Source organism: Parambassis ranga, chromosome 4 (assembly GCF_900634625.1).
Source record: "Parambassis ranga chromosome 4, fParRan2.1, whole genome shotgun sequence".
In the NCBI taxonomy this organism is placed as follows: domain Eukaryota; kingdom Metazoa; phylum Chordata; class Actinopteri; family Ambassidae; genus Parambassis; species Parambassis ranga.
This window is the reverse complement of record NC_041025.1, coordinates 10,436,134-10,505,087: the sequence shown is the minus strand read 5'-3', so window position 1 is coordinate 10,505,087 and position 68,954 is coordinate 10,436,134. Positions and strand designations below refer to the sequence as shown.

General features: G+C 41.7%; 7 protein-coding genes across 15 annotated transcripts; 1 reads left to right on the top strand and 6 right to left on the bottom strand.

Moving 5' to 3' along the window:
- Positions 1-16,715: 16,715 nt before the first annotated feature.
- tmem275a (transmembrane protein 275a) lies at positions 16,716-17,910 on the bottom strand. The gene is made up of 2 exons (XM_028404514.1): positions 17,799-17,910; positions 16,716-17,523 (listed from the first exon to the last, which is right to left on the bottom strand). Exon 2 carries the CDS (start codon positions 17,483-17,485, stop codon positions 16,871-16,873), a length of 615 nt encoding a protein of 204 aa, XP_028260315.1. The 5' UTR covers positions 17,486-17,523; positions 17,799-17,910; the 3' UTR covers positions 16,716-16,870.
- A 1,553-nt stretch (positions 17,911-19,463) lies between these two features.
- mknk1 (MAPK interacting serine/threonine kinase 1) lies at positions 19,464-24,611 on the bottom strand. 2 transcript variants are annotated; one of them, XM_028404349.1, is made up of 14 exons: positions 24,499-24,609; positions 23,824-23,886; positions 23,151-23,253; positions 22,968-23,066; positions 22,767-22,864; positions 22,512-22,591; positions 22,361-22,434; positions 22,157-22,261; positions 22,014-22,069; positions 21,832-21,927; positions 21,542-21,736; positions 20,797-20,961; positions 20,649-20,692; positions 19,464-20,274 (listed from the first exon to the last, which is right to left on the bottom strand). In XM_028404349.1, exons 2-14 carry the CDS (start codon positions 23,875-23,877, stop codon positions 20,055-20,057), a joined length of 1,389 nt encoding a protein of 462 aa, XP_028260150.1. In that variant the 5' UTR covers positions 23,878-23,886; positions 24,499-24,609; the 3' UTR covers positions 19,464-20,054. The 2 variants fall into 2 exon arrangements, with proteins under 2 accessions (XP_028260150.1, XP_028260149.1); XM_028404348.1 differs by having other exon boundaries at positions 22,014-22,261; positions 24,499-24,611.
- A 234-nt stretch (positions 24,612-24,845) lies between these two features.
- On the bottom strand, positions 24,846-29,055 carry mob3c (MOB kinase activator 3C). 2 transcript variants are annotated; one of them, XM_028403732.1, is made up of 4 exons: positions 28,743-29,055; positions 26,948-27,553; positions 26,007-26,209; positions 24,846-25,364 (listed from the first exon to the last, which is right to left on the bottom strand). In XM_028403732.1, the coding sequence occupies exons 2-4, from the start codon at positions 27,363-27,365 to the stop codon at positions 25,335-25,337; spliced, it is 651 nt and encodes a 216-aa protein (XP_028259533.1). In that variant the 5' UTR covers positions 27,366-27,553; positions 28,743-29,055; the 3' UTR covers positions 24,846-25,334. The 2 variants fall into 2 exon arrangements, with proteins under 2 accessions (XP_028259533.1, XP_028259534.1); XM_028403733.1 differs by lacking the exon at positions 24,846-25,364 and having other exon boundaries at positions 26,013-26,209; positions 26,952-27,553.
- A 2,022-nt stretch (positions 29,056-31,077) lies between these two features.
- On the top strand, positions 31,078-45,131 carry elovl1b (ELOVL fatty acid elongase 1b). Of its 7 annotated transcripts, none has more exons than XM_028404874.1 (10): positions 31,086-31,210; positions 39,815-39,899; positions 41,361-41,438; positions 42,885-42,987; positions 43,075-43,265; positions 43,373-43,453; positions 43,535-43,591; positions 43,691-43,796; positions 44,074-44,210; positions 44,297-45,131. In XM_028404874.1, exons 4-10 carry the CDS (start codon positions 42,918-42,920, stop codon positions 44,633-44,635), a joined length of 981 nt encoding a protein of 326 aa, XP_028260675.1. In that variant the 5' UTR covers positions 31,086-31,210; positions 39,815-39,899; positions 41,361-41,438; positions 42,885-42,917; the 3' UTR covers positions 44,636-45,131. The 7 variants fall into 7 exon arrangements, with proteins under 7 accessions (XP_028260676.1, XP_028260670.1, XP_028260675.1 ...); XM_028404872.1 differs by lacking the exon at positions 41,361-41,438 and adding an exon at positions 38,455-38,530 and having other exon boundaries at positions 31,123-31,210; XM_028404875.1 differs by lacking the exons at positions 39,815-39,899; positions 41,361-41,438 and having other exon boundaries at positions 31,078-31,210; positions 44,297-44,661; positions 44,734-45,131.
- A 1,327-nt stretch (positions 45,132-46,458) lies between these two features.
- zfyve9b (zinc finger, FYVE domain containing 9b) lies at positions 46,459-54,180 on the bottom strand. The gene is made up of 16 exons (XM_028404868.1): positions 54,026-54,180; positions 52,067-52,797; positions 51,795-51,894; positions 51,508-51,710; positions 51,130-51,256; positions 50,320-50,442; positions 50,082-50,237; positions 49,762-49,986; positions 49,607-49,689; positions 49,434-49,538; positions 49,199-49,349; positions 48,533-48,613; positions 48,099-48,261; positions 47,797-47,902; positions 47,533-47,712; positions 46,459-47,136 (listed from the first exon to the last, which is right to left on the bottom strand). Exons 1-16 carry the CDS (start codon positions 54,087-54,089, stop codon positions 46,975-46,977), a joined length of 2,760 nt encoding a protein of 919 aa, XP_028260669.1. The 5' UTR covers positions 54,090-54,180; the 3' UTR covers positions 46,459-46,974.
- Positions 54,181-54,668: 488 nt separating this feature from the next.
- On the bottom strand, positions 54,669-57,289 carry btf3l4 (basic transcription factor 3-like 4). Its single transcript, XM_028403598.1, has 6 exons — positions 57,174-57,289; positions 56,700-56,761; positions 56,160-56,273; positions 55,820-56,021; positions 55,007-55,066; positions 54,669-54,849 (listed from the first exon to the last, which is right to left on the bottom strand). The coding sequence occupies exons 2-6, from the start codon at positions 56,751-56,753 to the stop codon at positions 54,803-54,805; spliced, it is 477 nt and encodes a 158-aa protein (XP_028259399.1). The 5' UTR covers positions 56,754-56,761; positions 57,174-57,289; the 3' UTR covers positions 54,669-54,802.
- A 1,003-nt stretch (positions 57,290-58,292) lies between these two features.
- On the bottom strand, positions 58,293-62,547 carry ptgfr (prostaglandin F receptor (FP)). The gene is made up of 2 exons (XM_028404428.1): positions 61,756-62,547; positions 58,293-58,604 (listed from the first exon to the last, which is right to left on the bottom strand). The coding sequence occupies exons 1-2, from the start codon at positions 62,545-62,547 to the stop codon at positions 58,293-58,295; spliced, it is 1,104 nt and encodes a 367-aa protein (XP_028260229.1).
- Positions 62,548-68,954: the final 6,407 nt, after the last annotated feature.

Below are 68,954 nucleotides of genomic sequence, written 5' to 3'. Positions count from 1 at the left end.
CTGCATGTCTTTACATCTGCACAAACAGCACAGTTTATTGGGTATTTGTCCTCAGCTGATTATTAGAACAGTGTCTTTAAATAAGGAAATGAGAATTGTTGTTCAACAGGGGATCAAATTATCAACATGTGCTAAAGTGTGTTAAAGGTGATAATAAGACTGGACAAAATGCAGTACAGTACGGAACTGGTATGATGGCATTAACCCTCACCTCAGAGCTTCGGGGGAAAGCCCTGTGCTGTTTTTTTTCTATAATAACCTGTTTCATTGTTTTCCTATGTAGGTTGGTGCCAGTGTGTGAACTCTCAAATCAATCCTCTTGTAAATTATGCTACCGTTGTTGCTTTCTTAGTAAAGGTTGGCAGGAAAAGTTTGTCATTTTCACTCAGACTTTTTTTATTTAAATGATTTTTCTGAAAAGGGAAGAAATGTCTTTTTACACAAAGGCAATGTACAGCTGTTGTTTTGCCTTCTATCAGTTTCTGTGTCTATCACAGCCTGTCAAACATGTGTGGCGGTGGATGAATTGGGGGAGGCGGAGTACAGGAGGAAGGAGCAAGTGGGGCGGAGGAGAGGAGGCAGGGGGATTTAGCGTGGCCTGTCGGAGGGCTAATTCCTGTGCTGGCATTGGAGCTCCTCAGCTCCGCCGTGGCTCAGATATTCAGATTTGGGCTGGGCTGCCATGTGGGCTTGAAGATACTCTGCAGCCGGCTCCTCCCCCGCTCTATTCAGGGCCTGCGAGGAGCCTTGGGATGGCGTTAAAAAAGGAGATTAAGTTTCCTCCAGAGAGCAAAGCTCCTTAAGGGGGTATCTGTGTGCCTCTCAGCTGCCTGGTCAGTGGAGGATGCGCAAGGGGGGCCTCGCCATGAACTCCACTGAGACGGTGGAGGGCGGGGGGCGGGGAGTGGAGAACAGAAGGAGGCTGACCTGACTCCTACCCCATGACTGGCTCCACCCTGACCCCCGGGTACCAGCTCAAATGTCGATATCAAGTCAGACCCATAGCTTTGGGCACGAGCAGAGAGAATCCACTATTTTCCTCTTGTTTGTCTGAGTTAACCAAAGAAAAGCATCATTCTCAGACCTTAAAAATGGTCTGCAAATGTACTCTTTGTGGATTGTAAGGGAGGCTAAGATAAATGAACAGACAGAAAAATGTCTATTGTGTTGGATTTGAATTTGTAAAAATGATCAGAAAAGTGTTTAATAGGGTTAATAAAAGGCTCTCAGGCAGCCCCGGTTCTTCTAATATTCTGTCAATAGTAGCCTCCCAAAAGGCACATTTCTATGTGTTTTAAATCTGGAAGTCAAAGAAGTTGAAATCTATCCCTCAAAAGGCCTTTCATTCATTTGAATCTAAAAAGACTGGAGAGCAAAAAGCCCTTACACATTCCTTTAGTTGATTAGCAATACTGATGACAGTGTTAAAGGAGGGGGGGAATCTAATGACTTCTTCAGCTTTGTAGCCAGGCTGAAAAAGCCTTATCTGCTCTATTCAGCAGTGGACTCTCTTGGGAAGTGAGGATCACTGTGCTGTGGGACTGTCAGGTCCTGCCAATAGCCGTAATGGGCCCTAATTCCACATTAATGCAGTCTAAATGAAGTGTCACAGGAAGATTGATCTGCTGAGGGCGTTGCCTTGATGAAGGTTGTTCTGAGTGAGTGGGCGCCTCAGTGGACACCTGGTTACTCTCTGCGACGCCCCGGGGCCTCGTCTGATGCCTGCAGATCAACCTGTCACGCTCCGCACGCATATGTGTGGCTGAGTGCACATTTAAAAAGTCTTAAACATATTTAAAAACCTGTAAACGAGTGAAAATGAGAAGGTAATTTTCTTCATTCCCTAAATAAATGCTAACGGATGAAGGGATGGAGCTGTCCTGTCTTAAAGTTTTGAAGATTGTCTAATATTTGCTCATGCAGGTACATTTTTCGTCGTGTTCTGTTGTTTGACAGGTGCATAGGCTGGATAATGCTGCCAGTGGGAGACTTTGCAGGGAGCTTAAATACAACCAGTCCTCCTACTGTACATATCTAAAACCCCATTTTACTCCTTTCCATTAATAATTCTTGTCCATAGAAATGGATTTTTACTCACTGTCAAGTCTAAACTGTGACTTTACCTGTATGTAGAGTATTAGGCTAATAAGGCAGTAATTCTAGTTTCTCTACGCTTGTCATAAATATACATATTTAGGTAGGTAGCCACTTTTGATTACTTTATTTTTTTATGTATTTATGTATGTATGTATTTATAGAGAGATTTAAGTCAGGTCAAGCGATTCACGCGTGTTGTTGTGTAGTTCTGGCACAAGATTTCTGACTGTTGTAAAAACCAAGCTGTCAGTGTGACACCATCCTGGCTTCAGGATCTCCATCTATCTAGGCCTTCGTCCAATGTCTGTCATTCTGGTTGGAAGTCTGATGTTTACTTTTCTGCAGTGCTATCAAGATACAGAGTAAAACACTCTGTTACGGTTAAAACATTCATTGTTTTGGTAAAAAGTCCATTTTTATGTATTTATTTGTTACAATTTTTTTACTATTGCACTGGAAGGACAAAAATGTTTTTTTCTGGCATTTTTACAGTGCAATCACAGAAATTATTTTATTTCATTTTTCTCATATATGACTGATTCCAATTTTCACTTGACCCTAATGACTTGAAGCATGCTTTTAAATAAGGCCTATAGAGCCTTCAAGAACCCATTTGATGTTTAAATCACTTCCCTGCGATGGTAACATTTAGTCATGAGGCTTACAGTACTGGGCACACTTCCTTCACATAAAACGGTCCTCCACAGTTAATTGAAACTCCATAAATGATATTTCATGTAGTCATGGTTCAGAGCAGCCTTTCAATGAGCATGTCAATGTGTGTGTATGTGTGTGTGACCTGCAGTGGTATATACAAAAATACGTGCATACATTATGTGTGCACCTTCCACTTCAGCAGCAGCAGGGTCCTGGATGAGCTTCCTGGGTGACCCAGAAGACTGCAGCAAGTGTGTCAGTGTCAGTTTGATTAACTCTAATACCAGGGCTTTTGGCACATGTGGTCAGGTTAATGAAACTCAGTGAGAAGGAACTTTTTTCTGGTTCCCTCCCTGCCAGGAAGCTGTGGGTGACGGGATGAGGTTCAGTAGCTCGGCCCCCTCTCTCCCTCAGCGGCCCCACTCTCCATCAACGGGACGGTCTGATATCCTCTTTAGGTACCAGAGCTGTTTATATTACTGTCTATATTACTCTTTTACCACCACTCCCCTCCTTTTCTAACACATCCTGCTGATTTTCACTCATTCGATTTATAATCTGTGTTTTTTTTCTGTTCTGTTTATGATGTACTCTTTCTTCTTTTTCCCTCAGATTCAGAGATGAATTCAGAAAATCACTAATAAAACTTTTTTTAAGACATAGGATTCTGTGAAGGTTTCCAAGGATCACAAAGGTTATCACAACACCAAACCCTTGATGTGTTCCTCCTCGCTCTCTCTTTCTTCGCTGACACAGAAGTAGGGCACACAGGAGAATGAGCAACACAATTGGGAGGCTTCCTGTCGCTTTAAGAGGGGGACCCATCTAATCTCCCCCTATCCACTCAGGCCCTGGATTTATAAATTTCCTGCAATCTCGATACTCAAAGCGGTCTTGATTTTGGGAGTGTGTGTGTCTGCTTGTGAGAGAGGAAGTGTAGGACTGGCAAGAGGTACTGTTGAGGGGGGGGGGTGGTTTGTTTGTGCTGTCCTTTAGAAAAAGAGCTTACGGGTTCAGCAGAAGAAACGCGGGGAGCTAATGTGAAGATTTAGGACTTTCTCCGAGGCTTGGCCTCGCCTAAGCTGTGTTTGCTTGAGCCGTTTGTGGGGTCCTGCTCACACTAAACCCAGATTAATATTCCCCCCATATCCAACCAGCCCAGACACCGGCTCCCGGCCTCGCTGTCCTCCACCACCCCCCTCTTTTTCCTGCCTTTTCTGGCCGTGATCGACTCCCTTCCCTAATCCAAGTCCGCTGCCTCTCATCTTGCTCTTTATCTCGTCTAAGTAAGCACCTTTCTCATGGCTTCTTTCCATGAGGGGGAAGCAGCAGGAGGAGCGTAAATATGTTTTCCACCGTCCCTCCTCATTGCTCACTGACCTCTGTGAGGTGTTATTATCAGAGTAGCTGCTAAGCCCTGAGATTGCTTTTAGCCAGGTTCACCAGGGGAGAGTAAGGCTGGCTTTAATGGCTCTGTATTGGTTTACGTGCCACCCAGTGAACGCAGAAAGGATGGCTACTTATTGTATTAGGCAAATATTTCAACAACACTATGTACCCAAATGCACAGTCATATACCTAAATCTCTTGAATTTATCCATCTTGGAAGAACATAGTTTTGTTTCTGCAGAAATGATTGAGTTTTAATCAAAACAATTTCCTCCCCTCACTGTGCAGCAAAAGAGAACGCAATAAAAACACTATGAGCATTATTTGTGTCCACATTCACACTGTAGCAATGAACAGCCATTAAAAATAAATTGCAGCATGCAGGTGCTTCAACACACACAAATAACTTCCTGCTGGTTTCCCAGACTCTGCAGCGTCTCTCACAAGATTCTCACCAAAAGCTTCTCATCCTTCTCCTCTCTTTTTTTTCTCCCCTCCTTCTCATTCCCTTTCTCCCATCTGGATCAAGATTGAGGGAAGAATAACAAAACGCATTTTGAGCCGAGAGAAAAGGGGATGAATTTGGCGTGCTAAACAGCCTGGCTAAACCCATTACCTAAGTGTTCTTTATCTTCCCCTATGCTTTTGTTGTTTAATCAGCTTTGTATCTCTCCAAATCCTGGATTGAGATAACAAACAAATGGATGAGCTCAATGTGCAGAGTAAGAAAGCCTTTTTGCTGGCACCTTCAGCTCCACAGACTATCCGGGTGCTGCACTGTGGTCAGAGGAGAAAACGCAGCTGAGTTAGATTCTTTGATTTTTGTACCGGGCCAACCTTCAGTTCTCCCTAAAAATGTCCTCCTGTACCTCCTCCCTGCTGTAAGGGAATGGACCCGAGAAGGGACGGGGAGAGGGGGGTTGGGGTAAAGCTTGAGCTCAAAGATTTGCAATCTTCAGCCACAATTTCTCTCTGCTTCTTCTACATAAGAAAAGAAGGATTCTAGATTATCTCTGGCATTCAAAGCCAGGGAGAGTTGAGGACTCGCTGAGAGCTGCTGCCAGTATGAGTGTACAATAGTCACAGTTGTTATCAGAGTTATTTCAATGGGTTTGTAGGTACACAGTGTGTGCTGCCTTGTAGGCTTGACCAAATCCTTAAAGGTAAGAATAAAAGTAAAAGTAATTTTCTCTATGTTTGATATAAGTCACCCGTACATTACAATCTTTGCTCAACAGTGATGGTGTTCACTTATGGAGGCCTGTATTTATTTGGCTAGCAGATTCCACTGGACTGGATTTGTCTGTCATCCAACCAATCACATGGTTTCACACAGTTATTACCAATCATAGAACATGTGACATACAGTACATCGCCTGGCAGCTCCACACAACTGACCCATTAGTCTTTGAACACAAAGCCTGGCAGAATAGGTCATCACCTTATCCCTTGTTCTTAGAAGTCTTGCAATATTCACAAGGCAGGACAAACAGTTTCACTAGTGTCCGGTGTTGCTAAGTTAAACACTGCTGCTGTATGATATTGATTTTTAAATGTATATTTTTGTAAGGAACAGACGTTATTATCAGCAAGACATTGGTATTGGCAGTTATTGATATTAAAATGAAATACTGGTCCTAATGCAATAGATGGAGATACCTGTAGATAAGTTGACACCAGGGCTGGCCCAAGCCTTTATAGGGCCCTAAGCAAAATTTCATACCACCACCTCAGCATTAGATGCTTCATCATCCTATAGGCTGCACTGTGTGTGTAACATTCACACACACTATCATTACCATACCATCTCGTTTGTATTAATCAATGTTATTTTTTAAAATATAAAATATATATTTCATCATGCACTTGTGCTGCTCTGTGGGCCCGAAGCGACCGCATATTTCGCATATGCCTTGGGCCGGCCCTGGTTGACACTTCACTGTGTCCACAGTGGAGGCATAAAAAACATTATGTCATCACATGCAGATGTTTTAAAGAACTTGGTTGCCTTTATTGTCGATTCATGATAGCACAACAAGTAAATTGTCCAGCCCGACCACACCGGGAAAACAACATGTGGCCGATATTTTAGACCTTGAGAACTGAACCTGCGTGCATATCTCTTCATCGACCATCCCCTCCCCATGTTTTTTTCTTTAAAAAGTTATGACTAAGATAGACAAAGAGAAGGTTATACATAGCAAGACCTTTTAAGAACTACATCATCAATGCTTTCAGATTTTAGAAGTTCTTCAAACTGACACCTAAACTCACCCTCCCAAAAAAGAAGGCGTGCACAGAAACAATCTGTTCAGACCAGTGAAAGTGATGATAAGAGAGGGTACAGGCGACCTCAATGTGCATCTCACAGTTGAATTCCCCCAGGGTAGAGGGGCTCATCGCCCCTTCTTGTTCCCCCCATCAGCTATACACACACACACACACACACACCCCTGTAACACACACACATTCACAGAGTCTGGGAATGCTGAGGAAAATAGCCCTCATTTATTATTGCCACACTCCCTCGACTCGTCCCCTCGGTTCAGCGGGTGCGCCGCCAAAGCACGTCTTCCGCCGCCAATGTCACACAATTACCTCTTAACTGCTCAAACAAATAGAGCGACCCAGAGAGTGACATCAAATCAAAACTGTCACAGGTGATTGAGTCTAGTCATCAAGGCAGCCCGCCCGCTACCTGTCAGGAGAGTGAGGGAATGAAGGGAAGACGGAGAGAAGAGGCAGAATGTGATAGCTGCCTTATAATAGACCCCTAATAATGTATAAACACCCCCCTCTCTTTTTTTTTTTTTTGCTCTACTCATATTAAAGTTGGGCACAGAGTGCACGATGCCCTCCTTTTCAGCTGCTCCGCTCCCTCTCGGGACACAGGAATGAGAGAAATGGCTGTGAATGGAGTAATGATAGGGAAAATGATAGAGGGGAGATTGAAATTTCCATCCTCTCTGAACCATGCCGGCTCTCCTCCTGAAAAGACATTGGCTGCTAATGGGGTTAGATCACACGCATGAGAGTTTGAGACCTGAGTGATGTTAGCTGTTGATACACCAGACACAGGTTCAACAAAATAACACTTTGAAAAGGAAAACTCCCTGTAGGTTTGGGTACAGAGTGATAGTCCCCAGACTCCAGATTCATCCAAACTGTTTGGGTTCAACTCTGCCCAGGAAATCACAGGTGGATCCAGACCAGAACTGATGGTTCCTGTGCAGCTGTAATGCAGAGCAGGCAGACAGATGAATGGTGCATCAGAGAGGGGGAAAACACAGAGAAATAAAGAGCATGAGCAAAAGGTTGAGCAAGAGCAAGCCAGGAGGACATTAGGGATATGATGATGTTGTCAGTGTCTGATGTAAATTGGAGAATGACACAGTCAACAGACATGGCTGGCTGCTCGCTGGCGGAACGCGTCGAGGCCGTGACACTGACAAATGGAATATTTCAAAGGACTTAATCAGAGGAAATGGGGTTTGGTCTGCAGGTGACACAAGTCCCGCTCCAGCGCTCACAAAAAGAAAACTGATTGCCTGCCTTTAAACCCCCACCATCTCTATATGTCTCTGTGTCTGCCTGTCTCCCCGCTGCCGATCTGACACTCAGTGTTTCCTCCAGCCACCTCTGTCTGTCACTCCAGAGGGGGAGTTTACAACGAGCATGTAGTAAAGTCAGACTCAATCATAGATAGCCTGTGAAAGCTGTGATGTTAAGGGATGAGTATAGTTGCATAGTTGAGTAGCTAATTCTTGTTACATTTAAGAAATGGTCATTGTTTAAATAAAAATATTAGCACTGTGACCTGCATAGTAGGCAAAGAAAATGGCAGAGAAGCTTGTTGCTGTTGTAAGTCTGTTACGTAAAATAAAGTTGTAAAAAAAATCTTCCCTGAAAAATAGTTTATGACTTTTAAAACCTGACCATGTAGAAGCTAATAACAACAAAAAACATGATTGATGTTTTCAACACCGTCACACCCTCACTCTACAGAAAAAGTTGGTAGTTGACCAATAAGGCATGTTAGCATGCTAAGCTAATTAGATGTGAAGGGATCACCAGTCGTTGTTGTCATTGCTCGCCAACATTTTATCCATGCAGAAAAAAATAGAGAACAGGTAACAGAAAGGCACATAAACTGTGCTATACTGACAGCTGCATTGTGTGGATATAGTACAATAACATTGTGTCCTGACACACTGTGCTTTGCTTGTCTCACTATGCCGCAGGTTACCACAAAGATGCATAGGAGCAGTGATTGATTTCCCTTCCTATAACCTGAGGAGAGCAGAAAGCATCCTGGCTAATGGAGGAGAAGCAGGACAACAACAGTGAGTGAGGAAAAAGGAACAATGGACATGGTTTGCGGGCAACCTTATTGTCCGACACGGAAGACAATAGTTCAGCAAAGTCTCTAGCAGTAATATTGACCTGCCACCAAAAAGCAGCAGCTAAAGTGCCACCAGGAGCCACATGGTGATTCACAGCGGTGGAAGGTAGCTAAGTATTTGTACTTCTTTACTGTACTTAAGTATATTTTTACAGATTAATATGTTACTTACTATGATTCGTGGATATATCAGCACATGTAGTGACATCTGTGAGGGGTAAGTATTACAAGGAGCTATATCTGCATTCTTTATCAAAGTGGCAGCACCTTGAGAGAACTCATTGCATGAGTACTTACTTTTAATACTTTAAGTGCATTTAGGTAAGTACTTAAGACTTTCACTTAAGTAGAATTGTTGATGTATAACTTTAACTACTTTTACTTCAGTGTATATTTTGCTAGGTAATTGTACTCTTGTACCAAGCTTCAGTACTTCCTCCACCACTGGTGATTCGGTGCCTCCAGTCCAGCAGTCCCATGCCAGGTATGAATCACGGCAAGGGGCCGCTGCCCTGTCACAGCGGCCACAGATCAATGATAATTACCACCTTGACATGAGTACGCTTATTACTGAACAGGATCAGGGACAGGGGCCTGAGCTGTGGTGGCCGTAGGGCCCGATCGATAGTCTAGGAATAATGGCTCTCTGGGGCCCTAGATTGGACTTTGCCACTAAACAAGCCATTACAGCCTCACGCATGACAGCTTAGGTCTAGATATGCGTCCTAACTCTCCTTCTCCTGAAGGCTTCTCTCTCGAAGTCCGCCTCACTATGGCTCCCACATGCCTCAGTACTCAATCTTGTCATGGACTGTTATGGGCAGGCGAGACACATGCCTCTGGCTTTGAGACGTGTTAACCAGAAGTGAGTGATTAGGGGAAGCATGCTGCTACAACACAATGTGTTCCTGTGCAGCACACCGGAGAAAAGGGCCTTGCAATGTGACCTGATGATTGCCACTGAGTACTGAGATCAAACACAGCTACACAGCGGTGTGTGCATACAGGAGCATACACACAAACAAACACACACAAAAGCAAGCACATCAATGCGTATAAGCGATGCTGATCCGTCTATGGCAGCCCTCATCTTCTTTTCTCTTTGATTTTTACCACTTCCCTCCTCCAGATCCCTTGTTTTTTTCCCTCTCCTCTTTTTTTAATCCGGTCATACCTGTAATCGGGCTCTGCGACAGGAAACTTCAGAGAATCAATTAGTCCTCGCCTCATCCGGGAGCCAAGACGATTCCTCTCGACTTGAGCCGCAAACTCCTTCTATCAGGAGTCATTCTGCCTGCCTAACACCCAGACTCCTCTCTCCTGAGCCCGGATAGGTTTGACTCTAAGCCTCTAAAACGTTGACAACCCAAAGCGCCTTTCTCTCGCAAGCCCTAACCGCCTGCCTCACCCCGGCCCCTTCTCCTCTTTCTAACCGTCATTGCTACTAAATAAAGAAGGATTTTGTTTTTTCTCTGCAGCAGAACTGTGATAATGGCGCCGCACTGTGCATCCACAATTAAATAAACAGTTCCTTCATAAAAACATTCTAACTACATCTCACGGTAAAGTCGGATAGGATAGTCGGAGGAAAACCTGGTGACTCCAGTCCTTTATTTGTCTCAGTGAAGTTGGACACTCAGGAGGCAGCATTGTTTTAAAATACTGCCGCAAAGCACAAAGAAAATGTAAACCTGGGACTCTTCTGCCGGCTACAGCAGGCCCTTGAGTGGAACAAACAGAACATTGAGGGGTCAGATTTAATACCCCCGCCCATGCCTTTTGTATTCAGATTAAAGACTAAGGAGGATTTGCAGGAGCCTGGAGTCTCTTGTTAAAAGACTGTGTTCTCCACTTAACCTGCAATTTACCTGTCACTTAAACCCACTGCAGCGATCATCCACAACTCTCGATGTGAAAGGGGCTGTTATGCTTTCTGTTTTTTTTTTTCACATCTCTGAAGAAAGGCTTTCTGTTCACTTTGAGCAAGTGAAAGTAAACATAATGAATTCTCTGACAGATGCTGATTAAAGCTGCGGCAGTTTGTAGAAGATACTTAACACCTTAGAAATAAACAGAGGTCAGGTTGTACACACACACACACACACACACACATACACACTCACTTCTAATAAACCAGAAATCACTCCTTGACCAGTCGGACTGTTCTGATGAGGTGGAGTTCAGTGTGTATTCTCTGGAGTGCCATGAAAGAGATGCCTGCAGGACATGGAGCCGGAACACACAGTGAAGCCTCTCGACTTGATTTGTATTGCCAACCCTTCCTCATCTGCTCTACTGAAAAAATCCTGCCACGGAAACCTGACCTTCTTTTTTCCCTCCACAACCCACTAACAGAGGCCACACAGTGATTCATCTCTCTCCAAACCAAGTCAGGGGAACAAAATGAAACGGCCGTCATCACTCTATAGCCCACCTCATCCATTTCATCCTCTCCTGTGAGTTGTCTCGCCCTCCACTGGACGGCCATAACGCCACTCTAAATCTTCCTACAGAACAGAACTTGCAAGGTCCACGGCAGCCGTAAAGTGGACCATTCGTTTTCACAGCACAGCCAAAAGGAGTAATGGGAGTGATGTTGAGACATTATCAGTCACTCACTTGCTGCCAAAGCTCTGTGAGTCACTTTTGCCCTCTTTTTTTTTTTTTTCAGCAAGTATGTGCAGATGCCCACCAAACAGCTGCACCGCTCTTGATGGAGCTTTACACAAGTCTTTGATACATGCCTTAATCTCCACTAAACTATCCCACTGGTTTTAACACCCTTACGCATTAGCCTATGTCTTATAACTTAAGAGTTTATCGTTATGCACTAAATTTAGACGCCCTCACTTAAGACTCCAGGCAGCTTGGAAGCTGTGAGCATACAGTGTGCAAAATTGTAAACCTCCTGACACATAACAAAGGGGAAGCGGGAAATGTTCATTGTTTTAGAAATCTTCCATGATAACACATTAAAAACAGATTGGAGGAACAATTGTGTGAATAGAGGAGAGAATTTTACGCTTCAAATCCAAACAAGGCCTAAAAAATAAAAGTTGAATACAAGCTGGAACTCTCTGCTTTAGTTCCTTATGGTAAAGGAATAGTTCACCACACAATTAAATTCCACCAAAATACAACCACAACTCTACTTTGTTTGTATTAGATTAGAGAGGACAGAACTCATACCACCAAAACTTTGGGACTCCTGTAAATAACAGTGAAGGCCACAGGAAAAAAGCATAAATAACATTTGATTCTAGGATGAACTGTTCCTTTAAAGAGGATCACCACCTGATGTGTTTTATTTTTAGTATATTTCTCATCCTCTACTCACTGTTCTTTCTTCCTCCCCATCCCTCTTCCTCCTTCTCTGTTGCCCATGAGAGCTGCCTTTTTTATTCTAGAGGAGCCCACCTGTCTGCCTACACATCAAGAGCCCATCCCCAGTGGGCCTCTGTTAAATTCCAAAGTTAAAACCCATTACCGAGCTATCAGCCCACTCATAATGCTGTCTAACAACCTCATTTCCCTAAGTGTCCGCCCCATCGGCCACCAGAGACCCTGTCAGCTCGGCTGCTCAAGTCCGAGGGTCCTGGCTGCTCTGAGGCATCACTGCCACCATTTCCACCACTGCCGCCGCGGAAGCTGCTGCACCTCATCCCGGCCTGTCCTCATCAAAAACAGGATAGAACGCTCAATCTCTAAAAATATGTCAAGGCAAAGTGACTGGGGACACAGGGGGTAAGAGACTTTGGAATGAAAGTGCCGGGTATTTCATTTACCATATCCAGTCTATTAGTCAGAGCAGCACAGTCAGTCAGGGCCCCATTTTGATTCGAAGGGAGTCAGGGGAGAGAATTGGGACGTGGCAAAATGGCTGACGGTCATGGCACGGCTATTCCAGCTCAGGCCAAATCAGTTTGAGGAGTTGGTGTGTATAACATTATTACCATACAGATCCAAAACACGTCACTGCCTGCCCTTGTTGAGGAGGCAGCACTGAGCATGTGCAGTGACGAGAGGGGGGCAAGGTTGAACTAGAGAGGGTCGAAACTGTGCGTAAGTGTGTGTGCTGTCTCTTCACTGTCTCCTCTCCAGTTCTCCCAACATACCTTTCTGTGAAATGATTTGGTAAATATGGAAAGGGGCCCCTAGGCCACACAGGCCTGGCCCCTCTTTAGGAGTGGATAATTGACTCCTTTTCCTCCTTGATAATTCATTGCTTGCATATGCCAGCTAATACATCAGTTGAAAAGTGCCCTGGCCCTCATCTCCCTTGACACACACACGCGCACACACACGCAGTACCCAGAGGAGCGACTGCAGAGAGACTAAGCATAAAAAATGGGGATGACAAATGGGAGCACTTCTAGATCTATGAATGAATTATGTCTTCTAAATACCTTGAGCAGAGGCAACTGTCAGCCGGCGTCTATACTAATCTGGGACAAAATATGACCAGCTCTGCATTAAAAAGGAGGGAGCAGGGCTGATAGAGAATGAGGCGGGAAATGAACGAGCAATCAGGCCATTAAAATGTGGTGTCTGATTCAGCTTTGGTGGACATTTGCACATTTATCATGAGATGGATATATCCTCCCCTCTTTGTCATTTTAATACGTCCCCTTCCATTCAAATAGATTAGGATTATTCCAACAGGACAGAGATATCATTTGTTTTACAATAGCCGAGTCAGCACTCACAACAGTCGTTAGGAATTAGATGGAGGCGGCCGCTGTTTGAAGGGACACATTGTAAACTGAAGGGAAGGATAAAATTAATGGCACTTCTTTTGAAGAGGTGGGGATATTAAAGGCCTGTTCCACCCGACAACAGTGGTGGGATGGAAAGACAAATGGCTTATACACGATGCATTTATGTGCTGCACCTGTGTACGTGAAGTTCAGTGTGTATGAGACACACAGGGTCACTCACCTGGCGATGATTATGTTCACACAGGGGGGTCAAAGACACACTAACCTTGCTATTGTTCTATCTTCTGGTTATCTTGCGGTGGAGTGTATTACCTGTGGGAAATGTATTTTTTAGGTGGCGGTTCAGAGACTGCCTGGCTGTGGTTCAGGGCCACAGGAGGATCACCGCTTCCCTCTGAAACACAGCGAGCTGCAGGCAGGTGGAGAGGGCCCAAGGACGGAAACTTTCTAAGTGCTGTTTGAGGCCGTGATGCATTCAGGGACACACACTGTGGATGTGGCAAAGTATTGACCAAACCAAACAAAAACAAGGCAATGGATGTAGACATCATAATGTAACATAAAGGATTATGGATATGAAAAATAAACATCTTTGAAGTTATCATCTGTGTTTTTAGGTTATATTTTCCACTCCATTAAGTCCTATAATTACATGTGTTAAAATGTCACATGTAGACTTAGAAGATAAAAGTGTGTTTTTCCCCTAAAAAGGCAAAACATTTATCAATGCACATATGAATTAATGGTGGGCTTACTATATTTACCTATTGCTAGCTATTTATTTAACAGTTAAAGCCAATATAAACATTAAACATTCAAAATTTTGCACCCATCTAATTTATCCTATATCACTGAGCATAGATCAGATTGTTTTAATTAAAGAGTACATTATTATTTCAGCTGTAAGCAGTGTACTTTAAAGGTTTCCACTGTGTGAACACAGTTGACCACTCTTACATTTTAAATCATGTTTTACATCAAACAAAACATCAAACTGAAGACAAAATTATAATGAATACAGCAGTTTATTACCTCGAAGTGAACAAGGCCAAACTGTGTGAACAAAACCTTCATCGTCACCTGAACACACAGTGTGAAGGACGATTCTGCCCTCTGCTGCACAAACACAGGATCGCTCTGTTGTTGTTTCAGTCTGGAAATAATTAGACAATTTGTTATTACTTGATTCATTGAACACCAAATGTAGACCTGACCCTAAAATTATCAATGAATTTCATATGAGGATATTTGAAGTATAGGCTCAAACTGAGAGGAAGAGGAGTATGTATCTTCATGATTTCAATGTAAAGCTGCAACATTTCCCAAACTGTTTACTTTCCACAAGGTGGAGGTATAAGACTAGATATGAGCTTCCTGATGTCTGTGAATTCTTTTAGTAATGTTTGTCTTTGAATGAAATGATAAAGCTCCACTCCTCATCTATTATTGAACCACTGCACGTGATTCCAGCTCACTGTATGCTCACTGAACACACTAACTCTAATGAGACCTATTTGCATAAAAGTAACAGCCACAGTCATGAAACATTCAGCTCTCACTGTATGTGATTATGAGCCTTTAGCTCAGTATCAGCATTATTAATTTCACAAATCATTACTTTACACATTGCAGTTATTTTAGCTACTCATCAATTATTACAAAGACAGTGATATTCAGCATGATTTGTCTGAAGAACAAGATGCTGGTTTGGCTCCAGTAAGATCATTTTACACAAAATAAAGAAACAAAGCTCGAAGGCTCTGTGCCTTTGCACCGCTGGGTAACACTCAGCCACTCAGTCAGTGTGAGGACCACATTATCCATGGCTTTTGAATTCTATCCTTTGCAGAAACCGTTTGCAGCCTTATTGTTGCAGCAGTGTGTTTGTGTAGAGCAAAGAAAGGATCTGAGATTGTAAAGCACCAGGGATGGGCACGGGCACGAGTCAGGAGCTCAGTTTGGAGGAACTTTTTCTACTTTCCATTTTCATTATGGTACATGTAAGACTTCTTTCTTGCTTGGAAAAACATGTAGAATAGATGATGAAAATGCACAGTGTTTGAGTAAAAGCAGCAATAAACACATATCTGCTAACATAACAATAACAGTTTATTCAAAATGCTCAGACAAAAGTATATAAGTGTGATATCGGAGGATGCATATATGTAAAACAAAAAAAAGAAAATAAAAGAGGTCACCTATAATTCTTAACTTGGTTGTCTCTTGCTGGTGTCCCCCAGGCCTGTGGGCATCTCTCCTCTCTGATGAAGCCACTGATCCCACAGGTCTAAGCTTGATCATATAGAGGGTTTCTGGTCCTTGCATCATGATCCTGTTGACCTCAGCCAGCTGAACACAGTGGGTGGAACCAGCTCACAGACAACAGGACCACCAGATCCAAATATTGGTGGAGACTGACACCTCAAGAATAACAAAAGGAGGAGAGGGAGAGAGATGCTGTGAAACAGGGAGTTCCAACAGGTACACAATGTATGGCTAAGAAATGACTCACAGTCACAGACTTTTGGAAACATAAGACTGTGGCAGAATCAAAGTATTAACAAAATATTACACTTTAATTTGTCTATTTGTCTGTATTTAAGTAAAATGCACACAGTCATTAAAAAACTAAACATTTGCACAGTGTCAGTATCCTGCGCAGTTACAGCCAGCTGAATTAATCCTACTGTGCCATCCTTCAGAGCAACATGACCTCATTACTGGTGTAGTAAAATGACCTCAGGTTGCGAAGACATGTCATCCTCTTTATAGAAACACAATCAGTTGTATATTTCTGACCGAGTGAAGACGTGCACAGAGCCTTCCTATAGCTGTTTGTACTACAATAACTGTTATCTGTTCCTGCAATCGAGTGTGTGTCACACTGTGTTAGTGGACAGCAGATGTGTAATGGTGAGTAAACAGGCCTGCCGTCTTTTGCCGGCAGCTGTTGGGTTAGATGCCAAGTGATGGGCAGCGTGTTAGGAAGGAGGTGTTTGCACTGTCGCCACTGGCGTCCCTCAGATAACGAATGAATTACCTTCACATGACATGTATCTGCTCTGGTGTTTTTTATTGCTTTGTTTTGACACACAGTTCTATGTACATAATCAAATGTGACACAACAGAAACACACTGTAGGACAAAATGTGTTCTTTATTTATAAAATGTACAGCTTCAAACATGTTTAGTTACTGTTACAATAACACTACAGCACAGACACTGAGCACTAATGTGATACTGAAAATTCATCTCAACACAGCTCAAGGTTACAACATCGTTCCCTGTAAAAAGAATAATAACAGTGACATCACTAGTGCTGAGAGTTACCAGGCTTACACAGGAGCAGCTTTTACTGCTCAGAGAGGCTTGGCTGGACACACCCCTCATCACTCTCTTAGTGTGTGGTGACAAGCACTAACACACACTGAATTCAAGATAATCTGCCTCAGTTGGATGTTGTATACAACAAGAAGGACACAAACAGGCACTTGGATTAAAATATCGTCTCCTGTTTTTCTGTTCCTGACTAGTACATGTTGGAACAGATCGTTCCGATCAGAAACACATTTCATTGTCTGCTGGCTGCTCAGAGAGAGTGTTGATGCTATGTTGTGGAAGTGTCCTGCTCAGGCAGCATCTGTGTGGAAGTGCTCTCCTTGGTGTCAGAGGTCACCGTGAGTTTATCTCCAGTCACCTCCAAGTCAGACATCTCTGATATGAGCAGCTCACCGGCTCCATCCCGGCAGGAAGACGGCCGATGGTCTTCGGCATCCCCATGACTGGAGTCAGACTTATGAGAGGAGCTCGGAGAGTTGGTGGGGCTGAGCTGGACGGCGGTCGTGTCCTGAAGTGTGTGCTCGCTTGCCTCCATCTCAAAAGCTGCGGTCCCCATTCGCATGAGCCCCCACTTCTTGCCTCCCTTTGCCTTGCTGGCTACATGGGCAGGAGGTCTCCTGCTGACCACACAGCAGGCTGTAAAGAAAGCCAGCGCTACCAGCAAGAGAAAAGGCCCAATGATGATGGGCGGGTTGCCTGTAGGGAGGAAGGTGCCAAAGGCGAAAGCTCCCACCAAAGTGATGTTGATGCCGGCCAGCATGATGCACAGGCCACATGCACAGCACAGGGCTGGGGATGGCAGGCTCTGGTGCCGCAGGGCACGGTGCTGCTCAGGGATCTTCTTTGGAGCAGAGGCCCTGGAGGACTTTTCAGGTAGCACCATGTCTGTCTGAGAAGTGGCTGATCAGATGAATAAAGAGGCTGAAGAGCAAGGAAAGAGGAGGAGCAGAGGTGTGATGTTTTAAGAACATTTAATTCTACATTTCCTTAAGAATAATTTTTGATAAAATATTTTACCACCAAACTTTTGTACGAGGTAAAAACAGCTAGCATGCAAAAGGATACGACAGAAAGCGACGCGATAATCTCACAAAGTCACGTTTTTACACTTTAACAGGCGAAATAAAAAAAAACCCAACAACGTGACAATCAGCCATGCGACCACATTATAATGTATGATGGTGAATTTGACTCACCTTAGACCACGCTCAGAACTGTGTGTCTCGCTGTTTTCGTTCGTCCATCCTGTCGTGCAGGACTCGCGGAGTTGGATGTGGTCTCTCCCTCCAGCAGGTGAACACAGCACAGTGAACTGCTGCTGCTGCATGGTGACCACTAGGAGCGCTACAGAGCTCAAATAAGCACACCAACCAATGAAAATGCACCGTGATAGGTGATTTAAATCTGTGGAAGCACAAAGACACAAAGGGTGGAGGACAACACAATTATATTTAATTATGGTAAATGACTAATATGGAAGTTTGTAATTGAGTCATCTGTGTATTGTGTGCTCAGCAGATTTAACTGCCTTGCCAGATGCTGCATCTACACTCTCCTCTTGTTTTCACAGAAATCTGAACAGGATGCATTGTCTGTCAGAGGAACACTATCTTTCTTGTCAGTGTGTGGGCAGGTTAATCACACCCTCTTCCTGTTCCCTCCACATCTTCTCAGCCTTCACCAAGTACAAAAAGACCTTCACCGAAAGAAATCCAGAGTTAAATCACATGTAGTGGAAAATACATTTGAAATGACATAACACCAATTAGACAGAAGGTGTTAAAGATCCCTTTTTATTGAGAACACAGCATGCCAGTGAAAACATGCTCTGCACATGAGAGCTTTATGCATAGGATCCCTTAAGAGCTTTTCCAAATTTAAGTGAGACTCCATAATTGCGTGCCAATTACCGTATCTCATTAGATACCATTACAAGTTGAGGGAGGGAAACAAATGAGTTCTTTTATGATTCATAATGGGAGCGTGAGGGCTTTAACATGGCGAGTGGTTGTTTCTTAATGTGTGTATTCACTCTGAGCAAATCTATGTCAATTCCTGCCAGCTGTTGCTATAGGGATGGGGTGTCCATGGCAACAGTGTAAAATAAGGGGACGTGTTGTTTAGCGGGCAACACATAAAGTTAACAGGGTTAAGGGGGGGAAAGGAAGACAGACTGCCAGCAGAAAGCCCATTCAAACACACACCGGGTCTTCAATTAATAAAACAAATGTTAAAAGTGAAGTAAATCGATTTTTTAAAATTCAAAATAATGTAAGTCATTCACAGACTGAAAATCCAAGTCTCAGCTTGCTCACTTTGGCACATTCACATAACCGAAAATACAAAACTGAACAACATACAAAGACTCTTATAAAAATAAATCCCCTCAGTTTATCTCACTATCTAGTGTAACTATTCACAAAGTCTCAATAACTACATACACCCTAAAACAATCATCACATTTCATGTCATTTAAACTAAGAATGCTCAGTGATACCAAATCACCATGACAATAAGAGGCTGATCAACTCCTCCTCCAGGGCTGATGTTGTATTTCTACAACACAAACGCAAGGATATGGTTCAAGGAGTAATGGAGGCAATGGTGGACTACTGTAGATTGCTATGATCCCTAAAAAGATCAATATTTCTGTAGGTGTAAAATTCTTTTAATTGGCCCAAACTGATGCTTTACAACATTCTCCCTTCCAAGTAAACTAATAAGAATTTAAAGTACATCAGTGCTACAGGTAGTTTGTGTTGAATTGAAAGCAAACAAAAAATAAAAACGTCCAGGAGCCATTCTCACTGCTCACTTTCTACAAGTTCTATCTACACTGAAACAGGTAAAATGGTGAGAAATCCCATTTCAAGTGTTTTTTTATTATTTAAATCACATACATGCTTAAAAATCCCTTGACCTGAAGAGCTTTAAAATAAAATATTCACAGCTGGACGATAAGAAAAGTAAAATCTACCAAGAAATTGTTTGAGTACAGCAGCAGCTGCATAGCTGTTCTGGACCTCTGTAATGCTGATATGTACTTCAATATAAATTGCTGGCATTGAGTGTTTTCTGTTCTTTTCAGCCATAAATAAGCCACAGAAACTCTGTAAAAACTGTTTAAAAGCCAAAGCTCTTCTCAGATGAAACAGTCCTTGTCTAAAGTCAGGCAGTTTAAAACAACTCCTGCTCAAATCTCTAGAGTATCAACTGTTTTCAATTAGGAGGTAGTAGCCGAAGGTTAACTGTCACCCTGGTGCTCACACTGACTAGTTGATAAGAAAAGATTACTGGCCATGGAGAAGAGCTTTAACACCAGGAAACAGTCGCTTATGTTAGTGAGTGGCTAAACCTACAAGGCTCCCTTTAAAAACAAAAAAACCAAACACACAAGGAGCAGGCAGAGGCTGAAAGGATGACAACATGATGAGGGATGTTGCACTGGTCCCTCAGGCTGCAAGGTCATCAAAAGCGGGAGGAAGGTCTGTGGTACGGTGAGCATTGGACTGTGCTCGTCTGCGGGCCAGTCTGGAGTTGGAAGGAGGAGAAAGCCTCATGGAGCAGACAATGGTTCCAACATCCCCCTGTTGCTCGTCATGCTGAGATAGTTGCCTGTTAAAAGCAATGGCTTCGGCTGCAAACTGAGTCAGGTCTTTGGTGCTGCTGTTCCTACAAGAACGGAGGCAAGAGATGACATGAGAAACACATCTACACACTCCTACCTCCCACTGTTTACTGCATGTACTCATTAGCAGAAAACCTGAGAAATATTGATATATCTGTGATGATTGCAAATTACTTGATTTCCAATTCGATACTTCTATTGATAGCTATTTTTGTTAGAATCTAAAAATGCCTAAAAACATAATAAATTATTATGAAAATTGCTCATAAATAAATCTACTATATAAAAGCTCTGCTTCAAGAAATACTAATAGTAAAGTCTCTTATTTAACTTTACTTTTCATTTTCCATTTCTGTATATAATATCTTCTAACCTTAATAAATAAATTCAAAGTAATTTTTCCAGCTGTAAGACAAACCTCTGTAGAACATGAGGAGTTGGAAGACCTCTCTCAGGAGCATTCTGTAAAACAACCCAAGGAGAATTATTTATTCACAATGTATAATCAAAAAAACTACCAAAATTAATAAAGACAGTTCTTTGTACAGAGATGTAATGATACCCACCCCCTGCACCCATGGGTGCTTGAGGACCTGAGCAGCACTGAGGCGCAGAGTGGAGTCCCGGACCAGCAGCTTGGATATAAGATCCTTGGCCCTCTCTGTGATGTGAGCCCAGTCCTTGTCTGGAAATTCATACTTGCCCTGCTGGATGCTATCAAATAGGTGACTCTGCAGAGAGAAGATGAGACAGCATCCTGTAAAACTGCTCAGCTGTCACAGTCTTTGTAATGTAACTACAGTGACACAGAGTTACACATACATAGATCAGATACATACAGAAGTCAGAACGCCACAAGGTGTGCATGCTTTCACTCTCAAAGTAGATAACATGTTACTGCTGTGCAATTTAGTCTCAGTATATAGTGATGGGGCATTATTTATAGCCAATTTACTTTGGTTTTAATAACCCACCATACAAAGACCACATCATTGCAACATGTATATTTATATCACCTTGCATAACCTCCTCTCATCTGCTGTTAGTTTTTTAAGTTTTAATTAAAGAACAGCTGCGACATTTAAAACTGTCAATCCTAATTTTACAAATCCCAGTGTGACAGTAAGAAAAATAATAAGTCTAATTTTAATTATAGTCATCAAGTTGTTATTATCAGTTTTCCATAGTTGGATAAGTCCCCTAACATCTGCGTTTTGTTTTAGGAGAAAAAGGTACAAGCTGTATTAGTTCTTGAGACAAATAACCAAGATGGACAGCAAGTGAATGCAAATGCTGACTGGTTAAACATACCTGGCACGTCCTGCATGTTTCTCCCCTGTCCCAACCACAGTTAGTGCCACAGTTGCCCGTGAATGGGGGGCTGCCACTCAGTAGAATGTAGAGGATGACCCCAAGGCTCCACAAGTCACAGCGCTTGTCATAGAAGGATGCCTCATCAGTGAACACCTCTACTACTTCTGGAGCCATGTACTCTGCTGAGCCACACTATGCGGGTGAAAAATTAAAAGACAGAGGAGTCAAGTCTGTGTTACTCTAGATTAGTTCTGTGTGCAATGTACTCAATGGGAAATTCCAGTTACCGGTGTGGTGAGCTCTGGAGTCGTTATAGGTGTGCAGGCACTACTGAGCTTCACTCCACTTCCCAGATCAAAGTCACAGATTTTCACTGGTGACACCTGATTAGAAAGTTGGAACAGATATAAAGTATTATACATTTTTATACCTTTAGAGAGATGTCTTTCAAGCTTTAAACACCTCTTACCTGATCAGTGTATTCACAGAGTATGTTCTCTAGCTTCAGATCCCTATGGGCAATGCCTGTACAAAATGACATCACAATGACAAAAAAAATCACAGTAATCTTCTTTGAGTTTAAGTAGAATATTAGCTTGCATATCAACATACCTTTTGTGTGTAGGAAGTCAAGAGCTTGAGCAATGTCCCTGACTACCTTACTGGCCTCTAGTTCATCAAAGTGCTTCCTGTTCTGAATGTGTGTAAGAATGGAGCCTGAAGGGAGAGAGGGTTAAAAAAATCGCTTGTAGAAATCTTTGTGTGTCTATAAAGGTCTGTGCATGTAGTTGCCATTTGTTATTCATTCATACTGACCTCCACGCAGCTTTTCAAATACTAAATAAAAGCAGGAGTTATCTTCAAAGAACTGGATCAATTCCAAAATGTTTCTAGACAGAAATATTGTGAGGTGTTTAGTAACTGTTGGCTCCTGTGTCAGTTCTAACTTGGTTAATGATTCACCTACTTGTTTCCTTGACACTGGTAGAGAGTCTCCACTTCTCGAAAGACTCTGCTGCGGCTGTGCCCTGCACTTTTTTCTATGATCTGAGGGAAAAAAACCCCATGGTTAGTTGCATAGAGTTCCTGATTTCAGACATTTTTTTTCAACCATACAATAATTTTATTACAACTGTTCACATGGGCTGCTGTAAAAGGTGTGCATGCATGTTCACCTGCATAATTTAAGCTTAATTTAGCATAATTTATTATTCTTATTCACCTTCACAGCAAACTCTTGTCCATTCTGCAGGCTTATGCACCCTTGAACTTTTGCATATGCCCCTTGACCGAGTACCTCATCAGTCAGCTTGTAGAGGTCTGAAGAACATATGATGATACAAAAAAAACTGGATTAGGTACCAAGAAGTAAATTCAAATAACACCACACTTATAATGTTCTCATTCATTTTAGCTTCATTACCATCAAAAGTGCCTGTGGAGCTGTCTGTGGCTCGGGTTCTTTTCTTCTTCTTTCTTTTAGCTGCATCTGGGATGTTCACTGGCTGGCTTTTCTCGATCTCTATAGCAGCACAGAAGAGGAATATGTTATACACCACATGTTTATGTAGCTCAAGAGCTGTCACAAACATTGCAACAGTATTACCTGCTGGGCCTTGCGAAAGGTGGTGCCTTTGCTCTGTGTTAATGCCGTTCTCCTGAATTGCCCCACAGTTTTGACCTACTTGGCCCAGAGCCAGGGAGTTACCCTGTAACAGAGAACGTGAGTGGGAGAGGGGTGGGAGGTGCGAGAGTGGTCAGAGAGATCAGGTGGTGGTACAGTTGAGAAAGCACGAGACAAACTGCAAATTTTCCACAGTTTGACTGTCAAAATCTAGAAAAGTTAACAGTGGTACCGTTCTGAAAATAAAATTTCAAGGAACAATTACAGTAATATGTAATGTAATGTACTTTGGAACTTCCTTAAACAGCCTTGTTCTGTGAAACACGACTTACTGGTATTATACTACTATATTACTACTATTACAACCTTAGCTTATTATTTTCCCCTATGGCAACCTGCCAAGACAGTGGCCTGATGAGAATACAGGAAACAACCTGACAGGCCTTATCTCACCCTGGACATTACCAGAAGCATTTACACAACCAGCTATAGTACATGACTCACGTAAGGTGACGACACCTCCATGTTTCGGTGCAGATAGCTTTGATAGCGTATCTGTAAACTACTATCTAGCAGCAAGATCTTATCTAACACATTTTAGGAATGGAAGAGTGAGTTTTGAAATCACCAGTAATAACAAAGCAGATGATCATACCTGGAGCGAGTGCTGGAAGGCTTGTAAATCCGTCATTACGCTGTGCCTCACCATATCGGCCAACTGACAGCACAAATCACAAATACACTTTTTTAGTCTGAGTCAGGAACCAGCCGCAGAGACATGCACATACATAATAACAAGTAGGTACAAGTAAAAGAATTCAAGCTGTGGAGATCGATCTTTCTGAGGTATAACTTGAGGTGTTGCTTTTTCTATAACAGCTTCCCACTTTTCACTTTCCTTCTAGTGTCACATTTTGTTTCGTTCACGTACAGGGCAGTTTAACACACACAGATAAAAGGGTAGTATTTATAGACAACATCTGGTTGATTTCGTGCCAGCTCAGAGCGACAGAATAACCTCAGCAGGTACCAAACGTTAGCAAAGTGTGTACTGACAGCCAGGACGGTAGCTAAACAGAGCTGAACAGTTATTATCAGATTTACAGGTAGGAACAAGAGATGAGCAAACCAGTAGACAAGCTAACGTTAGCGACCGCCTTTGCAAACCGAGCTAGCCTAATGTTGGTGTCGCTAGCCTGAGCTAGCTGGCTAGCAAGAACCCTTAGTTCCTCGCTGTTCTGATTAACAACACCTATTTGCGAATAAGTGTAAGAGACCGGTCATAAAGCACAAATATGAAAATACGACAAATGCAATAGAGATGTCTAACCTTTACTCCACATCAGATAAATCCCTCTTGTCAGAGCCTCCGGCAGCTGATGCAAGCTCCCATTGCTAGATGAGATCCACCAGACAGATAGCCAGTGACGCACGAGGCGGGAAAACACATAAACAGACGCACGCTCCGCCTTCCTCTGCATTCCTCCGCTTCTCATTGGTGCAGCGTCAGGCCAGCGGCTCTACGTCACTGGGCCTGTCTGGCCGCCACGCCTCACTCAACGTAGTGGGGATTTTTTCTGCATGATGATGGCCTTTATTTCAACACACACATTCACTTGAAGGTTTGACAGGTCAGCACTGAACGAAAGTTCATACCTACAATATGTCATTGTTATTATTTTAGTCTTTATTTTGTCTCACTTCATCAAATCTACGTCTGCTGGAATCTGTCAGTATTTCACACACTTCTTTCCACATCAGCTGGTGCAGGGTCTAAAATGAAATGTATTTTTATGCCCTTACGACATGATTCAACTAAAACATACGTAATGCAAACACATACAAAAACACACTCTCATTCATCACAATAACACTTTTAAAGGCAAACAAACAAATGTACATGCACAAGAGGAGAGAAAAAAAAGGTTCAGGTGGTGTCAACAAATCAACATAAAGAACTGTAATGATGGTGTCACTGCACCATAATGATAGTTAGGTCCACAAAGGTACACTTCCACCACAGGAAGAGGTGCGTGACTTTCCCAGGTATACTTATAAAACATGTAAAGTGTTCTTTGTCTTGAGTGTTTGGAAGCAGTTTTTTCTTTCTCATTGCAGGGCTCAGATAACATCATAATGTAAACACCTTTGTCCATGTTGTTTTATTTAATTGCATATCTTCTCCGTCATCTCCCTCTGCAGAAAAAGAAAACAAAGAACATGTTAAAGCATTGATATCTGTATTGTGAATACTGTTGAAGGAGTTGAATGATTAAGCAAAGTCACCTTTTACCTAAGAACATTATTTCTCTATGTGAGAAAAAAAGCTGTTGTTCTTCTGAAAACAACATCAAAAGAAATTGCCTCGGGTGCTGAAGCTGGGACAATAAAACAGAGTCTGTTTATAAGATTTATGTTTTCTACCATGAGCTGATATAAATGTGTTGTACCAATTTCACTTTAGAGGAGGAATTAAACAGCCCAGGCCTCGTAATGATGATAACTGAATCCTTTTATTGACACTTAAGAGACCGTTCTCCACCTGCTCATGTGTGATAGAGGTCCCTTTGTTGCAAAAATAATAAAAACTATGTGCACTCATTCTCATTACATGACTGCACACAAGTCAGCACATTATCTTATGAGGTCTGATGCTTCAACCCAAGCATTTTTTCCATGGTTCTTTCATGCCGGAAAACTGAAGTGGGCACTAATTCCATTTCTTGGGTCGTGTGGAAAATTCTAACTTTATAGGGAAAATTAAAGACAGTGAGGTCAATGTGTCCTCTGTGCTGAGAAGTGTGTCTATTTTCTTTGCATTGCATAAAGTCTTCTCACCAGGGGCTCCAGTTCAGAGTGATCAATGAGGTTGAACTCTGTGATGAAGTAGTAGTAGTGCTTGTAGCAGGTATTGATGTGTGCTTCTGCACCCATGCTGCAGATGCTGTCGAAGTGATGGATGTAAACATGCACGAACACTCTGAAGAGACGGCTCAGGATCTTTTTGCACACCTGCTGGAAGTTCTTAGGAAAAGGTACACCTAGAATTAAAAAAAAGGAAAAAGCAGAAAAAGAAATGAAGAGATGTCCATCGCAACAACTCTTTCATTACATTTACATATGTCCTATATTTGATGTTGTGCTATATTCGAAACAATATAATCGACAAAGCAAGTTAATCTTTAAAGTTTACATCTTTCAGTTACTGAGTTGATATAAAATGGACATAAAAAAGAAAAGGTAATCATCCACTGAACCTATTAAATAATGTATTAAAACAATATTTAAGTAGCAAAGACCTTGGTGAAATAGTATCCCTCACACAATAGGTGCAGCAGAGCACCTCTTGTGGTTTAGGGGGCATTCCAGCTATTTACAGATAGAGGCAATCTATTTAAACCTGACATAGAAGATTAAGTTAAAAAAATATTCATATATCTAACAAAGGTCTACAAAACCCATTCACACATGTGGGAAGGTCAGTTTTCATCTCACTAGAGCACACTTAGTATTCATTCATCTGTTAAACCCACTAATAATTTCTGTGGAGTTATTTCACCTCAGTGCAACACTGCCACCATGCCAGCCTCCTCTAAATGTCATCCTGAACAGCTCATTAACCTCTGCGTGAACTTAATCTTAGAGCTTAATGAAGGAGAACAGCACCTCACTCCAGACTGACACTGCAGCTTTTAATGCAGCATGAGGATCGGGTATTGAGTTACACACTTAATAATAAGAGTCTGCCGGCTTCATTTGCAGAGGCCTCACACACACACCTACTCTGGTGGGGAAGATGTCCTCATTGTTGATGAGTGATTCGATCCAGTCCATCAACAGGTTCATGTATTTGAGTGCAGGCAGCTTTGTGGGTTTCTTGTAGTCATCGCCGTCCTGCCATCTGTACTCGTACCTCAGTCCCCCAGACATGATGGGACAGGTGCGCTCGGTACAGTACTCGCTCACTGTGCCATAGATCAGGTTGATCCTGTTGAAGAAATCCACCACATGAACAGCAATCCAGTCATTGAGGTTCTCCCCCTCTGGTAGCTGAACCACTTTTCTCAAGTCCAGGCCGGACTTGAGTGAGGCCTGGGCCTTCTTGTAGAGTTCAAAGCGCTGCGTGCCAGGCTCGAACCGCTTCCTGGGCCTGAATGTTTTGTCTTTGCTGAACACTTGTCCGAGACACAACGCCATTGACTGAGTTGTTTCCCCAGAGATAGGGGGAAAATAAGCTCTCCAGAATAATAATTAGGTTTGAGTCTGATAAAGTGTGACCTTCCTGAGAGAGGGGAGCGAGGCTGGCTTCAGCTCTGAGATCAGGTCATAGGGGGTCAGCGTCTGTCATGTAAAGATTGTGGGGAGGTCCTGTTTTCAGTTGGTCTCTGTGAAGCAGAAAAACAACAGACATCTCATTCCACTTGTGATGTTTAAAAAGCATTGGCCATAAAGTTAAAATGACATACAGTCCTAAGTACTGCTCATTTACTTGATTTAAATGTTTTCTAACAGCACTATGAATAGAAACCCTCAAAATGTGCCTCTGTGACCTGATCACAGGACTGTGAGTATAGTAACCATCAATAAAAATAGCAACAGTTTCTCAGCTGTAGCTAAAGTCGGGCCACTAGAGGCAGGCTTAATTGAGAAAATCAATGTCATGCTGTGAGTCACTGCAGATTAAACTGAACACACAGAGAGAAATGTCCTCAGTGACATTCACTCATGGGCAGCCCTCTGACTGTTCCTTCTCTATGAAATGGACATGAAACAACAAATAGATAATTTTACAGACCTCACTGAAACTCATAGATTAAGCTATGTAAATAAGTTGTTTATCAGAAATGGGGACAGTGGCAGTGGTTGCAACACTATGTCCACATGTGTCCCATTTTCAACATTAGAACTCACCATTTCCTGTGGTTGTTGTTTTTTTGTAGATCCTCTGACTCATATTTGCAGAAGTTTCTGTCTCTTCCTGATCATCTGTACTCACATAACAGACCAAACACTGATATGGGTGTTTGTTTTGAACTTTTAGTGACTGAGTATAACCAGTTTCTAAAACACACAATCCACAGGCTCCTCACACGTCTGTTAAGGCTTTGATGGTGTGCTCTGTTCTTAGTTTGAGGGAATGGGGATGCAAACAGCAGTGGTTTTATACAAAGGGTGCGTTTTTCTTTTCACTAGCTTTCGTAGTCTGTCTGATCACAGTTCAGAACTCACCACGGGGGGAAATATGAATACGTGGTCATGAGTGTGTCCATAACAAAAGGGCTTCTGAAGGAGGCTCACAGCACCAGAGTCTCATTTTACAAAGAAAAACATACAACTTTTGCACCACAGTGAGGGCAAAGACTGACTTTAATATTGATCACTTCTCTGCATGTCTTAACAGACTGAGGCATGTCTGATCATGCACTAACTGAGTTTGCATCTGACACTGCAGACTAACAAACATCCTGATGCAAAACAGACATTTATAGACAGAACATTGCAGGGCACAGTCACACAAAGAAGATCAAAAAGAAGAGATTATAGAATGGAAAATAAAATCTGTCTGTGCTCTACCTGGCTGAAATCCTGCAGCGGAGCGTCTGGAATGTGGTGGAAACTTGTGGGAAGTTCAGAGAGGATTCAGGCGTCGGGACGTCTTGATTTTTAACTCCTTGTGGAGGTCAGCTCCAGCTGCTCTGCTCTGCTCTGAAGCTTGTCTGAATCCTCACTTTGACAATCCAAAAGCTCCAACTTCACTCAGCAGCACGGACAGCTCAGTAAAAAGAAGAAAGACTTTGTTTGGCATCTCTTCCTGTGGATGATGTCACATCCTGACTTTGTCTACTGTGTGGGTGTGTTTGTGGGACCTATAAATTGAAAGAGAAGAAGGGCTGAAAAAGGCCTGACTCTGCCCGCCCTCTTCTCCTTTTTTTTTCTTGGTTGTCATCCTGCAGGCAGAGCAGCCAGCCCACTTGTCCCACTCAAGCCCAGCCCTCTGGTAAAGGTCCTGAGAAAACAACCCCTTCTCTTGAGCCACATATAGGACAGACAGAGGGAGAGGAATGATCCCACAAACATTTCAGGCTGTTTGGCGGTCCACAAGGCCCTTTTCAATAACATATTATTTAAATTCTTGGCCTTTTAAAGATATTGAACTCTGTGCATTCACTTAAATAGAAAAACTGCTGCTCACCACAGCATCTCTTTCTAACATTGACAAGAATCAGCATTGAAATCTTGAACAAACATGTTTGACTAAAATGGTCCACTGCCTTGTGACTGCTATCCCGACAGTTCCTTTTTATGAAGTGAATAGGTGACTTTAAAGGGAAAAAGCTGACTGTTTTTCTGCTATATAATGGCACCAAGCCTGCAAAAAAGAAAGCTGTTTAGACACTTTGTGAGGCTGTAATACATATTATTGTCTTATATATGTCACATTAATGTATGTGCTTATTTAATTCTACATTTTGCGATTTGCATTCAAAATTTATTAAAAAGAATCTTCAAAAGAAATGTACTTGAGTTGCAGTAATGTAGTGTGTCCACTTGGGGCCGCCATGACTGTTGTCATGCTGTTTAATGACACATCAAACGCTGAACACTTAAAGGCTGTCATTTATCATCAGTAAAGGAAACACCTTCCTCAGAGCAGCAGGTGATATTCTTTTGCAATAATCAAAACATATTCTTGTGACGCATGTCAAAATAATTTGCACTGTAAGGCTGTGACACACTGTGTGACTGTTACTGCTGATGTAGGGATTTTACTGGCAAATACAGGTTGAATGATATTTTATGCTTCTCATGTTTGGCACTATGTACTACACCACTGAGAGTAAATGCACAATAAATAAAACAAAATACAAACAAAAACAATCTTAATTACTGTTTGTTATTTTTGTGTGTGTAAAGTTAAGTAAATCATTTTCTCCCTGTCACAGTGACACTGTCCTTAGAAATCAATGAATGAATGACTGAGCAGGCCAGGTATGATGGAATTATATCTGTGTTGCCCTATGCTCTAGTTTTTTCCATCATCACCCAGAAATATGACACATGCAGGAAGTGAAACCAGTCTGGCCTTTTTTTTCGACCTCTGGTTGTCAGTCAATGTTTCACATAAATTAAATTACATAAATTTTTAATTAAAAAAGTGTCCACATATTTTTACTACTTCGGTTCAGTTTAACCTTTGTCCTAGTTACCATTAGTAGTACTGCTGTGCCATAATGAATCTTATCTGTAACTACACCTACAACAGATTACTGATATTTTAGGAGGCGCTGTGAGCTCAGTTTCCCCTGGAGATACATACAGGATGTCCCTGCAACTAAAGCGGACAGTTGTCAGTTTGTTGCTTTGTAGGTGGGTAATTTATGATAACAGGTAGAGCAGGTGTCTAACACAGTGTATTACAACTGCCCCCCCCCCCCCCCCACAGATGTGTTACATACACTGACACATACCTGGCCTGAGGAATGGTTTACAGCATGTGTGTGTGTGTGTGTGTGTGTGTGTGTGTGTGTGTGTTTAAAGCATGTTGCTGCTGTTTGACAGACATGTAGTACGAGCTAAGCTTATCTTCTGTAAGCATCAGTTTCTGTTGAATGAGAAAATGATGTCACTGTTTTGTCTACCAGTGATTCTGATGGAAGGTAAGAGTCAAAACAATAATCAGTGAGGGGACTTAAATTAATTTGTTGTACAGACATATTTTATCTTTTATATAAAAACATATATCCAGTGTCTTCCTCACTTGACTTACACATCTTAACAGAAACAGCTTGTGTCACACACTTCTCTGATTTACAAATGAGTGATGATTGACATTTGATACAGACGTTCGATTACGTCCATATTAAGCGACCGTCTCACAGGAGGGCTCATGTGACTCCACCTTTTTTCTCTGAGCTCCATCAAAGGGCTGGGTCAGGAGGAAAATTTAAGAGGAAGAGGAAGCGCAGCAAAGTTCAGACACGCTTACATTTATCACCGAGCCTTCGACAGACCGACACACCGACAGACTCCGTTAGAGTGAAGTGAGTATCTCTTTACACCTTTGTTGTTTTTTAACACACTGAACGTTGACTTGACGTCTTCAGGTGCGTTTGTGTGTCACCGTTTTTAAGCTGGAGGATGGGGCACGCGTGCCGCCGAATTAGCTTAAATCGAGTCCTTTTGGGTTGGATGTTAAATTATTTCTTAAAAACTGTAATATATTTCCTCCTGCATGTACTAGTTATAGTTTAGTCAAGTTTAGAGCGGTTTTCATCACTTTATATGTAGATAGCGGGGGCAGTGAATGTATTGATGCGGTGTGCCTGCAGTTCTCAATTAGCATGTCAATTAGCTTAGCTGTGTAAAGTAATTGTTTAGACTGTTGATGTTTATCACATTTGCACCTGTGCTGCAGACGATAGACGTCATTGTCAGGTCTCCACAGAGTAAGTGAGTGTTGTTGTGATCTTTGAAGATGCTCACAGTCATGTTGATGTGTGTGTAGCTCTAAAGGGGAACACACTGATGTGACCGTTAGTGCATACTTAAACGGCAGGCTAATGGGAAGTTACAGACATGTTGGTCAAAAGGGGAATCAGGCTGCTTCATGCTGTCTAACGTGCAAACGCATCCAGTTAGAGCACAATCACTTCTTGTTTTCAGTGATGCTTGTTTTCACCACCTTCTCTTGATGTCACCTTGAACTCTTCATGGTTTTACATTGGAGGGATTCAAGGATGCAGAGAATATACAAGAGTTACTTCAGGAGGTTACAGGTTCATTAAGATACAATGATGAATCTGATGTTTTTATATAGACATTTAGTTATTATTATAACTTTTTATATTGACCTGACAAAAGCAAACATTTAATGGGAGTCAATATTACCTGAGTTTCTCAGAGTTAAGATAAGAAATCCAGGAGAAGGACAAAACGGATCTGACCACACCCCATTATGCAAAAGGTGAAGAAAGGACGCTGAGGTTAAAATATAAATAGGTAGTTTTGTACAACACCAGTCGTCATTTGCACTTTGTAATCTTGAAACGGAAGCAGGTCAGGTTTAACCACAACTATCAGGGTCACTGAATAATTATTCAACGTTTCTGAAGTGTAACTGGCATAAAGTTGCTGTCTGTAATACACAATATATTTAGTTTTTGGATTGCAGTCTTCAAAGAAGCCTTGAAAGTTAAAGATTATGACTTTCCATTGGAAAATAGAGCATGTTTTACTATCCTTATTGATTCTTTTGTTTCAGAAGATTGTCTGTCATGGTAGCTTATGGATCACTAACTGACTGACAAACATTAGCTGTTACTAACTATTGTGCACTGAAGACAAAAGGCCTCAAGGTCAACCAGCCCATGTGTACTGTATCTAGAAGTGTAAACACTACGGCAGCGGTGTGGCTGTTAACAGCTTCCAATGTCAACACCCTCTGTGAAGGGCTTGCAAGCAAGGAAATGGCAGAGCTGATAATTAAAGTTTCAGCAAAAGCTTGAGCCAGGTTTCTCTCTAGAAGTGTGTTCCAGGCTCAGCTGGTTGTGTTTATGCTGCGGCCATCCTTCATACAGTTGACAATGGTCATCTCCTGTTGGTCAGTGAGCAGCTGTAGTAAGTGTGTGTGGTGCTGTGCAAGGTAGAGGAAAATGTTAGTCATTCATTTTCCCTTACCACATATTCCCAGACAGTCTGTTTAAGGGATCCTTGTCAAAACACTGTTTCTTCTCAGTGAGTTAGTTCGGTGAAGCACAGAGTGATAACTGATATTTCATCATCCCCCTTTTTGTAGTGTGACTTCAGTGTCCTCCACATTGTTTGAACCAGGAAGTGTGTTCTCATGTTGACAGCCTTTGACCTTACCTTGGATATGACTAATATATTGATAGTGTCTCTTAAAATCTTTTTCTAGGTTTGAATTGATTGTTTGTTTAGGTTAAGAGGCCATCATACCTGATAATTTCCTTTCATTTGGACAAATATTATTGCAGTTAATGGATCACTTACTGACGTAGGTTCCCTGGGTGAAGGTGTGAAGATTGTCCATTAACACTGGCTAATAGTATTCTAACGTCTGCTGTGGCATGGCCATAGTTTTACCATGATTAAGTTTGAACCCACATGAGCCAGTGCAGCAATATATTTTGTGCATTTACCCTCAGAAAGAAGTTGCTTCTGTTGTTGCAAGAGTTAGTTTGAGGCACTGATTACCCAAGGACTGTGTGTGTTCAGCCAAGCATGTATGTACTTAGTTCATGTTTCAGTTAATGAAACGGGGAACCGGAGATGTTTGATTCTTTAATGGCAAATTTAATGTGTTTCGATGCATCAATTTAGCCTCAAAGAAGGAACATTAACTTAATATGGCTTGGAGTGCAATAATGGATGTTGAAAGTCTATGCAGCCAGTGTAAGTGTTGTCTTTGATCCTTTAATGTCTTCCTTTAAGGCTGCTTGTGTATATTAACCAGCACTATTTGTTCTCAGTATCTACATTAGGTTTTAAGGATTTGTTTACCAGCTTTAATTAGCACAGTAATATCTGCCTTTACATCTGTATAGCCACCAGGCAAGAAGATTTCTTTGAGTATTTGCATTTCATTAGTTATTTGGGAAATTGGACCAAAGGTCAAATGATGAAGCATGCTCAAATAAAATTGGAAAAGTAGAAATGATTTGACCTGATAGTGTCTTGCCTATCTTGTCTAAGATTAAGATTGGAAAGTTACTGCTCCTGTTCACAATAGATTTAAGCGTTTCATGCATGTGAGCAAGTGGAAGTTCTTGTCAAAGTAGTGTTTGTTTTTCTTGACAGACATGGAGGGTGTCATTCCACTCATGTTAAACTCTTGCATAATCCCAACCCATCTATCAGACCTGATGTTTTTATTGTTTTTAAGATGTTCTCCTATAAGGGAAACGCCTAATTTAGATAAAGATACTAAAAATGTTTAGTGTAGCTCAAACAGGAAACCAATAACCATGGCTTTCAGATATCTTATTCTCCTAATTTAGCTGTACATTTCACCACTTTTTTCTGGTGTGGGCTTGGTCTCAGGCTTGCAAGATGCTCTAACTATGGCTCCAGTTAGAACATGTTTTGTTCATTGCTCCAGTTAAAACACGTTTTGTGCACAGTTTCCTCTCAGTAGGGGTATGTGCTGACAGTAAGGTGTTTGGTTACTTGTCTGAACAAAAGCTCAGACAATTAATTTGTTCAAATGCTACTATATAAGCATGCAGGCAACTTTAAATTTTAATTGCATAACCAAATACAGTTTATTAACAGTACTGTGCAACCTCAAGTTTGATTTGCTTCCTTGCAACTGAAGAACATCCTCCTGTTGACTGTCTGTGGAAAGTTTCAGAAATATGAGTCGTAGGTGGGTAAGACCTAGAGGGGGAGGGAGGGTTGTGAAGAGAATGAGACTAGTGTTGATCACTTGGCCTTGTCTGAATAGTTGCAGGTAGGGGACATACACTCTCCCCCACTGCTACCTAAACACACACACCCATGTACCCAACACAATGAAGCGAAGGAGGTGTAAAGGCTGTTACATACTCCATGATAACAGAGAAACTTGTTCTTGCTCTGTGCGCTCAAGAGAATAAAATGTTGTCACTTTGTTATCGGAGCGCTGGTTTGGGATATCTCGCAGCTTGTTCTCGACATGTTGTCTGAGCAGAATTTTTTTTGATGGTTGTGTCTGAGAACTGTTGTGCGATTGGTCAGAATTTTGAAGTGGGCGTGGTGTATGCAGATAAGCAGAAAAGCTTCTCCATTAGCTGCAGAATTCACACATTCCAAACAATACTGTCTGCCAGACCTATTATCTATTATGCTACGAGCACGTACACGCTCACCTTTTATGAATGTTATCAGCTCGTTGTTATCCCTCAGTCAGGTAAATATTTGGGTAAACAAGCAAAATGGTGAGATCGCAAAGCAACAAATCTGCAAACATGTTCGCCTAAGCTGCTGTTGTTCAGCAGCGAAACATCTTTAAAACCCACACACCAAAAAAGGTGTGTGTGCACTGTCGATCTGGAGATCTGATGGCAACCAATTAGTTCGGCAGTTTCCCTTCAAAACGAAGAATATTAATCATCTGTGGAAGCTATAAAATGCTAAAAACATCAGCCAATCCTACGAGGCGCACCTGCGCGGAGTATTGGCTGGTTGTCACTCGCTTCCTGCTCTGCGCCACTAGGCTTGTGCAAAATTGTATCGTGTGCAATTAATCGTCAGAAAAACTGTCACCGATTAATTTTTGCTACTCATCGATTACGGCGATTAGTGTCTCGTCATGATGACGCATTTTTGTGTGCGACGTACTCTCGCCATCACCCGCAAGCGCGCACATGTGAGCCCACAATAACAATAATGGCGGAAGGCAGCGGTGTGCAGTTAAATGATGTGGAGCAGCACGTTCCTAACAGAGGTTCAACATCTGTCACCATTAGCTGGAGTACGAGGAAAGCCGAAGAAAGCGCGACGAGGCCACAACGCTGGCTACAGCTGGAGTATATAGTGCAGCGTGGAGCGTTGGTTGTTGCCATAGTAACTGGTTGTTTGTTATTAAAAGAGACAACAGCGAAGTCTCCTCCAGCAGATATTGGAAAGAATTCCACTCAGCTGAGAATCCGTGATACGTTTAGTCATTGTGCTCCTTACGACCAAACTATGCGCTGGAAGAACGTAATGCAGGTTGATTTGCACACACATACATTTAAATGTGAAATTGTCCGGTTTGTTTGTAATGTTTTTTCTGCTGCTGATCTACAGTATGAGTGAAAACATGCACTATTGTGTGACATATTCCAGTCACAGGTTAATTTGCAAAGACTAGACTAATAGATTTTTTTTAACTTGAAATAATCACTGATGTGACTTTATTTATGAACTTATTTGTCCTGTTTAGTTTTAATGTTGATATGCACTCCTTTATGACCTTAAGATAAGAACATTTGAAGGACAAAGTTATTTTAAATGTTTGCTTCATTATTATTTTGAAGCAGTTTGTGCATTGTGCATCTGTTATCAATACATATTTCAAACATGGCTGGTTGGTGACTAATCACCAGTTTAACCTGCTATTGTTTACTTAAAGTTACAGTAGATGGTATTATTTGGCTGATCTGTTGTTTGCAGACTGTGATGGACATGAGGAGAAGGGTTACAGGCTGGAATTAGTAGATCTGATTAGATCTGATTAGATCTAATAGTGAACTCAAATGTTTTTAATATAAAATGATGCATTTGGACTTTTGGCTCAGCCTTTATCCGTAAAACACTTTCAAACAACTAAGAAGCATATGGAGTATCATTCTTTGCACATTTGCATGATGAAAGCTGAGCCTCCAGTCCATATAGAGCATTTCAATTGAAAACTGAACACTGCTGATGACTGTATGCAATTCTATACAGCCAATGGGTTAATAATCACATGCATAATAATCAGTTTGCAAATGTTTAATTTGAATATATAATCGTCAAATTAATCGTTAGCGGCTAAATGCCACAATTAATCGTGATTACTTTTTTTGCACCCTAGTGCGCACCAGAGAGGTGCGTGCATGATGGCCAAAGTCACAGACTGGTTGGGAGGTGTGGCTTCGGGGTAAGCTCCAAGAGAAAGGGGCGTGTGTTTACTTTCAAAATCTTGCTGACTCTCACTGAGTTTTCAAAATCTCCTATCATACCTTTAAACCAGCAAGTTCAGCAACATTCCTGTACTGGGGGGTGGGGGTGTTACTATAATTTAGGTATTTGTTTGTTTTGAATTGCAGTAGTGTAATATTTATAATGCAAGTTTAGTTACTTTGTCTTTGGCACATGCTTGCTAAATCCATGAAGTCAACACACTGACATTTTAAGTTTTATACCCAATGATCACAGGTAAGTACTTGTGTTGAACTTCTATGCAGTAAAGATAAAAAAAACATTTTTTATCAACACTTCTAAGTATAGATATGACAGCTTTTCATCATGTATACCCTGAAACAGTTAGATGATCCTGGATTTCGGAGTAGAGAATTTCTAACAGCTTGCTGTAAAATAAAGAGGAGCTGAAGTAGACTTTATCACTTTTCCTGTTTTTATCAAATCTATCATTGTGTATGTCTGTTCAGCACTCGGTGAATGAGTTTATCCAGTCTGTGTGTGTGTGTGTCAGAGTAGCAGCGCGAGTTGGGATGAGACTTGATTTGTAACCAGTGTGGAATTAAACCTGCTTGTTTTACAGTTTGTCTTGACAAAGTTATGTCAGACGTAACTGGACTGAGAAGACCTGGGTGACAGCTCTGTCCCCAGGGGACAGGATTAGCATACTATTAATGCCTTTGTTTTCTGTTGTGTTTGTCATCCTGCAGCCTTGACTGGAATGTGTGTAGTGTTTCTCGCCATATGAGGCTTGTGTAATTTAGCTGTTTTGTTTTGTTTTGTTTTTTTAATCTTGGCAAGCTGCCAACTGGCAGCCAGAGACTCTTCTGCCGATCTTGGTTTAGAGGGTAGGGAGCCTACCCTAAAAAAAACCTTTGTGTAGTACCTTTGCTCATCTAACAATGTAAGGTTTTCACTCTACTTAACTTGACCTGATATTTGTATGGCGACAAGACCTTGGCAGTAAGGTTAGACTCATCACATCTGAGTGTGACATGCTGGTGGGAGATGTGGCACTCACTGCTATAATGGATTTGCAGCACTCTGTGTTCATACATTGCTTTACAGATTTCAAGGCGGATCATTATACAGTTTTGATTTGCTAGACTCGTCAGTGTATGAATTGAAATGCGTCTAAAATGGGCAGATGTTTTTGTCTGGTAATGCAAACGTGTGGTGCGTTACCAGATGTGGTGTATCCACAACATCGGCTCATGCTATGCTCTACGATTTTAAAACATGGGCATGTTCTAAATTGTTTTCTTAGCATTCACTAAATATTTTTGTTAAAATGGGGTACTATCTGAATGCTTTACTTACATACTGCATACCGGCATGTAGTTTTCTTTGATGTGATGGATTCCCTTTCAGTCACGCTGGCACCGGCTGAATGAGCAGTTTTGATCATTATCACATTTCTAATGTTAGCCCTATCGGCAAGGATGGTTAAGTAATCACTCTTGTAAACCAGCATAATTGACATCTACACATCCTTCCGTCTTCACTTTGTCACATTGCTTACTTTGTTCAGTGGAAAAGGGGTGTGGGTTAATGAAACAAGATGACTATCATATTTGAAATGGCTCTCTCAGTGACTGTGCATGATGTATTTTGTTGTCAGGTGTGTTTCGGTATGTGGAGGAGGGACTGCCTCCTCTCCCCCTACTCCTACCACCCCCAAAGGGCCAGAGTGACAGGTAAAACCTGCTTGGTCGGATACAGTGCAACACTAAAGAGACCATGACATGACTAGACATACACATGGATTTCATGTGTCTCATTTGAACAGCCAAGTTCAGTATCTGTCCGGTGTCATTTAGTACCTGCAATAAAGAAACAGTTGAGGCTCAAAGATTTTACTCTTCAGCCTCTCATAACTAATGTTCATGAGTATGGCTTCCGCTGCAATGCTTTTTATGGTAAATGTTTGAAACGCAACAAATTTTTAGGTTTAAAAAAACAAAACTGAGACTGACGCTTCAATGTTACCACCTGTACATCTTGTGCAAGATAAAAAAATATTCCAAGATCAAAGCACTGTTAGTATTGTTTAGAACATCTGGGTGTGGCAGTGAGATCAGAGTGATTTCCTATCTGGGAGAGTAAAACCTTACACAACACAGTCAGAAGAATTTTAAGCATTATCGTGCAAGTCATGTCTTTCCCTTTTGCAACAATCGTTTTGTCTGCCATTAGCTTCCCTATCCAACCCTGAGTAAACACCAAAGTTTTATGACTTTATGAAGCCTCCTCACTCAAATTTTAACAAGTTGTCATCTGTACTAGAATAGAATAAAATACTGAAGATCTAAAAGAAAATAACTTTGGCTGTCAAAAAATGGAACAAATTTTAGTAATGACATTGATTGTCCCACAAAACACAAGCTAGTTTTGCTTTATGGGTGTTGGCCGGGTAGAGGGCCAGTTAAGGCATAACAATGGACCCCTTCAAGATAACAGTAGCCACTGATTTCTTGCCTGCTCCCTGTGAATAATATTATCAGCCCACCCCAGAGGGAGAACTTGCAGGGCAATTCTAGAGTTGTATGCATTTCAGTGAGTTGTGTGGGTGTGACTAGGAAAACAAAGGGTGGGTGAGTGTCAGAGCTGTGTGTTGCTGCAGTCAGGACGTCTGGCACAAGGTGGCCATTTGTATTTTCCTTCAAGGTGTTTCACAGCAGCATTAAATAGGGGCCATCTTGCTCTCTCACCACAGTCCCGCTCTTGAGTGCTTACGTACACACAGCTCTCCCTCTGGCTCTGCCTTATTCCCTCCCTCTCTTTCTGTGAGCTAGTTATTCATCCACTGTGTGAGTCAGGGAGGGTGGGGATTTGGAAGACTGCTGTACCAGTCACAGTTTGTCAGTTTACTTTTTCATTCCCTTACTCCATCTCTCTCTCTTTCTCTCCCTTTCTCCCTCCTCTGCTGTTCTGTTCTGTCCTGCTCCTGCCTGCCTGCCTGCCTGTCTGCCCACCCTCAGTTTACAGAGAGGCTTTGCTGCGCCCTGAAAGAGGAATCAGCTTTGGTTTTTGAGGATTTAAAGGGACAATTCCAGTCTCAACAAGGTAAGTTACTCAATGTTGTTGTGTAGAAAGTGAACTAACTTGTGTGTGGAGTGTGACCACATGTTGAGCACCTCAGGGTTGTTTTTGGCTTCTTTCCTCAGGGGAGGTTTCTGTTCTTGTGGTGTTAAGGATCTCTAGGCTGTTGTTGTCAAAGCTATCCTTTTCTTTATAACCATAATTTATGGTTTTTAACCAATGGGTTACTGGCTTGACTCTTCTCTGCTCCAGTTTGTTCATCATTAACTTGTAACTCGTGAGCTCCCTTTTCCACCCCATCCCATGATTCATTGACATGGCTCCCTTTCCACTGTATCTCTGCCTGGTAGATGTAAACCAACCACTTTGTTGTCAAGGTAGCATACTGTAATAATAATGACTGTTTGGTGGCTCCTGTAGACTAAGTCACTGTTTTTGTAGGTATTGAATAGGATTTTAGTTTGGTTAAAAATAGTAGAATAGAAGTACTTTATTCATCCCAACCTGGGACATTTTGCTATTGCATCAACTGTATACAGGCAAAGAAAGAATTGGTATAGTTAAGAGGTGTAAATTATTTCTGCTGAAGGGGCAGGAAAACCTGGCAGTCAAGTGCTAATTGCTAAATAGCAGCAGACCCCTCACACAGTTATAAGGAAGTTCCTGTCCTACTGTGGAATTACTCCGAGTGTTGCTGATGTAGCTGAACACAGACTAATGGCAACAAACATTTGTTTACAATACACCTCTAGTCCAAATTCTACGATGATGCATATGACCTTTTAATTATTGAAGATAAGAAGCAGTTAAGTGGTGTCCTTGTGTGTGAGTTCATTGACAAGGTGTAGTAAAGGCTGTGAAAGCAGTGAGGTGCGGTAACTTTTACTGGTTCTTGTAACATGGTCTTTTGCTGGTAAGTGGCAGGTTTTCTGGTGTCGCAGAGGTGGAATGGAAGCAGCCCCAATTTTCATTGAACTTCTATTTTCATCTGGGTCTTATAGAGAAATATTTCCTTTTTCCTTGTTAGTGTTGTCATGATCATAAGACTGTTCTCCTGACTTGCACACTGTGCTTTATTGGTCAGTATTAAAAAAAAAAAAAGTCACATGTTACAGCTTCATAGATAAACTGGAAGATTTGGATGACTTGCAGTAAATCGTTTTAAACAAAATCTTGTTTGAGCGATGTCTACGAACATGTGCACTGTTGCAGTGCCTGCAACATGATTTCATTAAAACCACAAAAGCTGCATTTGGCTCCCACACACCTAAGTTTTCTGTGTACACAAACCTACACTATGTTAACTCATAATGTAACCCATATCCAACATAACTAATAATTATGTAGGCTTTAAAAGTATCAACTCAAATTAAGTAATGACATGACAAACTGTTACAACTCAATCCATGTTTACTCTCTTATAATTACCACTTACCTGATCAGATTATGATCTGATCAGTTTAACTGTTCAGCGTTTTTCCTCAGAACAAGACTGCACTACAGACATGATGTTGACATTTGAGGTGCCTCATCGTCAATTCAAAAACAACCACAGCATTTTGTGTAAGAGTTTTCTGATATGCCATATCTGTTTTTCAACACCTCAATTGGCACTTGGTGACGGTACACAACACAAGTACTTTTTGTTGTTGTTGTTTTTGGCCGTTTCAGTGGAAGGAAGTTGATCTGTAGGAGTGGCCCTTCACAAAGTGGGTTTGATGCATTCACTTTTAAGAATTGAACTCTGTAGAGGACAAACTGCATGTGGTATCTACAAAAGAAATGTGTGTGTCCAGTTAGCTGGTTTTAGTTTATTGCTGAAAAGTACTGCAAGGTGATTATAATGTAAAATGATCCTCCTTGAGGTATTCAGTGCCTCAGTTTCAGAAAAATTATCCATGTTAATAAATACCACATGCCATATCTAATTTCAAATACTTCCTTGCAAAGGGTATTTCCTGTTTGACATCCTGCGATATAGAATGTATTTTCAAAACTGACAGTGCAGTGTCAGTGTGTCTAATTTCCTCAGCAACACCTGTATGAGCTCAGCTCTCTGACCTTCATTCCACAGGCTGAAATTATTAGTCTTTAATGATATTGGCTCAAGGAGGGCCGTGAGCCATGAAAACTCAGAGTATTGATTGTACGTCAAACAATGGCTCCCTCTGGGTCCTGTGTGGGGAGAGCAGACCGCACCCTGCTTATCCTCTACTTTGTGAATACACCAAGTTTTCACTTGATATGATAAGCCTTTTGTCAACAGAAAGTACTAAGGTCTGAAAAACCAAAGCAGCATTCCTCTGTGCTGCCTTCATGTCTTGGCACTTTCCATTGGAGAAAATGTTTATCACCATATTTGTAGTCAAAGCTGATGCATTCTGTTTTTAAAGGCAGTCTTCTAATAAATATGGTAACCACATAATGATGGATTAATAGTCTTTACCCATGTACGGGTCAGGCAGTTTATCTTATTGATTTCAGTTGGGTTTATTTTAGGACAGCAGCGTGGGTATTGTCTTAGCTTGTGGCATGACTGCTGCACACAAACGGCATCAGTGTGGGACGAGGGATGCCCTCCCAGTTCTTTTTAGCACCTCCTCTCGAATATCAGGCCATGTCTGATGAGTGGGTTGAGCTGTGGAAGGCATCTTTGGGTTTTAGCTGGGAGTGTTTGTTTGGTGAGGGATCTCCCAGTAATTGCTTTTCAGTCGTGCTGATTCAGAACGTATACCAAAATGCTCCTCCTTGAAGGCACAAGTGATCACCAATAGGGCACAAGCATAAAATGAAAGATGTGTGTGGATTTTCTTTTTGTTCTGTTTTTTGTTTGAATGGAAATTTGTTGTTTATAACATGACCTGCCAGTTTTCTTTCTCTCCCTTTCTACAGAGAAGTCATGGAGATGGGTACATCATTTGCAAAGCATTTCTCAAAGTGTTGTTTTTCTGTCATAAGGGTTGTTTCATGTTTAGCTGCAAATGTTGAGCTTGTTTGGGTTTTTTGCAGATAATTGGGTCACAACAATACAACATAGCCAGCATGCTTCGGGAGATCCAGGAGTTTGGCTCACATGCCATGGATATCTATAACTACCTATTGGCAGGAATTGGTAGGTGTTTTAATCAATATAATACAAAGAAATATCTTAAATCTCCCTTTTCTTAATGTTTTGAATCCCTTTTCCTCTTTTTGTTAGATCCACGGCTGAGGGATTATCCACTGATGCAGAGTCCCATTCCCATGACTGGGATATTGTTGTGCTACCTGTTCTTTGTACTGTACCTGGGGCCTCGCATAATGGCCAGTCGCAAACCCTTCCAGCTCAAAGAAGCCATGATAGTCTACAACTTCGTGCTAGTGGCACTCTCTATATTCATTGTGTATGAAGTAAGAATCTGACAAGTCAAACATTTAGGATGTGAAAATGATCATGTACATTTTGCTGAATATGATTCTTGTTTTTATCAGCAAGTAAATAGTTTTTTTGTTTTCAGTTCATGATGTCTGGATGGGTCACAACATATACCTGGAGATGTGATGCTATTGATACCTCCAACAGTCCTCAAGCACTAAGAGTATGTCTTGCATAAAATAATGAAAGTTTCCTTGCCCTTGTCTGTATATTCTTGTTAACACAAGTCTTTTCTCTGCCCTAGATGGTCCGAGTAGCTTGGCTCTTCTGGTTTTCTAAAATCATTGAGCTGATGGACACCGTAAGTACAGTCCATCTCACTTGATGCTGTGGTGCAAAAGTTGAAACTTTAAATTGAACAGGTCTTAACTTTAACTAATAAATATCCTCGTTCTCTTAGATGTTCTTTGTGCTGAGGAAAAAACACGGCCAGATTACTTTCCTGCACATTTTCCACCACTCCTTCATGCCCTGGACCTGGTGGTGGGGCGTTGGCTATGCTCCTGGTGAGTATGCATTAACAAAATCTAAAGCTGCCAAATGGAGGCAGGGATGGTATAGCACAGTGATTGCATCTTGCATGTCAACATCAAACGCAAACTTTTACGATGTCCTTCACTTGTACTCATGGCCTTCTGGAACCTTGTGCTTGTAAAGTACTAATGAAATGATTAACCAACCCTCACTGTGTAAAACTTGTTACCTAAAGAACATCTGACCTTGCAAAAAAAACCAAGCACTGAAGCCATAGATGTCAACTTTAATAGTGTTTGATTACTGCAGGTGGAATGGGTTCTTTTCACGCCATGGTGAATTCCTCCGTCCACGTCATCATGTATTTCTACTACGGTCTTGCTGCTGCTGGTCCACGCTTCCAAAAGTTCTTGTGGTGGAAGAAATACATGACTGCCATTCAGCTGGTAGGTTTACCCTACCCTCAAGATACCTTCAAATTAGACTGCGACAGATTCCTTGATGTTAAGTGTTGCTGCTTTCCTCCCAACAGATTCAGTTTGTCCTGGTTTCTCTCCACGCCACGCAGTATTACTTCATGAACAGCTGTGACTATCAGTTCCCAGTGGTCATTCACCTCATCTGGGTGTATGGAACCTTCTTTTTCGTGCTCTTCTCCAACTTCTGGATCCAGGCTTACGTGAAGGGTAAACGGTTGCCAAAGCAGGATGTTAAGCTGTGTCAGAAAGGTACAGCTGTGTACACGAACGGCAAACACCATGAGAACGGTACCAGCAATGGTGTCAGTCATGCAACCACCAATGGTACCAGCAATGGTTCTGCTCACCACGAAAATGGCACCACGCACATGGGCAAGATGAAGAAGGCTTAGGAACTCTGGAAGGAAACGCCCAAGAAGTATGACCCAGTAAACCTGTTGAAACTACTTCGGATTCCAAAGATAATTTTGGCTGTTTCTTTTGTTTTTAGTTTTCTATGCAGAAAATGGGAGATTGATGTGGTCAATGATTTCCACAGATGGGGTCCCACACTTGGCTGGTTTGTTTGTTTGAATCAGGGAACCATCTATGGAGCACAATGAATGAAGAGAAGATGTATGGTCCTAAATGTTATCTTCACTGATGTTGCAAACAACCTCTTTATTCAGTATCACCAGTGGCCTTTTCACCTCACTTGCCTTCACTACCTACCCATTTCCCCTCCTGACCCCCCCTGTGGACAGATGACTGTACAGTTTCTATTCAACTTGAACGTTTTGTACATAGTTTTACAAACAAAAAATTACTAATTGTATTGGTATGCTTTAGACTTTCTAAATTTTGTTATTGTGTATTTAAAATATACCAATAAATTCCATTTAAATTTTCGTTTAGTCTCACTTTCTTGCAGAATAAGTGGCGACTGCATTGCCATTCTAATGTGTTGCAAGAAAGCGCAAAGTAATTGCTTTCTTTGCATGTGCCTCTTGTTTTGGCTATTCCAAGTATGTGCAGTGAGTAGGAGGTAAACAAGAGATCCATTCTGCTTTGTTTTACAAACATTCATGGCACGCGGCAGAGGGAAGGCATCCTGCAGACCGGATCTAATACCCGCATATTGGTTGGTTCATCAGGGTCAGAGATGGGGTCAATTTGTCAACTGCAATGCAAAAAAGGTTTTCTTTGTGCACATGTAGGCTGCAAGCACAGGCTGGATCTGCTGGTGCAGCATGTACATGCTAACAGACTGGTTAGATTAGTGATTGAAACAGCAGCAACTTTACAATGGCTGAGAGCTTGACTCCCATTAACTCGAATATGCATGCAAATGAAAACATCCAACCCATGCGCTGCAAATACAACACAACCAAATGTGAAACTAATGTACTCACAAATTTTTCAGGGGACTTTAAAAGATGATGGACCTGTATATTACACACTAAAAAGCTTTGAGTAAAGATAGTGAGGTTGCTACTTCTTAATGTGGTAAAGAAATATTCTAACCTCCTTCATTTATTATTTTAATAAGTTTAAACAATCTAAATCAATTTTGCAGTCTTCTAGAAACATACAGTGTTTGTGTATGTAGATGTAACATACAGAATGCATGTGTCAAAATACTTTCTATGTTTGGTTGCATTGTGACTGTGATTGTCAAGGGTGTACCCCACCTCTCACCTGTAGATAGCTGGAATAGACCAAAAGGGGCAAAACAGGTTCAGAAGATGGATGGCTGGATGGTTGTATTGGGCTCTTGTAGCATTTGTAGTTTTTTTTTATTATGCACACAATGTTGCAAAGCATTTTGCTATGTGGATTTTAAGGAGAGGAAAATAGATTTAACCAGTGGAGGGTGTTCATTCAGAAGCAGTGGCTTTTAGATCTAGAGGTTAACACCCCAAAACTAAGACCCATAGATGGCAGCAATAATTTAGAGAACAGACTTGTAAAATCATTGGTATTGTGAAACACTGGGAAGTTTTAAGTGGTCGGGTTTCTAAACATGACATTGAAATTGAGCAACCAAAAGTCTAAAAGGGTGAGAACTATACATTTTTGGATGCCAGTCATTGTGGTTGTAAAGCCAGTGAAAGATTTCACCATGAAGTTATGAGCAACTATAAAATAGAAAATGGTCATACGACACCTGTAGGAGAGCAGGGTTCCAGGGGATTAGACAGTTACTTGTGTTATTGTTGCAAGTTTAATTCCAGGCTGACATTATACATTTCATGAGCAGTCATTTAAAATACATCCAGTATGAAAACATTCTTCAGGCATTCATTCAGGGTGCATCGGATTGCTACACATCTACTACATACAGTACTTCAAGTCATTCTCTTTTTCTCTTTGCTGTAAGGTTGTGGGGCTGAATCCAGCTCCCACTTTAAAGGTTTTCTCATATTATTAGAACAGTGTGACATGAATGTTATCAAGCTATGAAGTTGCTACTACAGTGCAGGAGCTACACCCTGATCTGATGGTCCATCATAGGTTTTCATGCGAAGACAGATTGTCTGTGGCTGGATGGAGTCAGTCCAAACCCCTCCAGCCACGGATGGATGAGATGGATGCAGACCTTGGACGTGATCCCATTTGCCCTTGGAATGCTTTTATTGCCCTGAAAATGACGGCCACACTGATGAGAAGTTCTGGAGACAGAGCTGCGGCCAGGGTTAAGAAGATAATATAGTGTGGTGCGTGTCTGTCTGTGTGTGAGCTCGCACGTGCACTATGTGACATTCTCCAGGATGTAAAAGATAAGCTCCATTACAATGGGCTCGTCACCCCTCTTGCGCCCCCTGCTGTGGATGACGGGGATCAGCACACTATCGAGGGCGTTGAGGTACTGAGCTGGGAGGGGCTGCCCGTTGCTTCCAGCCACAAATCCCACCTGAAAAGACACAACCAGCCACTAATTAGTCCTAATAGTCACACTCACAGGAGACTGAATTATACACTTATATAATCTAAGTTACATTAAAAAGTCCCTTGACTATTATTTTAATTTAATTTTTAAGGTGAGGTAAAAAGAGCATGTGAAACCTGAATGTGTACTACAGCAATACCAATTTCCTTTTTTCTTATTTTGTTTTATTTATAGTCCACAGTTTGTATGGATGAAGTGTATGCTTTGTTTTCACAGAAGGCAAAAACTCAACATTTTAGTGAATTTACAAAAGTAATGATTTATCATATGGACATATTGGCTATTATTATTAATTGATGTTATATTGAAGATATTGTTATAATATCGTATTTTGAACTATACTGTTTAATGCTTTCAGACCTCTTGGGAGTTAAACGTGACACGCAGCCCCAGTTTGGCCATCCCGTCCTCCTTCAGCAGTTTGAGGTGTGGGCACAGGGCCAAGCAAAAAGCCCGGGCCATCCGCTCTGTTAGACGGTTGTGTTCAGCAGAGTCAGTCACTCCTCCTGTGGGATGATCTCCCCTCTGCAGGTAGAAGACCTGCACACAACAATCACATGAGAGGATAGAGGTGGCAGTTTTTATATGGACTTGTTGATACTTTAATCAGGCCATCATATTTACTTCTGTCCAGCGGATGATCTTTCCATTTTCTTTGTATTCTGACTTCTGGAACATCTTGGTACTGCTGACTGACTCCATGGATTTCCCATCGATGGGGCTGATAATACTGGAGATGACAAACATTGTTATTATTGTAATAATAATAATAATAATAATTGTATGTGTACAAATTGATTACAACAGAATGCTTATTAATAACTTTATAGTGGCACCATTTGAATTGCTCTTTTAAATGACGTTATATTGTCCTGTTGGATTGAACACAAGAGCCACATGAGCTTCAAACAGGTGAACACACTCACCCCTTATTCACAGTGCATTTCTCCTCCACCCACTGTACACAAACAAGCTCCTGGCTCTCTGATTGGTCGATCCTTCCACAGGTGACAGTGTAGTCTTTCATCTCCCGTAGTGACCGGCGGAGCTCAGCCATGGTTTCCACAGTGATCTGCACCATTAACCCATCTGGGAGAGAGGGGACAGCAATACAGGAGAAACACACACAAACAGACACCAATGGACACACACACACACTCACATGCATCAACACATACACACGCATCTGTTAAAATGTACACAGACACACACACATACAAAGATCAACACATTCTGAATAAACCAGTTTTGAAGCAGGGATGCTCTGTTTAAAAAGATGTAAACAATTAATTTCCTGTGAGGACAAAGATTTAACAAAAAAAAAGGTGAACCTGGACGTCCGTCTGGGTGGATATCCTACCTTCTACAATGCTGGACTTGGCGAGGTATCCGGCAGACGCTTTCAGCGCACTGCTGAATATGAAGAAGCATGATCCAGTAACTGTGAGGGGGGAAAACGACAGCCCTGTCTTTACAGTAACAAAACATTAACATGTTCTGCCACCTAGTGCTGTAAGAATGAAAGTGTAGCAATACACTTGAATTTATCACTTAAACCAACATTTCTATTCATGTCACAGTTTATATTCTAATAAAAGATTTAAAATTCAGATTTAAACTGAGTGATATGTTGGACTCCATAAATATCTATATACACTGCTGGATACACTGTCCAGTCTCATCCTTCGATAGGAAAGAGGACACAAGGCTTAAGTAAGAACTCACTGAGCCGTGGCTTAGGGTGTGTTAGCATGACGTTGTTAGGTGCTAGTTTCTAGTTACTTCTCTCTCTGGTGAAGTAGTGGATTGATTCTGCTTTGCATTACAACATCAAAATTGCTCGCTTCCACACTGATTTATTTAACTATTGAGTGTGTAATGTGTAGTTTACTTTATTAATCCCTGAAGGGAATCATAGCACCACTCAAAACGATGAAGGTATCAGTTTTTTGGGGTTTCTTGTCATAAACAACAGTGCCATTGACTTCAGAGTCTGACGTCTTGATGTTTTTGTGATCTTTGTTACCTTTGCGTGGCTGATTGTGGATACTGATAGCTTGGGTCTGGTATTGGCCATCGTCTGCTTGCACACAGATGAGGTGGGAGTCTGCAGTCTCATTGAAGCATGCCCCTATGGCCAGCACATGCTCATTGGACTTATTGAGAGCCTTCATTAGCTAATGTGGGCAGAGAGGGATGGACAACAATTGAAGAAATATACATATGCTCTAACATAACCTCTGTCAGAGGCTCAGTCTTACCTCATTATAACCAGAGGTCGGTATCTTTATGTATGTTCTTTGAGCCTCTAGATCCACAGTGAGCCCCGGCACCATTGGAAGGCTGTAACGGTAATTCCTGAAATCCTAAAGGACAGAGTAGTGGTTATCAGTGTCTGTTAAGTTATAGACCTGATACAAAATGCCATACTCACCACTAATAGTCTCATTATGGTGTGACCTACTTCCCCAAACAAAGGCTTCCTAAAGCGAACGCTGTACAGAGGACATGGGTAAACTGAAAAAAGACAATTAAAGTAAGCAAATAAGCAGGAGGTATGTTAAGGTGTGGCTGCAAGATCTGACTCACATCTGTATTCAGCACCCAGTCGCAGCATGAGGCGCAAGGGGAAGACTTTGGCCCAGGGCACCTCCCCCCGGTGGACCAGCAGGCCAAAGAGGTAGGGCTGGTTCGGCAGAGGTAGACCTTGAAGGGACTGCAGAGTGGAACGGACATACAGGAAACCTGCATGCTCCTTACTGCCTAAGAAGCTTCTGCCAAACATGGACAGGGATAGGTGTTTCACAACCTTCCCTACAGAAACACATGAGGGGAGAAGGTGTGTGTTGGACACGGTCCATCCACTGTTATTACATATGACTGCATGTGTTAACATGTGTGGCCCTGACCTGACAGGGTGTCCCTGTACAGCTGGATGAAGTGACTGAAAATGTCTTTGGGGAAGCTCTTCTCTTCAGGCAGACACTGCAGCAGCACCACCACCTCCACCTGTCCCACAGCGTGCATCCCTTTTGTTGTCACACACCAGCACTTCCTGTTTACATCTGAAGAAAAATGACCTTTTAGTCTTCAGCTCGTTTCTCTCGCTGGTGTTTATTGTACACAATGAAAAAAAAAGATACATACAGTTTACGAGCTTAACCATAGCAAGCAGGTTAGCATTAAGAACAAACACCAGAGGTTTGGGACGACCACTCTCCAACTCCTGAATGAGAAGCATCTCAGAGGGCTGCTCCTCCACAGTGTAGTCTGAAAAGCAAACCATGAGAAACTTCTACAGCTGCTCATCCTTTACGCTGCACAAGACACCCGTTTTATTTCAGAGAACTAGCTTCATTAAAGATTCATGCCTGAAAATGAAATCATAAGATATACAGCTGTGAGAGGATTAATGACAATGGAGCGTGGCTCTAAATTAGATGCAGAGACAGGTAGCTTTTATTAATGCTGTTATTCTTAGATGGTGATGTGTAACCAGGCAAGGCAGGGCCCACATTATTATTTACAGTAACAGCAGAGGAACCCAGCATGTTAATGGTGCAATTACAAACATTTGCACAAAGTACTGGGTCACTTACTACAAGGTTGTGAGGCTGTTTTGCAGGTGTCTGACAGTAATCATCATGCAGGCACAACAGCACTTTAAAGTCAAAGGTTGAAAAGGTAACACACATTTACACAAATTAGTGTTAAGATTCTTCTTCTTTGTGCTTTAAGCACCACAAGATGGACAAAATAACACTGCAGGGCACAGGTGAAATGGCAGCTTTGGAGGTCAATGGCTTAACAGTTGCAGCATGTGGTTAAATTTATGAACACACAAGCATAAAATGATGAATTCATTTTATTAAGCATGGATCTCTAATGACTGTCCTCCTTCTAATACTCTATTGGCTCTTCATCAGAGAACTGTCCACTGCCTAGAGGACACAAAACCACACTTGCTCTCACCTCCTTTGACTCCTGTGGAGGTGAGGATAGGAGGCAGCCCTTCCAGAGGAATGAGGTTGGCAGAGCTGCTCACTAAGGCTGTGGTGCCCCAGCTGCAAGGACCACAGGCCTCCTACGGGTGGAGGGAGGCAGAGGGGTGGGGGGACCACGTTTAAACCAAATCTCTGGCAAGACAAACGTCTACAAATGCACAATCAAAAGCACTGAAACTACACAGACTAAGCCTTTTTAAATGATCTAGATTTTTGTTGTCTCTGATTGAATCCTGGTACTGATGGTTAATATTTGTGATTCTATAACTCTTTGTCTGTATAAACACTCTCTGACAGTCTATCCATAGTGTCACACAGAGTGTAAACCTACCCTGTTGGTGGTCCCCTGTTGCCTGGAGGTCCTTCTGATCTGTGGTGAACCCACAGGGCTTCTCACAGGCCCGCCCATTGCTCGCCTCATCAGCGGTGAGAACGTGGGTCCTCTGACTGGTGTGGTTGGAGCAGACTCTGACTGGTTATTGGTTAGAATTTCATCTGCAAACCACACCCTCCTTTTCCCCCTCGGAGGTGTCCCTGAGGAGAAGACTACTTAAGTATAATCATTTTTTCTTCAACTGTGGCTTTGGATTGTAACATCTAAAAAAATGGTGTGCTCACTTTTGATGAGGGTTGAATGACAAGAAACACAAACCCGTCCCTCCTTGCCATCCAGATGTGTAAGTCTGAACTTCAGATTGGAGCAAAGAGCACAAAAAACCTGACCACACACACGTGTACACGCACACACCACAGAAGGACAGGCACACATATACAGCACAGTTCACTCAACACGTCAACTGTCAACTTCTAATTTCACTTTAAATTTGAGAGAATATGTTGAAATTTTTTTTTAGATACTGTATTAATCCCAGAGGAAAAATGTTCCTTACCTTCCCACATGCACGGCAGTGATGCCTCCTCTTTGTAAACGTAAACTTGACCCCACACTTCATGCAGACCTGTGCTTCAGCATCAGGGACCCACACTGGAGCGACCTCCCCGAGAACAGTGCCTCGATCCTTGGACAAAATGCCAGCAGGGCTCATCTGTGAATCATTATCAGGATCCAGAGATGGTGTTGCACACTCGCCTGTAGCTCCCTCCCCTTCCTTTGTCTCATTTCCGTCATGACACCCTGCTACATTCTGGACCTTACTGCCATCCCTGCCATGTGTTTCCTCATCTGAAAGAGATGTTGCCTCTGAGCCACATGGATGCTCTTGCTGTTCCAGCCCACTTTCTTCAAGCTCCTTCTCCTCTATCACAGAGTCTTCCTTGGATGGAGGGACCTGGGGCTTCTTGTCCTCTGCCTCCTCACCTGGCCAGGCAGCTTCAGCAGGACTCAGCACCAGGGGACTGGAGGACTCCCTCTCACCCCATGTGGATATATTGGTCACAGTGCAGCTGCCTTCCTCCAGCTGAGAGTGTGAAGCAGTTTTGCCTGGATGCTCTGATGGTTTCTGCTCACATGGTCCCGAGGCCGCTTTAGATGGAGATTCTGCTCTGATCTGTCCACAGCCCAGCACAGGTTTGGACATATTCTCATCTTGGAGCACCAGGAGGCAGGGCCTGTTCAGCCAGTGGTGCTTGGTGTCCCGGAGAGACGGACTGTCACCTTCATCTGTTTGAAGGAGAGGCATAATGATGTCATCAATACACACGCTTACACACACCATGATGCATGCATGCTCACTAATAATGACTCATTAGGTGAGGAAGCTCTGTTCACACGTGCTAAGTGGCCATTATATACAATGTGCTCACACCTCATAGCTTTCAATCATCAGTGAAGACGGTATTAGTGTGCGGTCGTCCTTGAGAGGTGTGTCTGAGCTGAACAGGCCACACTATATATATATTGTTTTGACTAAAGTATTGACATGCGGGCAGCCAGCGGTAATTACAGGAGTGATGGATGATACCACCAAGCTGCTGGTTCCCAAGAGAATGAAAAGTTCAATGGTGGTTTTTGTGTTTAATTGGTTCTGGTACATTAAGGGTGTACAGATGTTGCAGATGAAAATCTTTGCAGGCTCTTCAAATCAAACCATTCAATGTGCCTTCACATACATTATATTTAGAATCAAATAATTTGAGTTTAGATCAATGTTGAAATTGTGTTCATACTTGTGTGTGTGTGTGTGTAAATGTGATCATGTGTGTGATGCCTTAGGGTCTCCATTCAGTTCTCCTTTACATGCAGCCAATTACAGCTTCAATGCGCTTCTCTGTAAATTAACAGCAGGCTGCAAAGGGACTTTGGCTTCATTGAGCCATTCATGAACAGTTATAACTCAGGACAGGCAGCAAGCTGTTACACACAAACAGATGCGTGTGTGTGTGTGTGCCTCAAAAACGGATTAAATAACTAATTTTCCAGGCTAAACTGCATTGCAGCCCTTTTTACACGCACACACACGCAGAAAGCCGGGCGGTGTCGTTTGAAGATTTCCCCGAAACAAGCAGCGAGGCTGCACGGTGCACCGATCCGCTCGTCTGAGCGCTCTCTGGCTTCCCGGGACAGTGACGCATTCAACAACACACGTGCAAATGTTTAATCCGCTCCAAGGCACCGAGGCCGGCGGCAATGCGACACTCACACCGTTACATCAGACCGAGCAGGACACCTCACTGAGGTTGTGTTTATTAGAGGCTTTACAGAAGACGTGTATGTGCGCAGCCTGCCTTCACACAGTAATGTGCGCAGCGCACACACGCAGATGATACAATCTGCGCGCAGCCAAATGCTGTTTCAGCATTTTTCTGTGACAAACACAGACGCGCAGTATCATCATGTTGTAACGCACAGGCGATGAATGGGAGCGTAAAGCCTGGATGTGGTTTCTTACCATCAGTTATTGCTCCCAGAAGGCTCTCATTCTCGTCATCCCGCGCAGAGAAGAACTTCAGCATCTTATCCTGTTACATCTGAGAGCAGAGGAAAATGGACTCGAGCAGCAGTGCCTTGCTCACAAGCGGAGGATGGGATGATTTCCTCTCTCCACTCTCTACCCCCCTCTGTGTGATCTCCCTCCTCCCCCGTGTCTCTCTGCAGCTCTTTGAAGAAACTCAAGAGGTGTGCACAAATGTCCCTCCCCAGTTTGCGGTCTGTACACAGCCCGCAGGACGGCGTGCGAGCCAAGCTACGACGCCAAATATGAACATCCAAGCCTGATGCAGCCTGTCATACTGAAGCAGGACCTTCAGCATGCCAGCTGTCATCCAATCAGAAGCACATCTCTATTCAAATCTGCATAAAATCCTCTACTTTACTGCATTTACCAGCTTTGCCAATGACCACAGCACTATCTACAAAATGTTAAATCACCTTTATTTTGTGTCATAAACAAAAATGTCTTAAGACTTGTTTTAATGACCACTGTAATCCTGAAGACGACTGACAAGGTGGTGAAGGGATTGAACCATTTACCAGAAGGGATTTTTTTTTTAAGAGCATGAGTCAGTCTGACTTGGATATCCACGGGTCATCAGTAAATAGAAAAGTCTCTGGGATTGTTTATTGGTTGGAGGGGCGACAGTGTTTGATATGTTGAGACTTAAAAACACAGAGGAAGGTTTCTGGCTTCAATGCAGTCCAGTCCATGTGTACCCGACCCACACGTGTGTCAGTTTGCTTCATTCTTTGATGCTTCATCAAAGTTCTCCACCAGATCTGCAGGAAAACAAAAGTACATTGTTTACTGTTACACTGGAGGGAAACTGTCCACAATATTTTAGTTACTTTATTACACAGAAACATTTTCATTTAATAGAAAAGAAAAGTGTATAGAGTCATTTCTGTTACAGCTTGAGATAAATAACCAGCATACCTGGAACATCGTCATCCTCTTCCTCAATGTCCTCTGCCTTTGGAGCCTTGCTGTCAAGAGCTGAGAAGGAACCCACAAGAAAGACATATTTTAGCTTTACATACGGCTATCAAATGACAGATAATAAAGGAATAGACTGGAGATTTTCTGTATTTTCCTCAATCAATTTAAAGAGACTAAAGAGTTTTTAAAAAAATGTTAAGCCATGACATCAAGTACCGGTATGTATTAAATGTTTAAATGGTTGAAAATGATACACTTCTCTCTAGGGATGCTGGTAATGTACTTGAAAAAAAACCTTTGAAGGTACAGATAAAATGTATTTTGTAGTATGTAGTATTCATATTTTTCATGCGATATTGTTCTGGTGGTTTTCAGTGATGGCTGCAGAGATTTCTGCTTTCGTTCCAGTGTAACATATCTCAGCTTGTGGTGCTCAAACCTCTGAAGACATACAAGTGAAAAAATGATGACCTAGCTCATCAAGAAAACCCACAGACAGCAATTCACACAAACTTAACTTCAACAGCACTGCAGTAAAAAGGAAACAATGAATATTTAATTTGGGGTGAACTGTCCCTTTAACAGAAAAAAACAAAGATGAGGAGGAGCAGCAGAAAAAGATCAATATTGCATGTTTTTCCCATCTGAGCTAGGGGTATTTTTAACACCAGTCACCAACACTCAATATTTGAATCGGCTGCCCTGTTCTTCTTCAGATGAAATGATTGCTAAATATTTTTCCACACACATCTTCTTACAATGTCACATGACAACAGCCTGAACAGCCTTTATCGCTGCAGACACACTCACCTTGCCGGGGGAACTGTTCTGCCAGTTTGCGCAGGCTGCTGAGGCTGTCTGCTCCCAGCTGACTGAGGATGCCAGGGAGCATCTCTGTCAGCTGCTTGGTCTCAGCGTGGCCCGTAATGGCAAAGGTGTTGGCGGACAGAGAGGCCTGAACTTTGGGGTTGTTAAAGTGGATCACAGTCCCGTCATCCTTGATCATGTTTACCTGAAGAGAAGAGGCCATTTAATCTTAAGGAAGACTGAGCACACTGCCCATCAAGACACAGATACATGTGAAACAAGCGCAGGTTGGTCTACATGACCACATATGGATGAATCTGTGTGACATTTGAGCGGATCTCACCTCCTCTATTCCAGCAATATTATTGACGGCCAACTTCTTTAGTGAACTTTGGAGCTTTTTGTCATCAGCTGTTGCAGTTCTGTGGACAACCTTCTTCTTCCTGCGAGCAGAGCCCTGAGACCAAACACAAAATATAAGATCTTACACACCAATCAGACCTTTAATCGCCATGCAAATAATTATTATTTTACTACCACATCTAATATTTCCTGGTCATTTTTCTTCACTATCCACAAACACAAGACAACGTCTTCAAATGTCTTGTGTTGTCAAGCCAACAGTCCCAATCCAAAAAAATATCTGACTTGTTTAGAAGAGAAAAAAAAGCAACAACATTTTACAATTGCACCTATATATCATTAGATTTTGGTGGAAAAACAACAACAACAATAACAAAAAACATTAATATGATCAGCTAATCACTTACCTAATCATCACGGCACGGCTGAGTCAAGCAAAGTATCAGATACTATCAGTAAAATCGACAAAACACGACACCTCCAAATCAAAACAATGTTCACTTCCTTAGTGTTAGCGTACCTTTCCTCCTATCCGCACCTGGGCCTGAAGTTTTGCCAATTTTTCTTGATTCATGTTTTCACCTAGGAGAGACAAATACAAAAACACAAAATAAATGTTTTGTGTAGCTAGCTTCAACACAAGCATGCTGCTGTACTCCCTGTCAGGTACGTTCAGCTAGCTGGAGCAGCCTTGTCAGGTAACAGCTGCCTAAAAACATACAGTCTGATAACAAAACAGCACATAAATCACGCCTTATTGACACAGCAAACCAATAAAGGCGACAGACAGCAGACAGTCTGCTCAGCCTGCTCTGTCTGTCAGTGTCTGGTTAGCAGCTGCACAGATGAAAACACAACACAGGGCCCAGCAGAGTGAACACACGCCGATTCACAGCACCGCTCAGTCCGACGGCTCCGCTTCCACCACAACACAACAACCACACGGTCCGCAAACACCGCACAGTTCACGCAGGCCACATTTATCACAACAAACCTGCTCCAATATCCACACAGGCATGCGGTAGCGAAAGATGGAGGTTATGAGGAAGAGATTACGTCACACACCATATGGATTTTTCTTCTTCTTCTCTGGGAGGCAGCGACATGGGGTTTTGTGCGGTGCTGCCACCTACAGGCTACCTGCTGAATTACATAAACAATTCCTGAAAATCTGATGATGGAGTGCGACCCTGGACCTTGCTCACAGCCAGTGATGTGTAATTGCTTAATAGTTTATGTTAATTACTTGTTTATTTGAATAATAATGCACTGCTCGGTAGTGTAACCTTTAATAATTAATATTAAATATTCATAGCCTGATACCCAGAAAGAGAGAAAGAGAGAGAGAGAGAGAAGTTGCCTCACAAAGGTTTAATACTGAGTACAATTATTTGGTTACACTCCACTGCTCTATAAGCAACATGTAGGTTGATTTTTACTGTCGTTTGGCGGATTCTAGCCAGACTGAGGTTCTCTTCAACAGCTATTTTGCACTTATGCACAACTCGTCAACCTCCCATTTTGACATACAGTTTTTGCAGAATTGCTTTATTGTTCATGATTTGTCATTTGTCATCATGATTTATTACACAGATAATCATTGAAAGATTTGGTGAAAAAGAGGTGACATGATATAAAGGCACAGATGCATGACATTCTATCTACAAAGTCATAAAATACTCATACCAGCTGAATACAAACACTAAAAGCTGCAGACTGGACTGCGATCGTTCCATATGTATCAATATCATTACAAATACTATATAAAACACTGTTTGTGATTTACACTGATGTATATTCATGTGGTCAAATATGCGGTGCAGCCCTGTGATATTAACAGCAGCAATGATAAGTACATTCAGCAAATATCAGTACAGCCATGTAGAAATTTCTGCAGTAAACAAACACTTATTCTGTGCAAAAGGATGAATGAGAAAAAGCCTGCGACCTGTTACTGTTGCATTTTTGCTGATGCAGAAAGCAGAGCTGAAGGTTGAGAACAAAAAGTTTTCTTACATGATAAACTACTGCCAGAATCATTATGAATAGAATATTACTATTTATCTTTTGAATATTGTGTCATTTCAGTGATCAAGTCTTCTCAGATGAGGGTTCAGGTGATGGTTTTGATGGTGGTGTCCGGCAGAGGCTGTCTGTTGAGGCAGCGGCAGTCAGGTGGACCACTACCAGAGTTGCTGGTCTCCATTGAGCTGCGGAGCATGCTGCGCTGCCAGCGGTGGAGAGTACGAAACTTTGAGCCCCAGCAGCCTTGAAGCAACATGAATATTTTCCTCAGTACCGCCTTCCTCAGCAGGATGTAGACCCAGGGATCCAGGATCTGGTTCCATGTGGCCATACGTATCATCAGCAGATTGAAAGATGCAGAATCATCTTTGGCTCTGGTACTTAGAAAAATGACATGGATCTGGTGGAGTGGTCAGAGAAAAAAAACAGACAAAATATTCAATACATATATTCAAAGACCAAAATACACTCAAAAAAGTCAACAAGGGGGGTTGTGCAGTATTTATGAGCTTTCATTAACTGCTGTTAGCCTGAAGTTGTGTAAGCTAGATACATAAATGTGATGTCTCATAGAGCAGACATCACATTTAATGTTGCAAATTATGAAAGCTGAGCCTGTCTCATCCTCTGTTTTAAAGCAGTAGGCCAGAACCTATTCACTTATTTTTGGTGAATTTGAAAAACCATTTATTTGTAGGTCTATAGTTCTCTTAGGAGCATGTAATAAGTCTAATTAATTAGATTTTCTCATTTCAATTTCTAACTTTATTAGCTGTAAACCTTTTGAATTTCAGATCCTGGCTTTGATAGCCTACTGTATATCTGCTCCCTCCTTCATTGATGCGGTGTTAGGTGGCGGTGCTGAGCTTTTATTGTGGCAGTGTAAGGGTTGCAGTTCAAAAACCTCAACTATGGTCCAGTTACTAAAACATTATAGGTTAAACCATCTCCATGATGGGTGCAGGCACCCATGTCCTTGCTCATATATTACCGGTAGTTGTCTGTGTAATAAATAAAAAAAATAAATAATAGAAACTCAATTTTATTCATAAAGGGCATTTTACAATAAGAAATTGTCTCAAAGTCCGGGCATGCACTCACATAAAAACAGAAAGCACCTTGGTTATTCTTACGGCGACTTTAAACCTGGACTAGTCGCTGTACGAGATGAGTTTTGAAAACTCAAGTCTTTCAGGTAAACATGGAGGCAGTGATGTATTAGAAGAAGCCCAGCTCGAGGTACAGTCTAGTTTTCGGATGGGTCAGAAAATGTTGAGAAAATGATAGAAGAGAAATTTGCAGCCATGTTGCTTAAACTGGAAAACATCCTGCACGTTCCTACTAGTGCAGTCAATAAACTTTTACAGGACTTGCGCTTTTTTAATAGCTCTGCATCACTGAGTAAAATTAAATGCAACTGTTTCTTTAGCCTGTCACTCACTTCTCAGTTGACCTTCCATGACCTTCTTCTCTCCTATCAGCTTGGTGATTGCTTCAGTCTTTTTCTTCTGTGGAAAATTCACTGAAGAGCTGCTCACAGAAAAGCGAGTTTCCTACTGAGACTCTAATACCAGGCTCAAAGTTTTCTTTGAGTTGATCCATTTTCAGTGTCTCGTTTTCAGCAGAGACTTGGATGAACTTTGCCCGAGATTCGTTTTGGATTGTTTGGTTTCCTCTGACCTTCATGGCCAGAGATTGTTGGAGCAGGATAACCTCATTTTTCTGTTTTTTAGTTTTCTCTCCAGCTAGTGTTACTTGTTGATAACTGTCGACTCTGACGTTGCTCCTGCTCCTAGTTTTCTGCTCCATCTCTTCCTTCAGAGCGGCCAGTTCAGCTCTCGTGGGCATTTCCATTTCAAATTGTTTACTGTGACTTTCTACAGCTAATTATTGGATATCATATGTCACAGCCCCATGTTTTCATCTGTCCTCGTCCCTCTGCGTCGGCATCAAGCGGAGTGTCCGCGGCTCATCTACTTCCTATATTACTATGTGAGTTGTTGTAAGCATTAGTACTTGTTTTAGCTAGCGCTATGCTGAGGCATTGGTTTTGAGTTTAGGCCTCTTGTTCTGCATGGGCTGTATCAGAACTGTGAACAGACATGCCTGTTTCTGTTAGCATAGCACTAGCTAAGGCACATGTTTTGTTAGTTTCTGTTTATCCCATGCACACTGTTGTTTTTCTTTTTGTTATTGGGTTATTAATTGTTTTATTATATCAAATAAACACCTTGCCTGACCAAATCAACCTGGTTTTATGTTACTTCCCCTTCCCTACCAGAGCTGAGGTCACAACATAATGGGTGCTCTCCCGGGATACTTTATGTAAGACAAGGTATTTAATGGATTGTTTTGTTTAGCATGCGTACATTGTTATTAATTAGTTTCATTTTTAAAACCTCAGTGGTTTTATTTGAAGGGGGAAGGGTGTTAAGGCCCCAGGCCTTTTTAGTTATCTTGTGTGTTTTGTGTGTGTGTTTTCACAGTGTAATAATGTTTACTGTAATTGTTCACAGAACAGGGGATATAATAATAAACCTGGACCAAAACACACTTACGCTATGATAAAGATGTAGTGAAATATGTGTAGGAGCTATTTTGCCAATTTTTTCATTTGAATAATTTGTGTATTTTGGGTTAGTTTTTGGGGTACTATTTAGCATGTTTATTTAATGTAAATTTGTTATTGATTAGTTTATTTTGTTTAATTATTGTTGCTTTTTAGCATCACTAGGGGGCACCAAGGTTATTTAGGTAAGCACTAGACACAGGTAGACCAGAATGCACCTGGGTGGGTAAATGGTTTTTTACCAGCACAGGAGAGACAGCAGGGAAAAAGTTTGTCTGGTTGTCTGCCTGAACATGGACAAAATAAACCTGCCATCAAAAATGATTTTTAAGAATAGACATAGAGTTTTCTCCTGCCTGCGTAAACCAAATACCCACGGTGCATAGAAGTGATTGTTTAAGTTGATCGCTTTTCTTTAGTTAAAGTTTCAAATATTATTGACAAATTGTCACTACAATATGTTTTGGATAATAATTCAGATTGTATATTTAAAGCAGCAAAATGTTTTTCAAATTGTTATCTCTCACTGGGTATGGCAGTGGGGTACAACGCTGCCATGATGAATTTCCACCAGTGTACAATTCAGACACTTTTTGTTTGTTTTTGGTGGAATATAATGGAAACAAAATGTATCGTATATGTATATGTAAAGTATTTGGTAGCAGTACACAGCACAGTCGAATTAAAAACAACATTTTGTCTACTTATTTTTCTTCATACATCTTATTTCAAAGCCAAGTTGTAGGTTGTCACTAACTGATCCATCTCTGTCACACTGATGTAAAAGCCAATTAAGTAGAAGTATGTGGGAGTGTAGATGATAATTAAACAATATCATTTGTAATATATGAGTCATGATTAATAAAGACTCTCCCTCTCTGGGCTTTAGTGACTCATAGTTGACCCTTGAAAGAGCTCCTGCAGTGTCAGTCTGCTCTGTAATTCTTCTTAAGTTCAAGGAGAACTTAGGAGGAGCTCTTACCAGCAATGGGCCCCAGCACACGCAGGACACCACCATGATAGCCAGCAGCTGGCAGATCATCTCTATGTGGTAGGATGTGCCTCTGCAGTGATGTTTGCGGTGCAGCCTGGCCTGCAGAACACAACTCGTCAATGTGTTGCACACAATGGAGAGCAGCAGTGCCAGAAGCCCCAGCGTGGAGAACAGCAGTGGCAGGAGCACATCCAGCCAGTCTTTGGGTTGTTCTATGTGGAAGAAGCACCAGCTCCTAGACCTCTGAACTGCGTAGGGCCGCCACAGCAGCACAGGTAGCACAGCCACCAGGGCAGCAAGCAGCCAGGTGAGCCACAACAACCTTTTCATGTGATGGGAGGCCAACGCCGTGGAGTGGAAGATAGGCCTGGTGACTCCAATGCAACGCTCCACAGCCATGGCACTTCCCAGAAACAAAGGGCTCAGGCCAAAGAACACCATGCATGCCCCAAATACAGTGCATACAATGTGGTGAGGGTCAAAAACCTCCCATTTCTTCTTCGAGCTGTAAACAAAAAGCACCAGTGAGCCGTTGATGAGGTGACCCAGCAGGTCTGTGACAACCAGACCGCTGGCAAACAGCAGGAAGGAAGCCTTGGACTTTATCCGGACACGGTTGTAGGATTTAACCAGAATGAAGAGTGCCAAACTGTTGGAGACGATACCCACAGTCATTGAGATGACTGACGCAGTGATGGACTGCTTCTCATGGCTACAGGTGATATTAGTGGGTCTGACCTCTGACCTGCAGACCGTCTCTGAGCTCTCATTGGCTGACATGTCGGATTAAATCTGATGGAGGGGAGAAAGGAAGAAAACTGATTGATTAGAGCCATAAATCCCTGCTTTAAATGGCTTTAACAACAACTATTATTAAAAACAATAAACCAAATATGTGAACATATGTCTTTACATGATCTTTGACAAAGCTCCGTTTAACTGCAACTATGGCTAAACTCCGATGGTAAGTACCTGCGCTTCTTTCTCCTTCACGTTCATGTCACCGTGTCTCGTTTGTTAAAACTAATCGACAGAATGTCAGGTGCAGTTCCTTACCTTCAGGTCTGGTCTTCTCTGATGCACCACGCCATCCATACGTCAGCAGTTTGTCTTATCTGTCTTTTGTGATTGTTGACAAAGAAAAGCGACAATTTCTTCCCGCCTATAAATGCAAAAATACAGTATTCCGGTATCTCCAGTGTTCCAGTCTGTGTTTCGTGTGCGCTCAGCAGGTGCCGAGTCTTGGCGAGAGCGCACAGAAGAACTGCGAGGATGCAGCTGAAACTCCAACGCACCTCAGAGGCAGCCCGAAAAAAAAAAAAAAAACATCTTCTCCCTGTGTTTACACACTCTCTGGTTCGAAGCGGATACAGCCGAGCCATTTCCACAATGCGCATCTCTTTTAGTTACTGTTGTTATGGCGCGATAATTTACAGAGCCAGTTAAAAAATGTCAGCGCACACTCAGGATTGATTGGATTCTTATTGTGATAATATGCGTCCACAAAAGAGGACAGAAGTGTTTCTGGAGCCATGCATAATATTTAGCGCATTCTGTACATTTCTGTCATGTCGCCTGTAGAAACTTTTTCTATTTGCTGATGTAAATATGAATGGAAATGTAATATCATTCCTATAGAATGTATCATATGTCATTACCACTACAAACATTTATAGCTCACTTTAAATACCTCAGTGACTCCTCCAGAGTCTGATTGCACTTTTATGTGGCAACAAAAAGAAATCACTGAGTACTGATGATGCAGTTACTTCATACTCCTGCTGTTTTGTTATCTGCAGTATCAGCACTGTCCCACAATTGTTTTTTTTCAAGAAATTCAATTTCACAGTAGGACATTGGAAACAAGTGCTAGGGGAGGTTTGTTTAGATTCACAGGTCCTCTCACAGATGTTGTTTTGGGGGTAGAAGAGTTCCATATATTCATTGGCTTTCATAAAATGCAGTGTTTGGCTAAAGGATGGCAGCAGCCATGTCCATCTCTGATACAGTTTTTGATCTGTCATAATAAAACCTTTAATCTACAAATGGAAAGCAAATACTACATACTGTACTTCAGATTCCACTGTCAATACGGAAAGGTCTTCTTCAAGGAGAAAATGAAAAAAACATATTAATCCGCATGAAGACGTGTGTATATGTTCTGGTACCATTAAATGATTTTTGTTTGACTATCATCAGAAATCTTGTTTTCCACGTATAGTTCCGGACAGAAAACATATCATGACCTTAAAACTTGTAGACAGACCGGAGGCAGAGATGAATTAAATACAATAAAAGTTACATGAAAGGAAGAGAAAAGGTCAGGGTAAAAAAACTAAGTATATAATACAGAGCTACATACTTAACCCAGACAGTGAATCATTGTGTGTGGGAGCTTGCAGTGTAAGACATCTTAGGAACTTTCATTTTTTTTATTAAAGGATGGTATTTTTATTTTATTTATTTGTTTGTTCTGTTCTTGAATGTTCCAAAGTTATGGAAAAAAGGAGAGGGTCACATGGGCTCAAAGACATGGCACACCCTTTGTAGGCTGCAGGTTACCATGACTATTGAAATAGGTACTTCTTAATTGTCTTGGTTTTGTCTTCCACCTGACTGCTAGGAGCTTGGGATCTTTGCATAAAAAGGCAACAGTTCTTGGTTACATTTAGGGAGGCTGCAGGCAGGCTTGTTGCACCACGATGATGTAATCAGTCCCCATATGAAGCCCCTGAAATGAGACACAGCACGCCACAAACAGATTTGTAAGTAATTATCTACACATATTTCTGAAAAGTTTTCTTCAGTAAAGTAGATGGTTCCACCGTTTATGTGTGAGTAAGCACTAAACCATGCAGGCAGCCAAAACGACAGACACAGCAGGTTTTATAGCTCATGAATTGTTGACAGTTTTGGAGATTTGTTTTCCCCTGTTAAACTTCCTAAGTTGGGCACCTTCTCCTCCCTCAGCGTGGAGTGGAGATCATCTCTGGTTTCATTGTCATCCGGTTTTCCCCACTCCACATGTCTGCTTAGGTTTGGTACGATTTCACTGTTTGGCAATTTAATTCTGGATATTCCTTCTGACAAAGATGACCATGTGTCAGCAGTAGCTGTTTATATACTCATGTCAGAGCCCCAGCCTGGTGATGAAATGAGCGCACTCTCCATGGATATGCCTGAGACTTGTTTTGTTGTAGAAGAACCGAAAGTTTGAGCTTTTCTTTTATGAGGAAGCCAAGTGGCCTTCACACTCCCCATGCTATACACCCACTAAACTCACAACCAGGAGGAGCAGGAAGCGTACATTTTCTGGATGAGAAGGGAAGTAGCCAAAAGTTGCACTCACATCGGACAGAGCTTCAGTTTCCTTACTTAAGTTCTAAGTCAGAGAGCCCTGAGGTCAGCATTATTGATTGAGATTGTCTCCTTATATCTTCTGTGGTGCCAGCAGCTGAAGCAGACAACCTCAGGCTACAAGCAAACACTGAAGAAGAATTTGTACATGGAAACCAAATTGTTCATCATCACTAAAACGTATACTATCATTACAATACAGTTTCAAGTTTAAGCCCTGAGCTCAATGCAGATGTAAGTGTTTTGCTGTCGGGGTCAAAATTCATAACTAATCCACATATATTAGTGTAACTTTATTCCATTTCTGGTCGTAATTACCCTGAAGTATTGATACTAAAACTTTAAATAGAGTGTGTTTCCCTTTAACCAAAAGTTAAATTGCATTGAGGTTAAATTGCTGAACATGTGCTTTAACGCTCTATCGTCTTTGAAGAAATGTTGAATTATTTCATCCTCCAGGGGTTCATTTCCTCAGTAATTCCTTGTTCAACAGACATTCTTTCAAATGTCCTTTTCACAGCTTAGTGGAAAGAAGAGTGAGAGAAGTCTCTCTGCAGTCAGCTATCAGACTATGTGCCAGCAATATGGAACAAAAGTAGTATAGCCTGTCGTTCATTCATTTTTTTATTACAAAATTGTGCACAAAGACACAGTGTTTACCTGGAAATATGGTTCAGTCTGACATCTTATGTTACAAAGCATTTCTCCTAGAGACCCTGCACTGTATGAAATACCAAGAGAAATTGGTGTCTCCTTTCTTGGAGCTTTTTGTCTTGTTTCATAATCGAAAGCATGATTATTGATTATAGGAATATAATTAATAAAAACATAATGACGTCACTGTTAAGGTACACTTTGGTGATTTGCCCATAATTTGCCATCACATCAATATTTTACCTTATGTGAGGTCACGTTTTACCACCAAATTATTGCAGTTCAAATTTTGCAGAATCCATTAACTGCTACATTTAGTTAATGGACTAAATTCCTGCAGCAGATGATCCAGCAGCTTTATTAAAAATCAGTTTCTGGTGCAGCTCTGAAGGTAGAAAGGCACTTTGAGTTTTCTGTGTCTGAACATCTGCTGTCTGTTCTCACTGTGACAACAGAATGTCTTGTCATGATGAAGTGGTAATGGAACCTTCCTCTGTGCTTCCTTGTGTGTCCTAATGGTCACTAATTACCAGACAGGGAGACTCCTGATGTAGCCGCCTTTAGGTGACATTACACCTTCAGGTGTAGTGTCATACTCAACATCGACAAGTAGCTGCTCACAATGGAAGGCGAGCACAGGCATGGGAGCACAATCACATTCTTTTGTTGGCCGCTTCAAATGGGGCTGCTCTAATAGACTGACTGCCTCAGTCGGGTTCAGGTGGAGGCGGTAGTAGATTGAGCGAAATGGGAAAATTACCTATAATGCAGGCTTTTTGCCAGCGCCACTACTACTTTCTTCGTCGCATCTCCATCTAATCACAAAAACACTCCTGAGCCAAGATTCACAGGTAACGAACATACTCTGTGTTCTCACTCATCTTCTCTCTGCCATCATCGTCTGTCACCCGGTTGGACCAAAACATTTCCCTCTATCTGAAAAATGATAATTGAGCAGAGTTGGTGCAAAGAGAAAGTCCTCACAAAGGTTTGGGTAATGGCCAAATATCACACATTTGTCTTGGTGGTCACACACAACACTGATCTGATCATGTAAGGTCAGAACACGGGAGTGACAATGGAATCACAAAGGCTTAGAGGACGCCCGGCTGCTCTTGGCTGCTTCCCAAACACATATAGTGAGTGTGTGTAGGATTAAATTATAAACTGAACCTTTGTGAAGGCATGAAGTTTAAATGAAGACATCAGTGAGGGATTTGGATTGTCTTCTCTATGACCCATTTTCCTTTACTGACCTTTAATAGGCCTGAATCACTTTATAGACTAGGAGCACATCACAGTGAGGAGCGACTCACTTTTCTGTGAGGTGTGTGAACATTAAGCCTGCAGGACAGTTCGCTTCACTGTCACGGAGAACATGTTGACCCTGGCAGAAAAGCAAACATGCTGACCCATCATGACAAGTAAACAGTATATTAATGGTGGAAACACCTTACACTGAGGTCCTGCAGTGAAGGCACATGTGGTCAGATCTGAACAACATGTTGCAAACCAAGCAGAGTAATATAAACAGCAGGGATTGATGAGAAAGGAGTGGTAACTTCCGACTCATTCAGCTTAACAGAAATGTAAAATATCACAAAACACTTTTTAGTAAATGAATATATTTTACATACATTTTGATTAATTTGGCTTTTCACCACCACCTATACTAAGATAGGTTTTATATCTATTATTTATTCTATTATTATAGTTTTATTCTTTCACTTTACATTGATGGATTAGGGCCCCTGAAACTTCATTATGTATTGCCTCAGGTTTTGTTGTCATGCTTCTTGGGACGGTCTCTGGCTCTTGAGATGGACTTTCAGGGTTTTAGGTTGACATGACAGCCACTGCAGGGAGGGAGGCACAATATTACTGGCAAGAGCATCTGCAGATATTGGCCTTAAAAAGACCTACAAGCTGCCATGATAATTGTTAAAGTCCTCTAGCATGATTGTTTTGCTGTAAATAAGACTTGATGTTGTTTGTAATTGTGTGGAAAAATATATGTAAACATATCAGTATCTGCATCAGCTGACAGCCAAAGGGAAGTAAACACCAGTAGATTCACACATACTATATATATATCTATATATATATCTATATATATATAGATATATATATATAAAATTTGAACTAAATTTGAACTAAACCCACCTAATCCACAACATAAAGTTTCAGTCTGAATGTATTGTTTTGTTTAATTTAAAGCCAGAATTATTTTTAAAAAAGGATTCCACATGTAAAGGTAATCAGTGTTAGAGCTTGCAGGGAACAGGTAAGGCCACCAGGTGTCAGTGCAGACTCAAACACTTGTTTAATTAATGAATTCTCGCTTTAAAAGGATTTGACTGAAGTTTTATGAATTAATGAGACCTTGGTGTTATGTTGGCCGGGTCATTCATGAATTCTTTTCATCTCTCTGGCTCTGTAGGATGGTGATAATTTGCTGGCTTGCTGATAATGCTCAGATATGATGAAGGCTCAGATCTGTAACTAGGGCAGTTTCAGACAGCGTGCTTATCAACAGCAGGTATGTGGTTACGTTATGTGTGTCACAATGGAAACTGCTCCCGAGGAGATGAAACTGTGAGTTTATCCTGCTGCTGCTTTATTTACAGAGGCGTCACAGGCAAACACACACAGGGAGTACTAAACACAGAACACACTGCTAATGGAAATATGGAGTCTGGGAGTTAGTCCTGAGGAAAAATACAAGGTTTTATGGTGTTTGAGAGAGCCACTGTAAACCTGCATTAAAACTTAGCAGTAGATTATACTGTGCATCAAGGTTGGTGATTCATTCCAGAGCTTACATACAGGCATTTCCTAAATGAATCAAATGATTTCTCATGTTGTATTTATTAGACTACAAAGAAATTACAAAGTGTCCAAGTCCAACCTGAATTCATTTTTGAGATAACATTCAGAACAATACCAAAAAGCTGTTCACCCACCTTCACCTCCATCATCCTGCAGATCACAGCAGAGAGGGCAACCAGCTTGAAATATTATATTATAATCTTAGTTGTGTTGGTAAAAGAATCATGGCATTGGCAACAGCATCAAAGAAGAGTCAGAGCCAAAGATTCAGGTCAGCTACCACAGTTTCAATTTGACTGATGATTTGTTTTGGCCACAGCACGATAAGTGAAAATCAGATGTCATGA

What these genes read in the sequence shown, in the direction of transcription:
- mknk1 (XM_028404348.1), bottom strand. Translation starts at nt 23,877, where the DNA reads ATGGTGAGGCACAGCGTAATGACGGATTTACAAGCCTTCCAGCACTCG. An exon ending in CCTTCCAGCACTCGCTCCAG is followed by an intron (nt 23,254 to 23,823) that starts GTATGATCATCT and finishes TCTCTGTTACAG; the next exon opens with GGTAACTCCCTGGCTCTGGG. An exon ending in AGCACCCATGGGTGCAGGGG is followed by an intron (nt 20,693 to 20,796) that starts GTGGGTATCATT and finishes GTTGTTTTACAG; the next exon opens with AATGCTCCTGAGAGAGGTCT.
- btf3l4 (XM_028403598.1), bottom strand. Translation starts at nt 56,753, where the DNA reads ATGAATCAAGAAAAATTGGCAAAACTTCAGGCCCAGGTGCGGATAGGA. An exon ending in AGGTGCGGATAGGAGGAAAG is followed by an intron (nt 56,274 to 56,699) that starts GTACGCTAACAC and finishes GTTTGGTCTCAG; the next exon opens with GGCTCTGCTCGCAGGAAGAA. An exon ending in ATATTGCTGGAATAGAGGAG is followed by an intron (nt 56,022 to 56,159) that starts GTGAGATCCGCT and finishes TCTTCTCTTCAG; the next exon opens with GTAAACATGATCAAGGATGA.
- ptgfr (XM_028404428.1), bottom strand. Translation starts at nt 62,547, where the DNA reads ATGTCAGCCAATGAGAGCTCAGAGACGGTCTGCAGGTCAGAGGTCAGA. An exon ending in TGTGCTGGGGCCCATTGCTG is followed by an intron (nt 58,605 to 61,755) that starts GTAAGAGCTCCT and finishes CCACTCCACCAG; the next exon opens with ATCCATGTCATTTTTCTAAG.
- elovl1b (XM_028404875.1), top strand. Translation starts at nt 42,918, where the DNA reads ATGCTTCGGGAGATCCAGGAGTTTGGCTCACATGCCATGGATATCTAT. An exon ending in CTACCTATTGGCAGGAATTG is followed by an intron (nt 42,988 to 43,074) that starts GTAGGTGTTTTA and finishes TCTTTTTGTTAG; the next exon opens with ATCCACGGCTGAGGGATTAT. An exon ending in ACAGTCCTCAAGCACTAAGA is followed by an intron (nt 43,454 to 43,534) that starts GTATGTCTTGCA and finishes TCTCTGCCCTAG; the next exon opens with ATGGTCCGAGTAGCTTGGCT.
- zfyve9b (XM_028404868.1), bottom strand. Translation starts at nt 54,089, where the DNA reads ATGCTGAAGTTCTTCTCTGCGCGGGATGACGAGAATGAGAGCCTTCTG. An exon ending in CCACAATCAGCCACGCAAAG is followed by an intron (nt 48,614 to 49,198) that starts GTAACAAAGATC and finishes CCCCCCTCACAG; the next exon opens with TTACTGGATCATGCTTCTTC. An exon ending in AGATCATCCGCTGGACAGAA is followed by an intron (nt 47,713 to 47,796) that starts GTAAATATGATG and finishes TGTTGTGTGCAG; the next exon opens with GTCTTCTACCTGCAGAGGGG.
- tmem275a (XM_028404514.1), bottom strand. Translation starts at nt 17,485, where the DNA reads ATGGTGCTACCTGAAAAGTCCTCCAGGGCCTCTGCTCCAAAGAAGATC.
- mob3c (XM_028403732.1), bottom strand. Translation starts at nt 27,365, where the DNA reads ATGGCGTTGTGTCTCGGACAAGTGTTCAGCAAAGACAAAACATTCAGG. An exon ending in CATCTTCCCCACCAGAGTAG is followed by an intron (nt 26,210 to 26,947) that starts GTGTGTGTGTGA and finishes TTTTAATTCTAG; the next exon opens with GTGTACCTTTTCCTAAGAAC. An exon ending in ACTCTGAACTGGAGCCCCTG is followed by an intron (nt 25,365 to 26,006) that starts GTGAGAAGACTT and finishes CTTTTTCTGCAG; the next exon opens with AGGGAGATGACGGAGAAGAT.